At 42.7% G+C, this 69,978-nt stretch overlaps 2 protein-coding genes across 2 annotated transcripts; one reads left to right on the top strand and one right to left on the bottom strand.

Moving 5' to 3' along the window:
* Window positions 1-9,378: 9,378 nt before the first annotated feature.
* Window positions 9,379-28,422, top strand: LOC121877975 (tetratricopeptide repeat protein 28-like). The gene is made up of 3 exons (XM_042383935.1): window positions 9,379-9,496; window positions 17,163-17,731; window positions 28,141-28,422. Exons 2-3 carry the CDS (start codon window positions 17,636-17,638, stop codon window positions 28,420-28,422), a joined length of 378 nt encoding a protein of 125 aa, XP_042239869.1. The 5' UTR covers window positions 9,379-9,496; window positions 17,163-17,635.
* Window positions 28,423-45,700: 17,278 nt separating this feature from the next.
* On the bottom strand, window positions 45,701-46,129 carry LOC121877972 (36.4 kDa proline-rich protein-like). The gene has a single exon (XM_042383934.1). The coding sequence runs from the start codon at window positions 46,127-46,129 to the stop codon at window positions 45,701-45,703; it is 429 nt and encodes a 142-aa protein (XP_042239868.1).
* Between the last annotated feature and the right edge of the window lie 23,849 nt (window positions 46,130-69,978).

Raw genomic sequence — 69,978 nt, 5'->3', positions numbered from 1 at the left:
TATGAGCAAGATTCTTGCCGGAGTCTCTGCCAGCATCTGTAATTCCGCTCTGATACGTGCCGGAATTTTGTCAGCCTTGTTCCGTGTGGTCAAACCTTGTTCCGTGTGGTCAAGCCTTGTTCCGTGTGGTCAAGTCTTGTTCCGTGTAGCCAATCCTTGTTTCGTGTGGCCAAGGTTTGTTCCGTGTGGCCAAACCTTGTTCCGTTTGGCCAAAGCTAGTTCCGAGTGGCCAAGCGTTGTTTCCTGTGGCCAAGGTTTGTTCTGTGTGGCCAAACCTTGTTCCGTTTGGCCAAAGCTTGTTCCGAGTGGCCAAGCCTTGTTTCGTGTGGCCAAGCCTTGTTTCGTGTGGCCAAACCTTGCTTTGTGTGACCAAACCTTTTTTTTTCACTGTAGCTAAGCATTGTTCAGTGGCTAAGATTACAACACTTGACCAGTAATACTGTGCTTGGCCAAGGCTTCACAAATCAAGACTGAATATTTGAAAGCGATAGCTTCAAGACTTTAGTAGTTTTAATGGGAAAAGAAAGTCAGATATAAGTATTGTGAATTTGGTGAATTTTCTTGAACAAACAAGTTGGGGGTGTTAGTGGTACAAGTGGTAACGCGCGTATCTCTCCTGGAATGTCAAGGGTTTGAATCCTGCTTGGCCCGGACACACGTGAGAAGGGAGTGATCTAGTGTGGCCCTAGTTCCTACCAATCACCACAGTTCCCGGGCCCCGATTTCCTCCTGTACTAACACTGGATAGACCAATTGGCCGAACGGCTAGTAAGCTGATAAGTGATGAAAAAATTAATAATACTTATTCTAATACATATAAAAAATAATGAGAAGTAGAAGGTTTCCTAAACCTTTGTTGACATTCATTAAGCTCTATTAGTTTATATTTAATTATACAAGAGCTGATGATAATAAAACTCCTTCTGGCTCAGTTGTTACTTGAAGACTATTGTTTGTATACCTGTACTGTCTATAACCATTGTTTATATTCCTACACTGTGTATGTACCGGGACATTGTTTATATTCCTACACTGTGTATGTACCGGGACATTGTTTATATTCCTACACTGTGTATGTACCGGGACATTGTTTATATTCCTACACTGTGTATGTACCGGGACATTGTTTATATTCCTACACTGTGTATGTACCGGGACATTGTTTATATTCCTGCATTGCCTATGTACATTGTTTACATACCTGCATTGTCTATGTACATTCTATGTCTGCACTGTTTATATACATGCTGAATCAATGTAAACTCGTTTAACGACTTTACTGAATATATGTACAGTAGTGTACAGTATATCTACCACATCACATGACCTGCTGCTGTACTGTACAAGCCTCCTAACCTTCCCTAGTCTGAGAGATGACCTGTAACCCTCATGACCTTGACATCTGACCGGTTTAAGTCATAAGATAACCCAGAGCGCATTCTAAAAGTTAGTCGGTTTTAGTTCAGAGCGGCGGTGAGGCTGTATTGTACTGTTACCGCAGCTGGTGATACCTTCGTCATTGAGCGTCAGGATTTTGGCTTGGATCAATCATGTGGATTATAAATGCAAAATGTGTATAATTTTTATGGTAAGGGATGGCGTGAGGAACGTTTTGGCATGATCTTCAGTTCCCCTTAACGTTCAGTCGTCGACAGAAGGATGAACAATATATACGAGTATATTGTATCTCAGGTTCTGTGGGATTCTGACCTTTCATGTGTAATCAATCGGGACCAAAATATAAGGTCGCTCCGGTATAATTTACATAATATATTACTTGAGGTTTAAAGGTGATTGCTGGAAGCATTCGTCACATAAGCTTACGGATGGACAAATAAATTCTTTGTCAGTAACAACAAGATTAACAACAATTATGTCAACAACATGTATTGGTCTTTAGCCCGGAGAGTTCCTCAGTCATATAGACGGATGAACATATATAATCAACGACTCATATATTTAGCAATTTATCGGCATTCAGACAGACAGACAGACAGACAGAAGACAGACAGGCAGAAGACGGACAGAGACAATAGGATCCATATCCTTGATGAATTATCTGTATGTAATAACATAATCAACACCATTAGCTCGATATAATTAGTAACTCTTCACTACGTAACATAAAATATATAACAGTATAGCGAACCTGGTATACTGTAGCTTAAGCAGAGATAAACTTAACAGACAGAACAACGGTTATAGTAACAAGAGATAATTCTGTTAACCTGAGGTGCTACACGATTTACCAGACACGCGTGGTGGCATCTCTTACTAAGTCATTACCTCAGTGGGACACCGGACACCTGTGTTTACCATGCGGGCCGCGTAGGGACCCTTTTCCCAGTGGTCGACTTGGGTTTAGTATCACACGTGCCTCCACGCGCCATAACTGTAAACAAATCGTAGCGGCCTTGTCGATTTTTGGCGGGAAAATTTAAGCCGAGAAAGTTTTGGCGGAAAATTTAACGGGGGAACTAATAATGGGAAAATTCTCGTGGGAACTAATAGCTGGGAATTTAATGTTTAGAATAAAACTTGTAATAGTACCTATTTCTCTCTCACGAATTTTTTTCACTCTTAAATTCGTTTTTTTTTAACAAACCATGTACTGTAGAATTTACATCACTGGTTCTCTCTCTTTTTTTTTTAATTATGTCTCCCCCGCACTCTCTGTTGCCCTCCCCCCCCCCAGGGTGGTAAGGGTGATTCACCTGAGCGGTGTTCTATGACCGCCGCTGTTTACTATGCATGATGTCGGTCGGCCTTCCAACTGCAGGCACAGCAGACATCCCCCACCATGACGGCTAGTGTTATGTGGGTAATGATATATCTGCATATCTACCCCTCCAGCTATCTATCTACATATCTACCCACTTGTCTATCCATTCATTTATCTATCTATCTATCTATCTATCTATCTATCTATCTATCTATCTATCTATCTCTTTCATCATTAACAGTAGTAATCGACGGCGCCATTGCCTGATGTTACACGAAGAAAGATGAAATTTTCTCGTTACGTCAACACAGATGGACCTGCAAGAAAGACCTTTCTCTAACTTTCTTTTTCGTTCCTTTCACCTGTCACTCCCTCTTACTGTGTGGGCAAATTGTATCCCTCTCGCTTACCTTTCACTAAATACCCAGACACAAAGCTAAGGTTCGGGGGGAGTAGGGAGGTGGGAGGGGATGGGGAGGGGTTGGGAGCAAGGAGGCGTGTATATAAAGAGGGGGAGGGGGCGGGAAGCAGGGAGGGTTGTATCTAAGGGTGGGGGGATTGGTGAGGACAGGGAGGGGTGAATCTAAAGGTGGGGGGTTGGGGGAAAGCAGGGCGGGGTGAATCTGAAGGTGGGGAGAAGGAAAGGGGCCGGGGGGAGGGGCTGGGAGGGGATTATGGATATATCTACTGCAGACTATCTTACCCTGCTTGTGGTGGATAATGAAACTGGTTCACAAATATCCACACAAAAAAGTTTGGAGATATACTAATTCTGTTTTAACTTGTCTGAGGTACGTGATATCAAGACTCAGGACCACAAGGCTAACGCCGAAGGTTGATTACCTCGACCAGTTTGTGTGTGTGTGATACGTGACGTCAGGCCCTTGTGGAACTGCCGCCGAGGGTTATCTATTTTTCAGGCTCGAGTATTTAAGTGGACAAGATCTCCTCTCTTACATCTGTTCTTTTTCCTTAAGATAAATAGATTAACACAATAAATAAATAAATTCGGTTGAGGTTTGCATCTGAAGCAGCGAGTCACTGACGGTGTCTCACAAACCGTCCTACCACACCCAAGACGGTCAACTCTTATGGCGATTGACATCCTGCGGTGAACATGTCTGCTGTCACACATCTGAGGCTAGCTGCTGGGGTCATCGCCGTCTGCTCTATCTGTGATGAGATTGCATTAAAGTTTCTTTATTTTGTATAAATATAATAGACAATATCTATCGATGGACAGATGGACTGACATACAGATAGATTGTGAGTCTGTGTGTACGAGTGTGTGTTGATGGACTTTTATAAACTTAAGAGTTAACGAGGTTTGTTATGTGAGGAAGAAGTGTACTATTGTGGGTTTACATAGCCAGTGTGTGTGTGTGGGGGGCCGCCATGGTCTACCACTATAAGGAGCTGTTTACTTGGAGGCTGGGTGTTATTCCTCCCGAACACTGGTACGTTGGATAATCAGTTCTCCCTATCTTAGGCCGTGTAACAACACCGCTAATACCAGCGATCAACAGTGCCTGGCGTTCCTTATTACGCCAGAGAGCCAGACGAACGTTCGCCCGCTGTCTGTCTGATTGGATGCTCTTTTCATGGTACAAGCAGTAAGGTTCACACATCATCGTCCCCACAGACTTAGGCTATAGTGTTGAGTGGTTGTCTATAGTGTTGAGTGGTTGTCTATAGTGTTGAGTGGTTGTCTATAGTGTTGAGTGGTTGTCTATAGTGTTGAGTGGTTGTCTATAGTGTTGAGTGGTTGTCTATAGTGTTGAGTGGTTGTCTATAGTGTTGAGTGGTTGTCTAGAGTGTTGAGTGGTTGTCTATAGTGTTGAGTGGTTGTCTATAGTGTTGAGTGGTTGTCTATAGTGTTGAGTGGTTGTCTATAGTGTTGAGTGGTTGTCTAGTGTTAGTGTTGAGTGGTTGTCTATAGTGTTGAGTGGTTGTCTATGAGTGGTTGTCTATAGTGTTGAGTGGTTGTCTATAGTGTTGAGTGGTTGTCTATAGTGTTGAGTGGTTGTCTATAGTGTTGAGTGGTTGTCTATAGTGTTGAGTGGTTGTCTATAGTGTTGAGTGGTTGTCTATAGTGTTGAGTGGTTGTCTAGAGTGTTGGTGGTTGTCTATAGTGTTGAGTGGTTGTCTATAGTGTTGTCTATAGTGTTGGTGGTTGTCTATAGTGTTGAGTGGTTGTCTATAGTGTTGAGTGGTTGTCTATAGTGTTGAGTGGTTGTCTATAGTGTTGGTGGTTGTCTATAGTGTTGAGTGGTTGTCTATAGTGTTGAGTGGTTGTCTATAGTGTTGAGTGGTTGTCTATAGTGTTGAGTGGTTGTCTATATAGTGTTGAGTGGTTGTCTATAGTGTTGAGTGGTTGTCTATAGTGTTGAGTGGTTGTCTATAGTGTTGAGTGGTTGTCTATAGTGTTGAGTGGTTGTCTATAGTGTTGAGTGGTTGTCTATAGTGTTGAGTGGTTGTCTACTACACTGGTGCAGTGATCTCTCTTTCTCTCTTATCCTCTCATTGTTTCTCCTCATCTGCGTCTCTGCTTTCTTCTCTTACTGTCCTTCATATCTTTCTCTCAGCACCTTTCTCTTACACTCCCTCCGTCCCCTCTCTCTCTCTCTCTCTCTCTATTTTAATCGTTCGATAGTGAACTGATGATAAAGATATCTAAGGGTGATGTTATGTAATGTTCTGCCCACAAACTGTTACTTTCTTATACAGTGTCATGGTGTAGACTGTAGACCGTAGACTGTACCACACACTCACTCATGATTCTGTGCACATTAATTCTTACCACTATGTGAGAATACAACAGCGGATTTAGTTACGGTAGAGTCTCAGAGTAATACCACCATCGTCTTGACCACCTTGTAGTTTACCCCGAGTCAGTTAAGTCCAGTACATTTTCATTATCTCGATTGGGGAGAGAGAGGAAGCTTTATCATGGGACGGAGAAAGCTTTACCGTATAAGGGAGAAAGCTTTACCGTAGGAGGGAGAAAACTTTACCATATAAGGGAGGAAGCTTTACCGTATAAGGGAGAAAGCTTTACCGTAAGAGGGAGAAAACTTTACCATATAAGGGAGAAAGCTTTACCGTAGGAGGGAGAAAACTTTACCATATAAGGGAGAAAGCTTTACCGTAGGAGGGAAAAAGCTTTATCTTATAAGGGAGAAAGCTTTACCGCAGGAGGGAGGAAACTTTATCGTATAAGGGAGAAAGCTTTACCGCATAAGGGATAAAGTTTTACCGCATAAGGCGAAAATCTTTACCGTAGGAGGGAAGAAAGTTTACCGTATAAAAGAGAAAGCCTTACCGTAGGAGGGAGAAAGCCTTACCGTAGGAGGGAGGAAGTTTTATCACATGAACCTTTGAGAATCTACCTTGGAATATCTTAGCTTGTATATGAGACTGTTAGATGCGTTTTCATATTTCCAGCTAAAATACTCACTTTAATTGACGCATTCCTGTGACACCAATCTTTGTGTTTTGGCTTAATTAAGGAAGTGAATTGGATATGTTCTCACGTTTCCAATTAAATGGAATATTAACTCTACGAGACTCTGATAATCTGGGTTTTAATGGTTTTGTGGTGTTTTAATGGCCTCACGTTTTCTATCTGTCGGTCATAAGAAACCGACAGACACCAACGAATAATGCGAGACACAGTGATAGTAGATGATCAGTGAAAAATAGCAGTTAGAAGATAGACAATGAATAGCAAGGTTAGGAAGACGTAGAAGAAGGAAATGAAGCAACAAAGTTTGAAAGACTAAGTAAACGTTAATAAATGAAAAACAAAATAACAAAAGAAATGGATCACCTGAAGAATCGTCACCCCATAGTGTCCACCTGAAGAATCGCCACTCCACCCACAACCAATATAAGCTGAAAGGTTAGGTTAGGTTAGGTCAGGTTAGGTTAGGTCAAACAAGCATAATGTGAGATCATCACATAAGAACATAAGGATGGAGGAAACTGCAGCGGGCCTATTGGCCTATACTGGGCAGTCCCATTTACACCCAACCCCTATCGCTCATATTTCCCATCCAACCTATGCTTGAAGCTAACTAGCGTATTCGAGTTAATGATGATATTTGGTAACTTGTTCCACTCGTCCACTACTCTATTTCCAAACCAATGTTTACCTATTTCGTGCCTAAATCTAAATTTGTCTAATTTAAAACCATTGTTACGAGTTCGCTCCTGGTTGGATAGTTTGAGTACCTTTGTAATATCCCCTTTGTTTAGCCCTGTTTTCCTTTTATACACCTCTATCATATCGCCTCTGCCTTCACACCTGACCTTACTTCACCTGAAGATTAACCATAAGAACATAAGAAAATAAGGAGTCTGCAATAGGCCGGTTGGCCTGTGCATGGCAGCTCCTGTCGAGAGTTACTACCACTCTCTATCATCCATGAATCTATCTAGCCTCCTTTTGAAACTTTCCAGAGTTCCCGCACTTACTACAAAGTTGCTAAGCTTGTTCCACTCGTCCACCACCCTATTTTGAACCAGTTTCTTCCTATCTCCCTCCTAAACCTAAACTTATCCAACTTGAATCCGTTGCTCCGAGTCCTATCCTGCTCGGATATTATAAGAACTTTATCTATATCCCCTTTATTGATTCCTTTCACCTACTTAAATACTTCAATCATATCTCCCCGCACTCTTCGTCTTTCTAGGGAATGCAAGTTAAGTTTCTTTAGCCTATCCTGATATGGAAGGTTTCTAAGTCCCGGAATCATTTTTGTCATTCTTCGCTGCACCGACTCTAGTGAATTTATATCCATTCTATAATAGGGGCACCAGAACTGAATCGCATAATCGAGGTGTGGCCTGACTAGCGCAAGATATAGTTGCAATAAGACCTCTGCACTCTTGTTACTTACACTTCTAGATATAAAACCCAATACTCTGTTTGCCTTATTTCGAACATTAACGCACTGTTTTCTAGGCCGTAAGTCCGGGCTTACAAGTACCCCTAGGTCTCTTTCACAAGTCGACTTTTCTAGGTTGATGTTGTTAAGGCTGTATACATTATAAGTATTTGTTCTTCCAATATTAATTACGCTGCACTTGCTGGTGTTGAATTTCATTTGCCATTTTTCAGCCACCCCTGCAGTTTATTTAGATCCTCCTGTAATGCATTTGCATCCTGCCCTGAATTAATTTGTCGCCCTATTTTGGTGTCATCCGCAAACTTGCTTATGTCACTGCTGATCCCAGTATCTAGATCGTTTATGTAGATTATGAACAAGAGTGGGCCTAGTACTGACCCCTGGGGAACCCCACTGGTTACACGGCCCCACTCAGATTTAACACCATCTACGCTGACCTCTGCGTTCTATCGGTGAGCCATGATTTTATCCAATTTAAAACTTTCCCCTCGATACCATGAGCCTTAATTTTTCTCAGAAGCCTCTGATGCGGTACTGATCCCACCTGAAGAATCGACACCCTATCAAATTCTAGGGTGACGATTCTTCAGGTGATTAAAAAAATGAAAGAACTAAGGCAAAAGAGAAGGGAATCCTAATAAAATTTGAAAGAAATGAGTAAAAGAGAAGAAAATTAAAATAAGTTTTAAACTAAATTATAGAAGTGACGAAACGAATAATAATTGACCTAAAATAAGAAGAATTAACAACAAAAGAATTCAAAAGACTCGATATAAGAAAAAACCCACGCCGATTTAATAGAGTTAGTAAAAAGACAAGTTTAGGAAAATCAATAAAAGAAGAAAAAATAGGGAACACGAGGGCTTGGGAGAACAAATAGTAATAAGTAAAGAAGAGAAATGGCAAATACGTGATGGGGACGGAGGCAAGGCAACACACACACACACACACACACACACACACACACACACACCAAAAAATTAGCGGTCATGTTGCGAGGAATTAATAAAAAATTTACCAAGATTAAAGATTAAGAAAAAACATACAATACTGGTATAAGAAAGAGAGAAAGATGGACATAAGGAGAAAAGGAGGAAGATGATTATTATGACGAAAAACTAAGACGGTGAGAATAAATAAGGTGAGACAGAAGAGAGTGCAGGGGAATTATTTAGTAGTCGTTTTAATAGTATGAGGAGGACGGGAGACAAAACTGGTTAACATGTAACGAGGGATAAATGATAAAGGATCAACTTGATGTAATAAGGACGCTAAAGAAGAGAAGGGAACAAGGGGCATGATAAGTCATTAATAATAAAAATAATAAACCCTGAAAAGAACGAAAGAGACAGAAAAAAAAGAACGGGGACAGGAGACAAAGAGGACAAAAATAAATTAGAGGACAGGTGACAAGGTGAGTGAGGAGGGAGGGAGGGTGAACGTTGGTCACGAGGGCGGGGGACCGGCCACCCTCCCTCAAGGCTTCGTTCCTTACATTGCCTGTAGACGTGACGACTCAAGAGACCAATAAATCTGTTGATCTATTCCAGGGTGCCACACGCAGCTAACGACGAAAACGACGCCGAAATTGCATTAGGATTCTTTTATGACCCGATACGTTCACTAATTCGTAGTTAAAGGGTAAAAAAAATGTACGAAACTTTTGAAAATCTGGACCCAGGCAGGCTGGCAGGTAGGTTGGTTCGAGTCGTTCGACACAGGTGAGCCAGTGGCGCCCGGGCGGTCGGAGGGGAAGGATGTGCGCGCGGTCCGCTCGCCCCTGACCACGCCTGCTTTACTTGTGTTGCTTATAACTATACAGGGATACGTATATACATGCGAGTGAGAAATTACTCAGTGAAGGGTGAGATACATGAGCTGTGTGAAGTCATACTCGATGCAGTAGGAGAGTGACCACGTTGTGATCGTTGAATGGAGGTGGTGTGTGTCTCGAGCATCACACTGGAAAAGAAAAGACTGCTTCATCGCCTCTGTATTGTGAAAATATCAATAACATGTTTATTTGACTGGCGGTACTGTGAGTGTGACGTAGAACTGTCACCAGGGTGCGATTGAAGTTGACTCCAGCTTGAGGTCGCAATACGTCCAGTAACACCTGTTGATCTCTGTGGGTAGAGCTTCAGGTGTTAGCGTGTACCTGAAATAACACCTGTCAGCTGTAAGACAACTGTAGGTTATTAGAGACAGAAACCCTGACATCAAAAGTGAAAAAAAAATAGTAGGAAAGCGTGTAGGGTGCAGCTGACCCATCATCCATGTCGTTTTCTGACAAATATAAACACTGCCTACTGAAGCCCGTGTTTCTCAGAACAACTTCAAAATGATATTCGAATGTAAAGTAATTTCGTAATGCAGCCGTCATGCCACAAACGGTAGTTATTTGTACCAAAATAATCCCCTCTCTATGTCGGTGTAGGTGGTAGAGCCGTCAGGGACTGTCACTGGAGACAGTCGATCACTATCAATCTAGATCAGTCACGTACACTCACCGCGCCTCACCAACTCTGGCAATTGACACAATATCTTTAAAACATTACTTTTGGTGACTTTCCGTACGTCATCAATATTCCCATCGTAAAATGTCCTCAATCGTTAATTTAGTACCGAGATCACGTCATTTTATGAACTTAAGCACAAGAGCACACATGCAGTTATGATCTAGATACTAGTGTGGTTATAGGTACAGTACATTTATTGTTACAAAAGCAGTTGCTGGCTCAGAAACAGTGCAGACACTACTGCAGGAAACGAAACAAGTACTGCACTGTTATAGATACAGCTACTGATACAAATACTGTACCTTCTCTCAGGCCCACTCCGTCTTTCCTTGCTCGATCATATTCTCGCCTCACTTTCATCGCTTCCTTAAATTCGGATGTGTATAGAGGTTCCCAGTGAGCGAGCAGCCAAACAATAAATACCCATAACATCACGATGTCAGTGTAACCTCCAATCTATCTCTTAACTTCACTTAATTAAGAAATTTGGAAATCTAGTTCAGATGTCGAAGATTCTTCTGAACCACTACAACTATACTTATATGTGTGTGGAACTAGAGTTTACCCGAGTATGAGTGGTACTCCATATTGGGGGGACCTGTAGGAGTGTCACTCATTCCAGGGAGAGGAGCTCTAGCTCCACATACCTACTTGACAGAGCTTGGCTCACACTGTCTTTGCTACACTGTATAGTGTTAGTTTCCCATTTCTGTTCGTTTGATATTTCTATGGTTTCTTCTCCCAATTGTCAGTTGTCTCTGTCCCCCTCCTGCTGTGTACGACAAGCCACGCGGTGCTGGACAAGCCACTGTGTCACGCAGTTGAGTGTGGGTGTTGGCAGTTTGAGGATGGGTCTTTATGAAGCTGTTTATTATCGTTTACTGCTTAAGTTTCGAACAGTTTTATCTAATCAAGCTCTTCCAGTCAACTAGATAATCTGTTCCTTGTCCTATAAAACATACCCTGACTGACTATTCCACTCTTTTTAGTTTCCCTAAAAGATCTGTCCGTGACTGGAGCTTCGTTAATATATAGAACAGTATCCGCAAACAAATAGAGACGTATAGTTCCAGATAAAGGTACATAAATATCAGTATAACAGTAAATAAACTCGGAACAACGTATTTTATCGTGTCACATTATCTTGTGCAACTATAAGTTAAAGGTAATATAAACAGTACGTGCTTCTCTCGCATCAACAGTAGTTAAAAAGATTGTTAGTTTCTTGCCGTGATACACCGCTACTAATGTACTGAGACTCGCTGGTGCTACTATACTGTAACCTTGTTGACCGGCCCTCCATGGTAGCCGAGAATATATATCTGTATTTTGGTATTTTTTAATTCTCTTATTTACTCGAGTGGAATCACAAATAGCGTTAGAGTGGTTATTCTTTAGGTGAAATAGGATGGGGTGGAGATTCTTCAGGTGATCCGGACTTAGAGTTATTGTACTTCATGGATTGGTACTATTTTTGTCCAGTGAATTACTTTGAGGGTAAGATTTTGGTCCACTCACCGGTGAAGTAAATAAATAGTTCCTTCGTGATGAATCGCAGTTGTTTGTGTATCCATCCGAGTAGCCAAGAGAGACTTAAAGACAGGCCTAAGTGAGTTTATTTTGTCTATAGAATATTCTATTGTCTAGAACTAATCCGGGCAAGAGATAGTTTCTCGTTTTAAGGAAGCTTCTTTTATGTTAGAGCTCAACCAACACTTTTCTAGATGCGAACGCGAATTTGGGTGGAATTCCAATTGTGGTTAATTTATGTGGTGGTGAGGTTATAGAGGGAGAGGCTGTGATTGGTGGGCTGGAGGCTCTGAATAACACAGGCATCCTGCCTGTCTGGAGGCCCGCGTGACACAGCCCGCCTCCGATACCGCAGCGCCAACCCGACCTCTGCTTAACGCCGACATCGGTTTTATTCTCGTACTCTTGATCTAAAATTAATGCATTCAGGTGTTATCCTGTTTCTTTAATAACGCCTGTTGCAGACCATAATCTAGGAGCTTTAAAAAACATTCTTAAATATTAACAATAAGTTAAGTATATAATAATGATACTCGTTGGTTAGATTATCAAATTACAATGTATGACAAGCGTTCTTATGATAAGAATAGTACTAATGTTCAAGTCTAGACAATAAATATATGAGAATGAAGGTGAAAATTGTTGAAGACTTAAGTTATAGACTGGAGTGTACAAAGAATAAAGCTTATCTATAACTTAAAGTCTTCAACAATTTTCAGCTTCACTCATAATTTATTATTTGGAATTTTTTTCTCTCTTGGCAGAAAGCTTTATACGTTGTAGCTTAATGATATAATTCACCAACGACTTTTATTCTCCCAAAGTGAACTTACGCGTTCTATCTGAATTTGAGTACTTGTTTATTTTGTGAGAAGACATTACGTTAATTGTGGTTTTAGGAGTTTCAAGATAATATCCAATTGGAATGTACAGTAGGAAGAAATAATACGGATTTTAAACTTTCAACTACTTTAATGTTTTAACACCTTGATATATTTCTTAATTTGCAATTCGTATAATTAGTTTATTTATATACTATTTTTCCAAGAACTTCTGTCATAGATCATTAGACAAGGATTACGTCTTCGCAGTTTTGATTTTGATTTATACATCGATTAGTAAAAGCTTTAGAAGAATGCCTGACGCAAATCACAGATATGTATACGTGTTTGAAGCTAGAACCAGGAAAGGGAATCCATGGCTTAATTCAACAGGCTACATCCTCGTACCAGTAATTTAGTATGTAAATGTGCATACTACGCTATTTAAAAGAATGCTCGTCACAGATCATATTTTCGGACTTGTTTTTGTGAGGTTGAAGTGAACAAAAAGGAACAAGACGAGCCACGGATTAACTCTTCGTCAAAGTTTAGTCCCGTCCCCATAATTCATAAATTGTACTTTAGCAGGAGTATATACAACTGCTACAACACTTGGTAAATATAAAGCTATAGTGTGTGAAATATTAAGATGTTTGTAAGGGTGGAATGTGAAAAGATTTAAGCCAGGTTTTTATTCGCTTGCCTTGAATTATAAGACATCAGTAGGCCACGATACTTATAGGTACACTTGTCACAAATCAAAGTCTGAGAGATACTTAAGGAGATGTGTCAAGACTGGAACGTGGAAGAACAAATCCGCGTTTCTGACACCCCCCCCCCCCCAAAAAAAAAAGAACAAAATTAATTCCTTTAGGCTTATTATATGATTAATAATTGACCATTACAGTATGCCTTCATTTTTGGGATGAAGACTTGTCACAAATCATAGTTTTAGATACATGCTGTATATTCTTGTTAAGGTTGGAATGCGGGGGGAGGGGGGGGGGGGCTAGCCTAGTCATGTCTTTATTAGGTCATCGGGGTTGGGCGGCTTGTGGAATTTGTAGTCCCCTTATTTTTTTCTCGTTTATTTCTTCCATTGTTCATTGTATGTGTATAAGTGTTGTTGGTGTGTAGGGTATAATTGGTCTAACACACTATCCAGGTACTCAAGCCTTACAATGTGGCGTGTTGTGGAGTTATCACTGGTTAAAGAAACATTAATATGATTCACCTCATTAATTCACTTTTTGATCGTTATCTTAACTGGCATGAAGACTTAAGTGATAAGAGAAGGTCAAAGTAATTCATGAAAGCGTCTCTATTTTTATGTTTATTGGACCCACTTAACCATTTTAAATATATCCTGAAAAAGGGGTAAATGTCATACTATATTATCAAAGGAAATATAGATCTTATTTCATCTCGATCTCTTGTAGTTAATCATAGACTATAACTTTTACCTTATTTACTTAACTTGAAAATGTGGTTCTGGTGATTATGTAACTTGTGTTGTCTCTTGAATAAAAATCACCTTTCAATGTATGAACCATGGCTTTTGACCTTGAATGACCATATGCATTATTTTTAACTATGCTTTTGAAGTCAATACCTAAAAATAGTCTTAATTCGACGGATTTTAAGTCAAATTCTCCTCTAGGAATACAAGTGGGTATTTTAAGAGCCTGATAATAGTACCAGTGGTAAAACTAGTAGCTGAGATAGAAGTGTATGATATATTTACTCTTGTTGAGATACTGACCGTACAGTTACTAGTAGTTCAGATATTACTAATGGTGTAGCAATTGAGATAAACCTACAGTACTAATTTAACGTTAAAGCCAGAACTAGTGGTGTAATGACTGCAGTGAGAGAGAGAAGCAATTATCTTTGCGATTCTCATAAAATGTTCTTATGTACAAAGATATCTGTACTTCCGTTGATATACTGTACTGTATTTCTGTCATTTTATTGTCAGCCAGAAATAAATAGAAACATAGATGAAGAAATATTGATGTACATAGAAAGGAAGAAATTAAAAGTCAAGAGAATTACATCAATCGTAATAAAACATCTTCCTGTATATTTGTGTCACTTGGTGTTATTAATGTTTTTGTTAAATATTGACGTCGTGGTCTTACTTAAACTAGCGGACACTGCGTTAACGACTCAGCAGTTCACTAATGACCGGGAAATATGCTAATCACCCGACACTATGTTAACAGCCAGTCAGTATGCTAATGACTCCAGCAGAATGCTAACGACCCTGGAGTATGCTGACCAAGTATGCTAACCACCCATGAGCATAGACAGATTGATAGAATGCTTCAAGTAATGGGGAACACTATGATCGCAGCCTAGTGAGGTATGCTGGCAGCTCACGGTATTATGCTCTGACAAATTGTTTAGATGTTTAACATCTTGTAAAAATATTAATCACTGATGGACAGTGTGATAGGAGTCTAAGTGTGTATTGTGATAGATGGGGAGCATGTTTAATAGTTAATGGGGGAGCAGCATAACATTATACGCTGAGACGTCGATAGAATGCTCAAGTATCAACAGCAATAATATGATCATTAATTAATATACTCGATTAACGGACCAACAGTATACGGTACTGTGTGTGCTGGATAGGCAAGTAAACAGTGTGCTAATTTAAGATCACTAATGATTTACTTGATATCGTATATACTAACTGAGCAGCAACTGCATACTAACCAACTATACCGAATCCTCAGCAGGTAACTGTTGGTAGTCCAATCAACAGGTGGACAGTGCGCTGAGTGGCCTAGATGTTAGAACACTGGGCGATATTAGTACAATTAGTATGCTAACTACCTAGTTATATGCTAACGACCAATCAACGGTATACTGGCAAATTAACTCCTGGTGCAATTTTAGCTACAAGAATATTTAATTAACTGTACTGGTGCGTGATATATCAAAGAGTATCGGTAGTTACTCACAGTGCAATTATTGTTAAATATTCGACTTCTTAACTACTGCGTTAATTTATGGAGTTTTTCATAAATTGTTTGGCTAAAAAAGTATTGTATAGTACAGCTCAAGTTACAACCAACATTTTTTTTACTTAAGAGAAAGACAGACACTGACTGATAAACAGACAGGTAGACAGATTGACAGGTAAAGGAAACAGAAGCAAGATGTGATCAGTTTCAAGGTCTAGACCCGATTCTCACGACGAATTTCTCTTCCGCAGCTCTGCGTATGACGTCGCCTCTAGTTACGAAAACCTCTTCGAAATTTTGGCTGCTTTATTTTGTCTTAGCTAAAGTGAACAAGCTAGATGTGTCCTGATATCAACAGTTAAGGGAAAACTTACTTAATGTGCGTCTTGCTGATAATTCATCCTTGTACCACGATTTTATCTCGTTAAATCAGTAGTAGTATACTGTATCTAACCAGCAGAAAAATATAGGTTGCACAAACATTTATAAATCCATTTTTGTACCGACCTGTGCTGAAGTGAGCCAGTTTGATGCGTATTCACATATTCAGTTACAAAGGAAAACTCAACGTAAGAATCTTTGATAATCTTAGCAGGACAAAGACAGGAAGTCGTCGTAGCCTAGGACGGTAGTGTCGCTCGCTGGGAATGTCGAGGAAGGATGGTTTCTGGGCCCATTAGTGTCAATGGTATGACGAAGACAGTAATGGAGAGGTTACCTGACTCTCTACTAATGGGGTAGAGGGAGGGTCTGGAGGGGCTTCACCTGGTAGATAAGCCCGAGGGTTATAGGACAAATCCCACCCAAGCCTAAGCTAGTCTGACTTCTTACCTACCATAGCCTAGTCTCATTAACCATGTTCTATGAAAACGACGACACTAACTGGTGGAATTTTGTGTCGAGAAAACTTTTACGCTGGGGTTTTGTACACAATTCGAAATTTTTTATCCACCGAGAAATATACAGGTGGGGTTTGGTCCATTTGTGTTACTTAAGTAGTAAGATTTTGTCAAGTAGAGGTCCTTACCAGCACCCGAGGGGGAGACGCGAAGGTTGCCTCATGACAGGTCGGGTGAGAGGAAGTTAAGTCCCTCGATGGTCGGTTTAGTTTCCTCTATTAATTGAGTTACTTGGGGGTGTCATACTAGATTAAACGATACGGTTGTCGCCTTCATATTTACTCTTCACTGTTGTCATAGTTTGTTGTTAATATCTGTGGTAGGTTTACTTTTTTTTCCTAGTCTTGGCTAATAAGAGACAATTGTTATTTTTTTTTTTTAGGTAATGTTAGATTTGATATTATCCTTCATTCGAGGCTTAATTTGATGATAGGTAAGACCTGTTGTTAAGTGTACTACATTCTGTTGTAAAGTCGGTACGTATTTTGGTTCATGTACGAGGTTGTCCACGAACTGTTTATGTAGTTTTCGCGACTTTTCGTTTGTCGAGCATTTGGCTGAACTGTGGCGACATTAATACTGAAAAATAATTAATTCATAAGTGATGACTGATGTTGAACTTATTCATACCAGAATTATCAAAATTTTAAGAATAAAATAAACTTCAAGTTATTATCATATTGGACCATAAGATTATCATACGTTATTATTCACTTTTATTTTTGATACGATAAAAGTGAATTGGGAAAACTCGATGGAAATATTGACTAGCTTATTATTTTTCAGCAGGTAAGGCAAGGAAAGTGATGATAAGAAAGGACCAATACCACACTGTACTGTACATAAAGTACCCATTACTAACTGTATATACTAGCATAATAAGTGAAGACTAGTGCCCCCGTGATAGCTATAGGCTGAAAATAACACTCCTAACTACCTCAGTTATACAAGTTCCTGGAGTAAACCATAAGTAAACAAGTAATATTAGAGCTACGCATCTGGCATTAGTTGTTACTGTTATTGTTTGTGACATGAACACGATGCATAGTCTTGTATGAAGTGCGTCTAATGCTTGTACCATAAAAGAGCGCCATTGAAGAAAGAAAACTAGGCGAGTGTTTTACTTGGCGCTGCTTCCATAAACCTGAAATCATTTCGGGCTGGAAGAGGTAAACGCCAGGCACTATTAATATTGCCCGTGCAGGCGCTGCTGCTTTTTACGGTACGGACCGAAGTCCCTTGGTGTTTCCCCTTGAGTTCTGATGAACGCCAGGACTCAGCCAGGCCTTGGCACCATGGAGCTCTTGGATCTAAGGAAGAAGAAGATCAGTGCGACGACCAAGAGTCACGGCGCCAAGGTAAGACCAACATGTCCCTCCAGCAGCCTGTTGTCCCGGCGGGTTACTGCACGGAGGAGTCTTGTTAGTATGACTGATCCTTGTGGGAAGGTCGCTGGGAGTGGCAGAGGGGATATATATATATATATATATATATATATATATATATATATATATATATATATATATATATATATATATATATATATATATATATATATATATATATATATATATATATATATATATATTGACAGAAAATCATGTTTCTCTGTTATGAAGGATTTGTAGCTCATTAAATAGCAGACTAGCTTTCACAAATTAGATGCGCGTACCTGTACACCATATTGATAACTCACTTCATTATCTATGAACGATTGTCTAATTTTATCATACCCTAATAAGTAATGTGGGGGATGTAGCAACTTCAATCCCCGGACAACCTAGCCTTGTGTGTTGCTGCCTGGACGTGTCTTGAGCTATACTTAAAGCCAAATCGTTCGGGGCTGGAAAGTTGATCCACTTAGCAACATCCCACACAGGGTAAAATAGTTTATCCTCTATATTTTCGAGCGGTGGGCGTTCTCATTATGATGCATCGTGGTCATACATCCGTCTTGTGAACTGCGAGCTTAAGAAACTCGTTTTGAAAACCAGGTATCGCTATATTTCATCATCATAAGTAGGGCTTGTTATGACATGCCGTGATTTCCAGCTCTGCGAACTTGTTCCGCTGGAAAACTGTGGCTGTTTAGTGCTGTGTACCTTTGTTGCGTATATACTGTATTTATGTCTTATCAGTGTGCATTATTTATGTCTTTTATAAGAATGCGTCACAGTTATTAATAGTTAATCCGTAACAGAGGTGATATTGTTTTTATGAGAAGGTATTGAATAAATGAGTTTCTTGTTGGTACAGTTTATTAGAACGGGTCTCAAGTACTACAAATGAAAGTCATGAAATTTTTGTTTCCCTGTGGTTTTTAGAAGCAGAGCCGCGGGTAAAAACCCACCATGTACAACCTGTGCTCCTTTGATAGGCTAGAGCGCGACATTAGTCTAGCCAAACTTCTTTTAAAAACGAAGTTGCTTTAGGATCAGCTCTATTGTTGCCTGCACTCTGGCATAATGTCAAAGAACCATTAAATTACATCGTTTAGAGAGCCAGCTGACGCCGGGACCTCTTAAGGCATTACACTTATTAAGATGCAGCGGGGCAGAGTCAATCCCACTTTTTGTCCCTCTGCCCGAGCGGGGAGTCACCCGACCGTCATCGTAGTGCTAGGCTGCTGCCCCTCGCAACACTCGGGGCCCTGAGTTCGATTACCAGCATACCCACATACCCACACGGTATTGCAATTGAGGTGCATTTTTCAGGCCCGAACTGATCTAGCCTAGAATAGGCTAGGCTGTAATAGGTCAAATTTGGATCAGGACAAATTTGGTGGAGCAGAAGTTAGTTTAGCATATCGATTGCATATAAAGTTAAGCTAAGCTGTGATGGATCAGGTAAGTTCAAGCTAGATTGCTGATTTAAGATATTAAAAGTTTGGTCTGCTGAAGCTATAGCAGATCACCTTTCAGTAAAACAAAGATAGGCTACGTTCGGAAAATTTCTGCAGGAATATCAGGAGCCGAAATACCCAGCAGTTGTATTAAGCTAACACACACACACACACACTCTTATTCGCAACCATTGAATAACTACAACATTTAAATAATGGTAGAGCGCTCACTGCGTTGACAGAGTGCTGTTTTTGTCCACTGGCCAAAGATGAGTTTTGTGGGGTTGAACGACGCTCGTCATTCACACTGCACTGGGAAACCCGAACTATCGGAACATTCAACCTGTGGTCATATCCCCTTAGCCAAACCTTTGTTATGATTATTTTTATACATGGAAATTGATCTACGTGTTGTTTACAGAGACACAAGTGTAACGAAATGATTCAGATCTTTTCCGTGATTAGTTTTCTTCTGTGATTGAGGTGCCGTTTATTTTTATATAAATTAATAAATGAATATATTGTTCAGGAATACAAGGGAGGCAGCAAGTAGGTTTAAACATGTAAAAATATTATTTATTACTCTGTGTCTGCCATTGTCCCCTTCTCTTTTTCACACGGACAAAATCACTACCAACACATGTCATTGAACCCCTAAAAGCACATTACTAGTTGTACTTGAGTGGCCTGAAAAGATGTCATATAAATATATCGCATGATCAAATAAGGGCTGCGCCTCAGAGAGCACCAGACCAGCGGCCACTTGTCTTGACGCCGCTCACCACCTGAGAGAAATCACATATTATTTTTGTCTTTTTGATTGATGGGAAGTGCTTGCTCCCTTTCTCTTGTGTGTGTGTGTGTGTGTTTGCTTCTCTCTGTTTTAACATCCATCTGTCAGTGTGTTTTTCTCGATCTTGTTAACTCTCTCTCTCTTGACATTGTGAGAGGCGAACCAGTTATCTTAAAGAGTCCTTGAATTTAATCTAATATTTGTACAAAAAATATTTCCTCAATCTCAGATTTACGGTGTCCAGGTGTGTGTGTTTTTTGTCTGTCCAGGTGCATCCGTGTTTGTTTTGTGTGCGTCCGAGTTTGTTTTGTGTGTATCTGTGCTTGTTTTGTTTGTGTGCGTGTTTGTGTTCAGGTGCATCCAATGTGTATTGTATGTGTGTGTTTGGTTTATTTAGTTTACCAAGCGGTTGTCATATCAGGGCTGGTGTGTGTGTGTGTGTGTGTGTGTGTGTGTGTGTAGAATTCATTGTTCTTGATAGTCTTGTCCAGGTCTGTTTTCAAGTCCCAGTACTGTTCTTGCTTCTACGGCTTCAGCTGGTGGGTACAGTAGCTACTTCACCAATCTTCTTATGTGACGGAGTACTTTCTGAAATTCTTTCCGTATGACGACTTAACCAGCTTCAAACAGTGACATCTTGAAGGAGCAATTCCGTGTTAAAGATTTCCATCCTGTTTAAGGCCTGGAATGTTTTTATGAGGTCCGCCCTGTCGTGTCTTGTTGGAAGAGATGTCAATCCCAAGGCCACCGGCGTATACTAGGAGAATCGTGATGTCTTGTTTCAAGACTAAAACTACTAGCCCTTCGTAGTTCAGATGAGCGGGTTACGAGTGCTTTATAGGACTGATTATTAAAAGTTTTCTTCTCTTTTATTGATTGGTTTGTCTCTATCGCTACGTTATGGTCCATTTTCCTCATCTACAGGTACCAGGAGAGTGTTGTTGTTGTGTCCTGTTTGGAGAGTCTTACACTTTGTTGAATTAAAAAGGAATATTCAGTTCTGACATCATTTGATCAGTTTTGTGGGAGTATTTTTATGCGTATGTGTGGGTGTCCAGGTGTGAGTGTGTGTAGTTTTTGTGTGACCAGGTGTTTCATGTGTATATTTGTGTGTGTGTGTGTGTATACGTGCATGCTTGTGAGTTTATACGTTCAGAATTAGGTGTGTACTGTGCAGTATTTGTATACATGCGTGTTTTCCTGTGTAGCCTGTGTTAATGTGTGTTCATGCATAGGTGTATCTGTATCCATCTATTATTGTATGTATTAGAATACGCGTATATATGTTCATGAATATTTGTATATTAACTCGCAATTTTATTTCGTATGCATATGTGTGTGTGTCCTTTCAAATGCGTATGTCTGTATATATGTAACTGCATAAGTTTGTGTGCGTATGTATGCGTGCGTATATGTATGTGTGTGTGTGTACATACGCGTATGTATGAGTGCGTGCATGTGTGCATATGTGCATGAGGGTAGGGCTAGGTGGAGGCAGCTGGGGCCAGACTGGGTGTGTCCGTCGCTGAGGCAAATGTCAAACATAATCACACCTTCTGGGAGGCCATGTGTCATAATTTATCACCTCACCTGTACCTGCGAGATGAATTATGCTCTCTCTCTCTCTCTCTCTCTGTCTCTCTCTTTCTCTCTCTCTCTCTCTGAATCTTTAACTTAAAATGTAATTATAACGAAATAATCTTTTTTAACCATATTTTAACTATCGATCTTTCATGTATCTTATGATGATTAAAATGTAATTCATATTATGTCATCAGCTGTGAGGGAGGACGTACCACCTACCTGGGTGATGTTCGTAGGTGTAGAATAAACAAATAAATGAATGAATGATTAGGTAAATGAATAAATAAGATAATCACTAACATAAACATTATTACTAGAGGTTAAACCGACGATCCAGAACAAATAAAAGAAAACAATATACAAATACCTGAGCTGAATGTTGCATCAAACGCATTTCGAAATTTGTAAAAAAAAATATCAATGTATATGCAAATTGAATAATAAATTCGTCCACAAGATAAGTATAATTCTTGACTTACGACGTAGTTCAACCGATAGTTCATGATGCTGATTGTATTTAATTCGAAGGTCATATATTTTTTTTTCATTGTGTGTTGAAAGACTTATGTTCACAGGTGTTGAAGATGGTCTTAGGTGGTGGAGGGAGGGGCCGAGGCGGGGGACCTAATTAGACTATTTTCACTTGATTCTAAATGTTGAATTATAATAAAAATAAATATATAAATAAATATATATATATATATATATATATATATATATATATATATATATATAACACATATATATATATATATATATATATATATATATATATATATATATATATATATATATATATATATATATATATATATATAAATATATTATATATATATATATATATATATATATATATATATATATATATATATATATATATACAGGTATATATATACTGTATATATATATATATATATATATATATATATATATATATATATATATATATAAAATGATAATAATAAAGGTAAAAATAATAATAATAATAACAACAACAATACCCTGGTAATAACAACAACAACATTATCCTGGTAATAGCAACAACAATACCCTGGTAATAACAACAACAACAATATCCTGGTAATAGCAACAACAACAATACCCTGGTAATAACAACAACAACAATATCATGGTAATAACAACAACAACATTATCCTGGTAATAACAACAACAACATTATCCTGATAATAGCAATAACAATACCCTGGTAATAACAACAACATTATCCTGGTAATAACAACAACAACAACAATACCCTGGTAATAACAACAACAATACCCTGGTAATAACAACAACAATACCCTGGTAATAACAACAACAACATTATCCTGGTAATAACAACAACAATACCCTGGTAATAACAACAACAACACTATCCTGGTAATAACAACAACAATACCCTGGTAATAACAACAACAATACCCTGGTAATAACAACAACAATACCCTGGTAATAACAACAATAATACCCTGGTAATAACAACAACAACAACAATATCCTGGTAATAACAACAACAACAATGACAATACCCTGGTAACAACAACACCCTGGTAATAACAACAACAACACCCTGGTAATAACAACAACAACACTATCCTGGTAATAACAACAACAACATCATCCTGGTAATAACAACAACAACAATAATAATATTCCCTGGTGATAACAAATAACAACACTATCCTGGTAATATCAACAATAACAATATTCTTGGTAATAACAACAGCAACACCCTGGTAATAACAACAGCAACACCCTGGTAATAACAACAACATTGTCCTGCAATAAATAATAATTCTTCTGGTAATAACAACAACAATACCCTGGTAATAACAACAACATTATCCTGGTAATAGCAACAACAATAACAATACCCTGGTAATAACAACAACAATACCCTGGTAATAACAACAACATTATCCTGGTAATAGCAACAACAATAACAATACCCTGGTAATAACAACAACAATACCCTGGTAATAACAACAACAATACCCTGGTAATAACAACAACAATACCCCTGGTAATAACAACAACAATACCCCTGGTAATAACAAACAACATTGTCCCAGTAATAACAACAACAACAAACATCCTGCAATAATAACAACAGCAACACCCTGGTAATAACAACAGCAACACCCTGGTAATAACAACAACATTGTCCTGGTAATAACAACAACAATACCCTGGTAATAACAACAACAATACCCTGGTAATAACAACAGCAACACCCTGGTAATAACAACAACATTGTCCTGGTAATAACAACAACAATACCCTGGTAATAACAACAACAATACCCTGGTAATAACAACAACAACATCCTGCTAATAACAACAACAACATCCTGGTAACAACAACAACAGTAAGAGTCACCATATGTTGGGTATATACAGTCTCACTAATCAACCGCAATATTAACTTCTCTATATTTCGGTGCTGTCATCTTCCTTCAATTTTCAAGTCAATTTCACCAACAATCCGTAACTTCATTTATCTTTCTCTACCTGATCTTTATCCTATCTTCTTCTTCTCTGTGGTCGTGTGTGTGTTAGGGTATTTTTTTGACTGATAATTGTGTCTGATGTGTGTGTGAGTCAGTTTGTGTGTCTGTGTGAGTCAGTTTGTGTGTCTGTGTGAGTCAGTTTGTGTGTGTGTGAGTCAGTTTGTGTGTCTATGTGAGTCAGTTTGTGTGTCTGTGTGAGTCAGTTTGTGTGTCTGTGAGAGTCAGTTTGTGTGTCTATGTGAGTCAGTTTGTGTGTCTGTGTGAGTCAGTTTGTGTGTGTGTGAGTCAGTTTGTGTGTCTATGTGAGTCAGTTTGTGTGTCTGTGTGAGTCAGTTTGTGTGTCTGTGTGAGTCAGTTTGTGTGTCTATGTGTCAGTTTGTGTGTCTATGTAGTTTGTGTGTCTGTGTGGAGTCAGTTTGTGTGTCTGTGTGAGTCAGTTTGTGTGTCTGTGTGGAGTCAGTTTGTGTGTCTATGTGAGTCAGTTTGTGTGTCTGTGTAGCTGTTTTGTGTCTGTGATCCAGTTTGTGTGTCTGTGTGGAGTCTGTTGTGTGTCTGTGTGGAGTCAGTTTGTGTGTGTGTGAGTCAGTTTGTGTGTCTGTGTGAGTCAGTTTGTGTGTCTGTGTGAGCCAGTTTGTGTGTCTGTGTGAGTCAGTTTGTGTGTCTGTGTGAGTCAGTTTGTGTGTCTGTGTGAGTCAGTTTGTGTGTCTATGTGAGTCAGTTTGTGTGTCTGTGTGAGTCAGTTTGTGTGTCTATGTGAGTCAGTTTGTGTGTCTGTGTGAGTCAGTTTGTGTGTCTGTGTGGAATGTGCGGTAATACAATGGCCTCCAGTGTGGAATGTGTGGTGATACAGTGACCTCTAGTGTGGAATGTGAGGTAATACAGTGGCCTCTAGTGTGGAATGTGTGTTGGAATGTGAATGACCTCAAGTTTGGAATGTGTGTTGGAATGTGAGGTAATACAGTGACCTCTAGTTTGGAATGTGAGGTAATACAGTGGCCTCTAGTGTGGCCTCTTGACCCAGGGAGTTGGAGGGTGGGTGGAAAAGAGTGAAAGAGGGGAATAAGAGTGTGAAGGAATTTAATGAAGGAGAGAGAGAGAGAGAGAGAGAGAGAGAGAGAGAGAGAGAGAGAGAGAGAGAGAGTCTATATCACTCTTGCGACACACACACACACACACACACCATCAGTAGGGAGTGTAGCCTAACTTGGGTGTCGTAAGAAGCATTTCCTTCTCTGTGTTGTGGTTAAGGGAGTGAGGGACAGATGAGGACTTGCGAGGTGTCCTGCCCGGGGCGTAGACCGTGGAACGTGTGACAGGTGGGATACTTCCAGGCTGAGCGCACCTGTCTTATTTACTTAATATTCTCTTTCTCTCTCTGTTTGCGTCTCTCTCTCTCTCTCTCTCTCTCTCTCTCTCTCTCTCTCTCTCTCTCTCAAGTATGTAGTTTCTTAGACGTTCGTGTTAAACAAGAATTTAACAACATCTGGAATAAGAATTTGTACAGTACTTAAGAACACGACTCGCCTTCTGATAATATTTTCAACTGTCACATATTCCTTCTAGGGGACTAATTTCACAAGGGTTTTATTTTACCTTAGTGACCTGGCAGTGATGGGGAGGGGAGGGTAGGTGTGGTCTCGGGTCAAGCAAAGTGATGCGAGTATCTGTGGTGGATATGCGCCTTGGGGAACCTCATCTTCACTCTTAATGAAGAATACCGAGGCTAGACGTCATTTGTTTTACTTGCAGACGTTTCAGAGACGTAAACTTTATCATCAGTGTTGTCAGGTACAAAAACAATTATTATCTTCTTAAGAAGCAAAATATTTGAAATAGAAATAAGCTCAATTGAATGTCTCATTAAAAATATTAAATACAGTTTTAGTAGAAATTGGAAAAATGTACCGAAATTAAGCTTAAGAAAAAAAGGCTTGAAGGCATAGTAAGTTAACGTAAATACCATCGAAAATTAATATTATCGGATCATATAAAATAATAGAGTAAAATATAAGATAAGACAACTAATTAACTTGAGTTCAATTTATAAGAAGTAAGTGAAGGCTTCATCCATCAGTGGGCGAGTGGTGTTCATGACTCGCTCTGACAAGTTTTCTTTTAATTAAGAAAATTGAGAAAACTAGGATAATATTTATGTACAAAAGTTTCTTAAATCATGGACGTGAGAACCGCTAACTTGAGCATTATTAATAAAATCTTAAGTTCGATCACTGTAATTTAATATTTAGGAAAAAACGTATCTGAAACCCAAGGTAAGGAAGGTTCCAGTTGCAGCTAAAGGTTTGAGTATTTTTTGTATAACTTCTTCACCTTGTCGTGTCCGTGCGACATTATTCTAAATCTGAATATTTTAAAACAAAGAGTTAATAGCTTAGAGACGCTCTCAAGGTATATACTGTACTGCCTAATACACAGGGCAATGTACTGGTAGACGTAGAGTAAGACTTAAGGTGAAACATATTAACATTGGTAATGCATGTTATTGATAACTCCCCCCCCCCCCACAAGTAATAATACACGCCTTTGTTTACACAGACATTATTTTATCTGAATCTGTCAACATGTGATCAGCAGGATGGTCATCTGTTTGTGTCTTAGAGCGTATATATGACTGTCCACCCAGCAGTAATTGGGGACCTGGATGTTAATCGATTTGCGGATCGTATTCCGGGGTAATGGTTAGCCAGTGCAGTTGACGAGTTGTCCGGTCTTTTCGGACTATTCCTTGACACTGGGTCATGCAACTCGTTAACTTGGGGTGTGGTTGTTGTGTTGGCGACAGCTTCTACACCTTAAACAAATTCACGCCTAGGTGGCCCTTGGGACGGCCATCCTCGTTACACGAGGGGCAACCATTATTATATATATGACCGTGTACAGTATATTGTCACTGAGGACGTGTATAGAGGCCACAGCTGTAAAGAACACGGCACTATGTTATTCTTCGCACACACAAGGATGTTATTATTGTAAACGGTAGAAAAAACGTTTTAAATAAATGTTTATTTAGCCAGTACTGGACTGTACATTGTGTAGCCAACGTAACACTTCCCCCTGCCAAAGGTTCATAAAAAGAACACCAAGATTATATAAACAGTTTCTCTCATGTATTAGAATGTAAATATGATACAACGTAACACGATATAATTATACACCAGATCAGGGCTGATGTATTATTATTAAAATGGTCGGCAGCTCCTACGGTCAGTGTGTGTGACCTTGTCCGCCGCAGGGAGCTACTTGTCACATTATTGATTTTATCTTTTATTCTAAGGTTAGAATATTTTCTTGTGTTTTGTTATACCAATATATGCAGACTGTAATATGGTAATTAGAGAAAATTTGTTTAAATATATATTTTTTGTACTGTGTACTCTTCTCTCTTCCTCGTAGTATCTTCCTCACAGTGTCTCCTTTATAACGTCTTCCTCACAGTGTCTCCTTTATAACGTCTTCCTCACAGTGTCTCCTTTATAACGTCTTCCTCATAGTGTCTCCTTTATAACGTCTTCCTCACAGTGTCTCCTTTATAACGTCTTCCTCACAGTGTCTCCTTTATAACGTCTTCCTCACAGTGTCTCCTTTATAACGTCTTCCTCACAGTGTCTCCTTTATAACGTCTTCCTCAGTGTCTCCTTTATAACGTCTTCCTCACAGTGTCTCCTTTATAACGTCTTCCTCACAGTGTCTCCTTTATAACGTCTTCCTCACAGTGTCTCCTTTATAACGTCTTCCTCATAGTGTCTCCTTTATAACGTCTTCCTCACAGTGTCTCCTTTATAACGTCTTCCTCACAGTGTCTCCTTTATAACGTCTTCCTCACAGTGTCTCCTTTATAACGTCTTCCTCACAGTGTCTCCTTTATAACGTCTTCCTCATAGTGTCTCCTTTATAACGTCTTCCTCACACGGTAGAAGTTGACAGTTTCATACAAGTGACTTAGCCATTCCTCTACCTGGTACAGTAAGGGGTTGGCCGCCGTTTACACTGCCTAACTCCCTTATTTCTCTCCCTGATACAGTTGGAGGTTGATGGCGAGGGTGAGGGCGGCGGGTCGAAGGCGCTGTTCTTGGAGAAGGTCCGCCAGAGCAACGCGGCATGTCAGTCTGGGGACTTCGAGACCGCGGTGGCTCTCTACACTGAGGCCATCGCTCTCGACCCTCACAATCACATCCTCTACTCCAACCGCTCCGCCGCCCACATCAAACTCGCCAAGTTCGCCCACGCCCTCCAGGATGCCACCAAAGCAAGAGAACTCAACCCAAAATGGCACAAGGTAGGTAACAGTCACGCCTCAGGTTGAGTTTTTGAATTCCCTGTCATACTTTTGAAAGGAATTACATTGTGTGGATTAACTGGGAGAATAAAGTGAGGCTTTAGGTCTTGCATGTTAAGCAAAGATACACCTCAAGTTCGTACGTCTTCAGGTTAATTAACACAATTCGGTCACAATAGGGTAAAGGTAGGTGAGAGAGGCTCTAAGTTGGATGTAAGTTCTGGGTTAAAGGGCAGCGAGAGATCTGACGAATTTGTTATTCACGATCCAGATTGTAATGTTATCATCGATGTCCCTGAAGGAAACGAGATGTATGGCCGACTTGGGAAGGTTGTGTACATCTTAAGTGAAGCTAAGATTCCTCTGGATTCATAAAGGATAAAAGAATAAATGTTCATTTTAGTACGCAAAGGTGAGCGTGACTTGACGATCTGGGAGCTGGTGTCATGATGGGAATATTATAGGTTAAATAATGGTCGACTCTTCGCTCAAATCATTACTGGTTGAAGACTGATAATAGCTGCTGGTGCCAAAGTTCTCACAAGATAAATGACAAGCAAATTCAAGATTATGTCACTGTTGGGTTAAGAATATTATTGTCATGACGAGTGCCAAGGTTTAGAAGGTTTAGTGAGGTGGTGGGGGATATTAACAAGTGATATATATATATATATATATATATATATATATATATATATATATATATATATATATATATATATATATATATATATATATATATATATATATATATATATATATAATTTAAAATCTGGGCATTCCTTTTCGATGACTTTGTATAGTTTCCATCATACACTTATTTGATGCTGGTAAAAAGAGGAAGGAGCTGGAGACGTTCGCGAGCCTTGAACTGCCATGAACGTGACAACTTAAATATGGTCGAGGACTCCGTTGGTCGACGTTGAGTTCTTATTGTTCTCCGCTGCGACGCCTGAGGGAGACCTGTGTGTGTGTTTACCCGACTACATATGCGAGTACTAGTGTGCGCTTGTGACTGTGTGTGTCTGTGTCTGTATATGCATCTTTGTTGGCTCAGTAAACCAACAGTTACATAGATATATCACAACCCTCGCTACTGTTCACTTACTGTACGATCACTGAAATTAATCTTTCTTGGAACCTGCTGCTGCGCTGTCGTTTTTTGTCGACAAGGAACTCCAGATTTTTTGAGATTTGTGGCGAGTGGTGTCAGCGAGGCACGGGACTGACGGAAGGGAAGTCTTGCTGTGGTAGTGAGGGAGTGTAGTGTGTAGAGGCAGTTTCTTGAGACTGAGGTGAGAATCGCCGTCACCTCCTCCAAGATGTATTCTTACCTGTTTTTCTATGCTTACGTGCAGTAGGTAAACACACGTGTATGTGCGTGTGGACACGTACCGGGAAGGCAAAACGCAGGCACGCACATGGAAGCACACTTATATGCACGCATGCACGCATACATGCAAGCACGTTTCGCGTACACGCACACATACATACATACTAATAGTTCGAGGATGTTTGGCTTAAATTTCGTCTACTCTGGGATTATTTTTAATGTGTAGAAGTTGCCGCCAACATCGCAGCCACACCCGGGTTGTTTAAGCGTATGACCCGGTGTCAAGGAGTAGCCCAGGAAAACCGGACAACTAGTCAACCGCACTTGGCTGACTGTTACCCTTATGAATCAACATCTAAGTCCCCAGTTAACGCGGGATAGACGGAGGCGAACGAAGTCAAGAGATTTGCCCACAATTTAATTATGCCTGGGAAATCGAACCCGTGGCTGCTTGATTGTAAGACGAGTATGCCAACCATTAGACCTCGGGTTGCTGTACATACATACATACATACATACAGTACATACACGAAAAAACACCATGAAGGTAAACGAAGATTAAATATGGTGAAAATGAATGACAATGGTGAACATGGCGTTGGGAGGAAGGTGAATGATGGTGAAAAATGTTGTGGTGAAGATGACAGTGACCCGGACCGCCGTGATACAGTTATGTGTAATGAAACTAAGATGAAAGGAAATGTTCTCTTGGTGGTGATTATGATGACGATGATGAGGCATAAATGTACGAGGAGGAGGAGAGGAAGAAGACAATGAAGCTGGAGGAGGAGGAGAAGGAGAAGATATTGAAAGAGGAAGAGGAGGAAGAATAGTAATAGGTGGAGAAGGAGGAGGAAAGACGTAGAAAAGGAGGAGGAGGAGGAGTAAAAGCAGAAGAGGAAAAATGGAAGGAAAGACATGAAGGAGAGAGGAAGAAGAGGAGGAGAAGAAGAAGAAATAATTGGAGGAGTTAAAGGGCAAGGAAGATGAGCAGGAAGACATGAAAAAGGAGGTAATATGAGGGGAAGAAACAACAAGGACCGTGAGGAAGCTGTGCAGGAGGAGAGGAATGTGTCCGGCAGGGCAGGGAGAGGAGGGAGAGCAGCGGGGAGGAGGAGAGAGAAAGAGAGAGAGAGAGAGAGAGGGGCTTGATTGACAGCTTCGTCACATGGCAGGCTGAAAATATTTGACGCCGTGCTCACACCTGCTACAGCAGACCACTCCACTTTTCTGACGACCCCCCAACCTCCAGACTACGTAGGTGGGGCTCCTGCAGAGGCTGTATGGGCGGAGAGTGTGTAGGGAGTGTTTCCAGGTGTCAGATGTGATAGCTAGGGTGTAGGGGAAGGTGGGGCAAGAGGGGTTATGGGCCCCTGACTACTGACGTCGATGAAGAGGAGAGGTCGAGTCCGCCGCTTGCGTGCTACACTCTTCTCTATTTATTAATTTTTCACCTCTTCGATGCCTGCTTGTGACCCGTGAGCACCGTCAGTCAGGCGACACTCACCTAGAGCCTATGGCGTGTCACCTAGCACCTTAGGGGACAGCGAAGGTGAAGAACAAAGGAAAAATGAATTTCGACCAAGACTTCTGGGAACCTTCCATGTTGAGACGCGCTGATTGAGGTTCTGGCCAATAGAGCATTGCGTTAGCCCCAGCCTGCCCGGGGCCAAGGTCGCACCCGCCCTCCCCCAGCACCGACAAACTCTACCCTTAAGATCTCAATATTTAAGGGCTGATTCTGGGTGGCAGCGTCGTGTTGGTTAGATCTTGATGGCTGGGGTTGAAGAACGTATTGAGTCCTGAGCACAGTGTGTATACAAAAACACATGAAAATGGCCTACCATACAATCCGTGGTTGCTTTGGTTGGCTCCTGGTGAGGGTTATAGTGGGGTGTGGTGGTTTTTAGTGGCGCTGCAGGTGTGTGCCACCTGTCCTCTGCCATCCTGCCATCACTTGCCGCCGCCTCCGTGTGTCGCCACCACTAGCGTAATATCAACAAGAATGTTAAATGGTGGGTAGCTCGCGCTGGCCGGCCAGGTTCCGTCCCCTGCACTCTCCCTCTGTCACTCACATTCTCTTACTCCTCCCCTCTCACTCACTCTTTCACTCAATCTCCCTTAATCACTAGTACACGCTTCCACTCACTCGACCCCTTCACCGTCGTGCTTTCACTCACCATTATTAAAATTCATCCATTCTCACCCACCTCCTCCTCACCCTCTCTCACCCTCATCCTCTCAGTCATTGATTTATATTCCAGTTGCTTATCCACATCATCCAAGTGCCTTCACTCACCAGACATTACTTACTCATTACCTTCACCTATTGGCAGCAAGAAAAGAGGAGCATTGGTTAGGAAAGGAAGGGAAAGGGGAGGGAGAGAAGGTGATGCAAGAAAGGAGGTAGGAGAGGCAGAAGCAGGAGGAGGGATTGAGGAAGACTGACAGGACCACAGTGCATTATTACCATCCTGACCTCTCCTAACCTTACTTACTTTACCCTAGACTAGTTCACCCCAATTAAAATCTAAGCTTGAGTCAGAGTAATCATACCTGCTATGACCTAGCCTAGCGAGCCTAATCAGAACTATTTTCTGCTAAATTTGGGTTCAAATCAAGCATAACCTAATATGACCTAATTCATCTTAAAATAATCTATTCTAGGCTAGACTCAACCAAACCAGATTAACCTAATCTAGCCTATTTGAATTTTACTTAAATCAATTTATTAAATTGCCTAATGTGACTCTAATTTTACCTCATCTATTCTTACCTATAATCTAACCTAACCTAACCCTAATTTATCCTAAGCCAATACACAATATTATCTAATCTAACCTTACCTAACCCAAGCTGACTAAACACAACCCAACTTAAAAAAACTATCCCGACCTAACCCAACCAGTTTTAGTACAACCCAACTTAAAACAATCTAATCCGACCTAACCTAACCTAAGCTACTAGTACAAGCAAGCACCAATGGTAGACACAAGAGCCAAGTGTTATCCGTATCAAGAGGGCGAGGAATGTATAAGATGGAGGAGTGGCCATTATGTGGGATGATCTCACCTTCGGCGATCACAACAAAGCAACTTTCGCGTCATCGGGAAGATCTGGAGTTCATCCCGAGCAACCTCAAAACAAAGACTAGCTAAGACGGCGATGATGCTGTGTAGAAAAAGAAAACCTCTCGGGGTCTTTCCTTTCGCTGAAGACCCTCCTGGACCCTTGGGAGTTGTCTTAGGGTGATCTAATTTTCTCTTTGCTGGAAACACGGGCGACAAAGGTACCTCATCATGGCTTTGTATTAGTCAGGAATGCTAGAGGTGAACCATTGTATGTGTGTCACGGACGGTCAGACTCTGTTTATTTGTACGTAGTTGAGGAAGGTACGTTGTTGTAGCTTGATTCTAATGACCTTTTTTGAGATGAAACATTTTGAATATAGTAAGAGACGATTAGGTTCTTTCTCATTTGAAACGGTGATGAGAAGTTACTTTATATTACATTCTTTTATGCCAACCAACGCAAATATGTTCAGATGGTCGATTTTTTTTTACAAGTGGAAGCAAGGAAAAAGCTACATAAGCTTATCATACGGTCATACCGAGGAATAATATTGACTGAATCACTGCAGACACTTCAAGATGGCCAGGTTATTCTCAGTGGAACAACACAAGTGAGAAAGATACACAACAATAAACTCATTTGGAATATTGGATGTGAACCAATGTGAGTTTATCAAGATGGTGAGTGAGGACGGTATGAAGATGGTGGGTCAAACAGTGTATGTGAGCCACTGTGATAGTCTCGCCAGGATCAGATGCTTTCCTCGGTGGAGACGTTGATGGCAATGGTACTTAAATTATTACAGTCATGAGAGAGATTGAATGCGAACCATTGTGAATGCTTCGAGTCGTTCAGATTCTGCTCACTGGAACGTGAATGAGATCGGCATAAAATTTTATACTTATGAGAGATATTGGTTGTATAGCTGTCAGTCAGTACAAAGAGATAATCCCGTAGTGGAATGCGAGACTTGGTGGGGAGATTCTGCACACTCATCCCAGTGAAAAGTAGAGGTGCCATAAGTACAGTGAGAGAAGTGTTCCATCCTCCGCGCCGCCACACTCACACTGCACCCTATTACCTGTTAATCTTTATGAGGCATCATCTTTAACAATGCTCTCATGCAAATATTCCCTTTTTTTATTTGATTTGGGGGCAAGTTTCAAGCGTCGGTGACTATAAAACAAAGATGAATTCACAAGAAATGAACTTTTTTACATACTGTATAAAGGGTCGTAAACCGCTGCGAGAGGAAGTTTTTTTTTATGTCGATGATGTAGAAATTTGTTGGGTGAGTGAGGTAGGCTGCGGCGGACCAGCTGGAGAACACCACAGTTACATGAAATAGCCGAGTTACAGAAACCAAGTTGCTCACTCAAACACTCCTCGCCTCAGTGAAAGGACTGAGTTTAATATATTGGAAAATGACAGAAAACAGATACAAATAATTATTGAATAATTTGAAAGATTTGTTAGACGTATTGATTTCTGAGCTGCTGAGATCATAGCTGTGAAGAAGGAGGGAATTAGAGAGGGAATTCCACTTAAGAGCTGATGATTGGAAGGAGACAATGTGCCTTTATGGACATTGTGGTTTATCAGCGAAACCTCACACTGGTGGACATGAAGCACAGAGACTTTCAACAAGCAAGCATCAGTATATTGATCGACTCACTGGTATATCTGAATCAAGGTCCCTGGAGCCGAGGTGTTAGGGGGAGGGGAGGTGAGGTAGGAGTAAACGGTACCCCGACACCCATCTAGGTAAAGGCCATTAGAGGGACGTGCGTCTCATTGTCGACCTTACTCGAGGTCCTCCTCGAAATGTGGGCCACAGCTTTGATTCCCCCCCGACCCTGCGGCAGTGATTGAGGAAATTAACTCCCTCATACATTCCCTTTTTCGAAAAAGGAATAACATTCTATTTCCTACATTCTCCTTTAAGTAGAAAGTAAACTAATCTTTACGGTTCTTGTCCCAGGTAGTGAGATGAAGTATCTCAGTCTCTTTCTCTGTTTCCTTAATCCCTCATTTTAAAGTAATAAGAACCTTTTTTATGTCTCTCTTTCTTGCGTGAAAAGGATGTAGAGACTCTCCCTTAATGACGGCCTTTGTCTCAGGCAGTGAGGAAACTCACTCTTCCTCTGTCTCTCAGGCAGAAGGAAGACCCATCGCTCTTTCTTTCTCTCACTCGTAACCGGTTATAGGTAATGAAGAGTCTGTGTCTGTATTTCTCACGTAATTAAAAAGAATGTGTCTCACGGCTCCTCCCTCAGGTAATGACGAGTTTCTCACTGTGTGTGTACCGTCAAATGCTACCTTTGTGTGAACCTGATTCGTCACTTTCTGCCCATGTGCGTGTGTGTGTGTGCATATTTGTTTGTATATCTCTTCACTCCGCCCGTGTGCGTGTGTGTATGTATATTTGTGTGTTTATCTAGTCGCTTTCTGCCCATGTTTGATGTATGCAAGTGTGGCGACCTGTGGTATAATTGTCAGCATGCTCGCCTCGCAAGCGAGCGGACCCGGGTTCGATCCCCGGGCAGGGTGAAACTATGGGCAAGTTTCTTTCCGCCATTTGCCCCTATCTACCCAGCAGTAATTGGTAACCTGGATGTTAATCGATTTGCGGATCGTACTATTCCTTGACAACTCGTTAACTCAGGGTGTGGTTGTTGTATTGGCTTAAACAAATTCACGTCTAGCTGACCCTTGGGCCTGCCATCCTCGTTAGACGAGGGGTAACCATTAATATGTACTGTATGTTAGGCTAGGTTTAGGTGGTCAGGTTAGGCTGGATAATCTTCAGATGAAATAAGCTAGGGCTGGAGGCTATTCAGGTGAACAAATAATGCCTCTTTTGGCGTTCAACGATACGTTACCAAAAATAGCATCATTCATTTAGTGTTCAACGATACATAACCAAAAATAGCTTCATTCATTTAGTGTTCAAAGATACATTAGCTAAAAGAAAAGAAGACGCCTCGTTTAGCATTGTCCTCTGAGTGGTGGCGGCGACGCTCTTTTGTTTATATAAGGAAGAAGGACAACAATGACGGAGAGGTTCGGCACTTAAGAGAAGGAGGATCCGAGTGTTTGTTTGTCCGTGTAACAGCTGACCGGATGTGCTGTGGCGAGGTGCTAAGTGCTGTGGCGAGGTGCTAAGTGCTGTGGCGAGGTGCTAAGTGCTGTGGTGGGAGTGTTTATAGTGCTGTGGTGAGTGGTGGTGATGGTTATAGTGTTGTGGTGATGTTTATAGTGTTGTGGTGAGTGGTGGTGATGGTTATAGTGTTGTGGTGAGTGGTGATGATGCTTATAGTGTTGTGGTGAATGGTAATGATGTTTATAGTGTTGTCTAGAGGATTGTGGTGATTTTTTGGTGATGTTTATAGTGTTGTGTGGGGGATTGTGGTGAGTGGTGATGTTTATAGTGTTATGTGGGGGATTGTGGTGAGTGGTGATGTTTATAGTGTTGTGTGGGGAATTGTGGTGAGTGGTGGTGATGTTTATAGTGGATTTGAGAGCAGTGTAGTGACGGGGTTGCCTTATGTCTTGTGGCCTTCTCTGGTATAGTGAGGTGATAGTTACAGTGCAGGGTCGAGAGATATGTGTAGTGTGAGATGGTGTATAGCGAATGTCTGAGTTTGAGTGTAAGTGTTAGGGCAGATATTTCAAGTGTTAAGTACTGTATACATGTTGGGACTTTTTACCATTAATAACGTCATGACTTTTCACCTTCATTATACATACAAGGTGTTTTGGGACCCGTTTAAGATTCACTCCTCTCCCCCTCAGCATCTTACACCCTTTGGCGCCTCTTTACACCTTTTGGGGTTAAGTTAGGATAGGTTTAGTTAGCGTTAGGTTGGGTTTGGTTAACGTTAGGTTAAGTTAGGTTGGGTTAGGTTAGGTTAGGTTAATGTTAAGATGATTAATCTTCAGGTGTAAAAAGCTGGGGGAGCGAATCTTCATTAGATCCTATTTTGTTTTTGTTTTCAAAGAACGGAAAGTTAGAGCATTTACTTAAGACTAACATGAACTATGTTCCCGATTTTAACCCAGAGGCCAAATCCTGTTCATAATAAGATGTTCAGACCTGTCTTTGTATATGTAAAGGAATCAGATCCTATATCTGAGTGTTGATAGCTCAGATGTTACCTCAGTGTCTCATAAGGGATACTGTGCCATTTATTTAGAGCAGAGTAGATCTTTTTGATGGACACAGTAAGGGGTTCAGATCATACTCCTTTGTACTGTAAGATCAGATCCTGCTTAAGGGTATTCCAAGGGTATCAGAACATATCCAGTCTTGTACTAAAGGGATCAACACTATCCTCACTTGCCTGACAAGGGTGTTGGATCCTCCTGACCTTCCTGATGTCGTGAGCTGAACGTAAGAAGCCTTCCAATATTACCTTGAACTTCGTCGTAAGGAGGAGGAGGAGGGGTGAGGGGGAGGAGTGGCAGGGACGGGTTGTAGGGCCTGAGGGGGAGGAGGGGGAGGGGAGTTTGAAGGAGAGATAAAGAGGGAGGATGTGGGAGGGGCAGGAGAGATGGAGAGGAAGAATTTATGCGAGAGGTGACGAGAAGACAGAGGTGGAGGAGGAGGAGGAGGAAGAAGAGGAAGAAGTGGAGAAGACAAGTATGCTGAATAAAGTAAAAGGATTTGATGAGAAATGATGAGGATGAGTAGTGTGGTGAGGTGGTGAGTGGTGTGGTGAGATGGTGAGTGATGTGATTGAATGTGTGGCGAGGGTGGTGGTGATGTGAGGTGGGGGTGGGGGGCAGGGAGGGTGTAGATAGAGGGGGGGGAAGGGAATGCTGGTTAGAAGGAGAGACGTAGGAAAATAGGAGGACATTAAGTAAGAAATATGGGGGGTGTGGGACTGAAGGGTAAGGAGGAGGAAGGAGGTAAGGATGGGAAGAGGAAGGGAGGGGGGAGATGAAGGGAGGGGGGATGAAGGGAGGGAGGGAGGAGGAGGAGGTGGATGGAACGTAAGAAGAGATGGAAGGAAAGAATGTAGAGAAGGAGGGAGGTAGAGATGAAGGTATGGAGGGAGTATAAGAAGATAGATGGAAGGAAGGAATGTAGAGCAAGAGGGATGGAGGGAAAGGTGAAGGATGGGAAGAATGAAGGAGTAGGGGAAGGAGAGATGGATGGAGGGAGGGAGGGAGAGGTGAAGGATAGGAAGAATGAACGAGAATGAGAGGCGGAGGGAGGGAAAGGGTAGAGGTCCAGAAAACAAAGACAAAACACCAGAACAAAATTGATTTAGTAGGAAACATTAATATTTTTTCTTGTTTCTTTGTTCTATATTTTATTATTTTTTTGGTAATTTCTTGGTTCATTTCTTTTTTTCTTAATTGTCTTGTTTTTTTTGTTTTTGTTTTGCTTCTATCTCTTCTATTTTTGTGTTTTTATAGATCTTTGTTTTTCTTGTGTGTTTGTCTGATTTTTTTGTCTAATTACAGTGTTTTATTTAGTTTCGGTTATGTTTTTCTAATGTTTTTCCTTTTTCTTTCGTTTTTCTTGTTTTTTTCGTTTTCCCTAGTCCTCTTTTCACAGTGCTTATTATTTCACACACACACACACACACACACACACGCACACACACACACACACACACTGTAGGTAGTCATTTATAAGGTGATGATAAGCGATACTTCCGGTAGTTATGTTACCTGGCGAAGGCGAGGAGGAGGTGACCCCACTGCCACCACCTCGACCTCATACAAGTCTCTCCTGGTGCTGCTGCCCTGGGAGTCCTCTCTCTCTCTCTCTCTCACACACTGGCTCACATTCTCAATCTCTATGGTTAACTCTCTCTCTCTCTCTCTCTCTCTCTTTTTCTTATCCTATTCTCCTTCCCATTGTCTCTTTCTTTCTTTCCATTTTCTCTTATTTTCTAAAATTTTATTGACTTTTTTTATTTATTTTTTATTTAATTTTATCTCTCACTCTTTTCTCGATTTTTACTCTTGTTTCATTTTATTTTATTAACCTTTCTTTTATTTCTCTTTCTCCGTTTCCTATTATTTATTTCTCTTAACTCTCATTTTCGATTTCCGTCTCTTCTCTTTATTTTATCTCTGTCTCTGTCTCTCTGTTTTGACTTTTCTCTTTTAAAATTTCATTCTATTTTTATTATTTCTCTCTCTCTCTCTCTCTCTCTCTCAATACATTTCTCATTTGTCTCTACACGCTCCACGGGTCACGCTGGATGATAGAAATCTTCTCGTATGATTCTTTAACATTCCGTCACATCATACATCTGGTGGCGTCTCTGTCATCATCCTACAAGACAGTTCTGTAGTGTTTTATTGGCGTCTCTGTCATCATCCTACAAGACAGTTCTGTAGTGTTTTATTGGCGTCTCTGTCATCATCCTACAAGACAGTTCTGAAGTGTTTTATTGGCGTCTCTGTCATCATCCTCCAAGACAGTTCTGTAGTGTTTTATTGGCGTCTCTGTCATCATCCTACAAGACAGTTCTGAAGTGTTTTATTGGCGTCTCTGTCATCATCCTACAAGACAGTTCTGTAGTGTTTTATTGGCGTCTTTATCATCATCCTACAAGACAGTTCTGTAGTGTTTTATTGGCGTCTCTGTCATCATCCTACAAGACAGTTCTGTAGTGTTTTATTGGCGTCTTTATCATCATCCTACAAGACAGTTCTGTAGTGTTTTATTGGCGTCTCTGTCATCATCCTACAAGACAGTTCTGTAGTGTTTTATTGGCGTCTTTATCATCATCCTACAAGACAGTTCTGTAGTGTTTTATTGGTCGTCTCTGTCATCATCCTACAAGACAGTTCTGTAGTGTTTTATTGGCGTCTTTATCATCATCCTACAAGACAGTTCTGTAGTGTTTTATTGTCGTCTCTGTCATCATCCTAGAACAGTTCTGTAGTGTTTTATTGGCGTCTTTATCATCGCCTACACAAGGCAGTTCTGTGATGTTTTATTGGCGTCTCTGTCGTAAACCTACAAGACAGTTCTTGTGTTTTATTGGCGTCTTTATCATCATCCTAGAACAGTTCTGTAGTGTTTTATTGGCATTTCTGTCATCATCCTACAAGACAGTTCTGTAGTGTTTTATTGGCGTCTGTCATCATCCTACAAGACAGTTCTGTTGTGTTTTATTGGCGTCTTTATCATCATCCCTACAAGACAGTTCTGTGATGTTTTGTGGCGTCTCATCATCATCCTACAAGACAGTTCTGTAGTGTTTATTGTGCGTCTTTATCTGTCATCCTACAAGGCTAGTTCTGTAGTGTTTATTGGCGTATCTGTCATCATCCACAAGACAGTTCTGTTGTGTTTTATTGGCGTCTTTATCATCATCCTACAAGACAGTTCTGCAGTGTTTTATTGGCGTCTGTATCATCATCCTACAAGACAGTTCTGTTGTGTTTTATTGGCGTCTGTATCATCATCCTACAAGACAGTTCTGTAGTGTTTTATTGGCGTCTGTATCATCATCCTACAAGACAGTTCTGTAGTGTTTTATTGGCGTCTGTATCATCATCCTACAAGACAGTTCTGTAGTGTTTTATTGGTGTCTTTATCATTATCCTACAAGACAGTTCTGTAGTGTTTTATTGGCGTCTGTATCATCATCCTACAAGACAGTTCTGTAGTGTTTTATTGGCGTCTCTGTCATCATCCTACAAGACAGTTCTGTAGGGTTTTATTGGCGTCTGTATCATCATCCTACAAGACAGTTCTGTAGTGTTTTATTGGCGTCTCTGTCATCATCCTACAAGACAGTTCTGTAGGGTTTTATTGGCGTCTCTGTCATCATCCTACAAGACAGTTCTGTAGTGCTTTATTGGCGTCTTTATCATCATCCTACAAGACAGTTCTGTAGTGTTTTATTGAAAAGTCTCTGTGTCATCATCTACCTAGAACAGTTCTGTAGTGTTTTATTGGCGTCTTTATCATCATCCTACAAGACAGTTCTGTAGTGTTTTATGTCGTCTGTCATCATCCTAGAACAGTTCTTTATCTATTATCATCATCCTACAAGACAGTTCTGTAGTGTTTTATTGGCGTCTGTATCATCATCCCTACAAGACAGTTCTGTAGTGTTTTATTGGCGTCTTTATCATCATCCTACAAGACAGTTCTGTAGTGTTTTATTGGCGTCTTTATCATCATCCTACAAGACAGTTCTGTAGTGTTTTATTGGCGTCTCTATCATCATCCTACAAGACAGTTCTGTAGTGTTTTATTGGCGTCTCTGTCATCATCCTACAAGACAGTTCTGTAGTGTTTTATTGGCGTCTTTATCATCATCCTACAAGACAGTTCTGTAGTGTTTTATTGGCGTCTCTGTCATCATCCTACAAGACAGTTCTGTAGTGTTTTATTGGCGTCTTTATCATCATCCTACAAGACAGTTCTGTAGTGTTTTATTGGCGTCTCTGTCATCATCCTACAAGACAGTTCTGTAGTGTTTTATTGGCGTCTTTATCATCATCCTACAAGACAGTTCTGTAGTGTTTTATTGGCGTCTCTGTCATCATCCTACAAGACAGTTCTGTAGTGTTTTATTGGCGTCTTTATCATCATCCTACAAGACAGTTCTGTAGTGTTTTATTGGCGTCTCTGTCATCATCCTACAAGACAGTTCTGTAGTGTTTTATTGGCGTCTCTGTCATCATCCTACAAGACAGTTCTGTAGTGTTTCACTGATGGTTCTATCATCATCCTACAAGAGAGTCCTTCAGTGCTTTACCACATCCTTCTAAAGCTCCGCTGGACATCCCCAGTAAGGACTCTCCGACTCGCTGCTAACCACGCCCTGTACGTCCTCACATAACGTCCTCTAAAATATCCTTCACGACGGACCCATCAACTGTCGCATCCTTCACTCTCGACACCTGGAGGACCCTGAGCCCGGGCCTGGTAGACACCCACACAGGACGGAGGTGTGTGGGCGAGATTGATCCCAACGTCCTCATCGAATATTCATGTATTGTAGTGAGGATTCGAACCCAGTGGCCTGGTGGTGCATGCGACGTGTATATGTGTGCGTCTGCCGCTCCCCCACCACCCTGCTTGTAAGAGATCGTTGGTGGTGGTTGTGGTGATGGTTGGTGTTGGTGCTCCCTCCTCCTACATCGTGGTGGCCAGCTTGTCTTGCCTCCCAGTACTGGTTAGTCCAGCCTCTATAACCTGTCCTCTCGGTGATGTATTCAGTACTGGGCTAAATGTGATAATTGAATTAATGATCTGACGACCAACTTAAACTATGTATGCAACTGTACAGAGATAAGACGTCGTGTCATAATGTTTACAATAATTAGTTGTGTTTTATGTTAGTTTAGGTGGATTTACTTAGTATAGATCAAGTCGAGCCAAATTTAGTTAATGCTGAGCTGTACTTAGAGTTTTCTGTTGTCAATAACTATATATGATACACGTTGATTATATATTAAATACGATGCCTAAACTCTCAGCAGCCAGTTTTTGGTAATCCTGCTCTATTAACAGTGAGGTTCTGTTTTAATTGTTCATTGATTCATGGACGGTCTTGGTTGACGACAGAATATACTGTAGGTGAGGCATCAGGGTCTCAGGTACAGTACATGGTTCTTAATTTGACTCTTTCGTCTAGTGTTAATATCTCAGCCTAGTTTACTGTTTTGTTACAAATTCTATAGTGAACTATGTATGAGAAACCTAAGTAAAATATGATAATGTTCCCGTATATCGATTCGGCTTCTGTTTATGATTGTGTTTGTAGTAAATAACGTGTGTTAATATTTACATTTCTGTCCTCAAGAAGTGAGAATAAGTTTTGCTTTGTTATCAAGGATCTGTTTATGTTTATTTTTGTATACCTAAACAGACAGTACGATGATAATATTATACTTGGTTGGCCAACAGCTAAGACGGGCTCACTAAACTTCTGCTTATGAGTGGTCTGGTGTCAGTAGCAAACGTCACCTGAAGAATGTCCACCCCAGCTTATATCACCTAATGATTAACCACCCTGAACCCAACCTAACCTAACCTAACCACCCTGAACCTAACCTAACCTAACCACCCTGAACCTAACCTAACCACCCTGAACCTAACCTAACCTAACCTAACTTCATCCCCCAAATAGTGTTGAGGTGATTAATCTTTAGGTAAAATACACTAGGGTGGAAATTCCTTAGGTCAAGGATGAGGAGAACTATACGTATACCATCTATCACTTCTACACTAGTCTAGGTTGATAGATAGTTACCCCGGTGTGTGGGTCGAGGACGGTTAGAGGGTCAAGGTCAGGGTGTGCAAGGTCACTCACTCACCCGACTTGAAGCTTCGTCATAAAACTTTGAGGACTAACCCCCGCCACCACCACAACACACACGTCAGCTGCTACCTCTTGTGTATTTATATATTTATGTATCTATTTATTTATTTTTACTTGGCAAAAACTATAATTTCGTCAAGTCTTTCGGTGGGGAAGTTTTATGAGTCTCTTTGTTCGTCTGTCTGTCTGTCTGTCTGTTGTTGAGCCGTCTAGCATCTCTTTATGAAAATTATACCACAACTTATTGGGTTTCTTGACAATTGGGTATTTTGTTCATAATGAAGTTATTTACGTATCAATTATGTCTATGGTGTATTTTTTTGTTACTTTTAGGTATATCTATTTTTATATATTGTTACTTAAATTTTGTTACGTTTATAAATCTTTATTTTCTTTAATTTGAATTACAGCACACACACACACACACACACACACACACACACACACACACACACCTCTAACTGGATCAACACTATTAAAAAAAGCTGCATTTTTTTTACGGAGGTTAGCCCACCCAGGCACAGGTCACTGACCCACATCGGGGCCTGGGGGGCGAAAATGTAATAATAGTAATAATAATGATAATAATAATAATAATAATAATAATAATAATAATAATAATAATAATAATAGTAATAATAAATAACCATAAATAAACGCAAAAATGAAAAAAAAATATCATGCGAGAAACAATATATATATGTTGTGTTGTCAATAGTAAAAGAAACAATTGAGACTCTGCAGGTGTGTGTAAATGAGGCAGGAAGTCAGATCAGCAACCTGGGACTTGGTCACAATTTTCGTGATGCCATATGGCAGCAGGGTCTACCATTAGACAACACATTATGCTTCCAATATCTTCCCAGGCGGTAGTACCTCCCTGTTTGATAGCTGCCTACTACCCTTAAAACTGGCTCCTGATTTTAAAATATTCTTACGATTATTTTTATTCCAATCTGGGCTAAGAGAATACACTTAGATGTGGTCGAGTCTTTGCAGTTTCATACCCATTTTGTTCACGTTGTTTATTATGTAGCTTAAATAAGTCGTTTAGAGAATTTCTCATATTAGTTACAAGGATATAAGCGTACGAACGTTGAAGAATCTAATGAGTCAGTTACCTGTGTTTCTACGTCTGCAGGTCCGGTAATTAACATATGGTTGCCCCAGAATACAGGCCCCGTGATGCTGCTTCTTAGATATTACGTCACTGTTAATATGTGTTACTGTCATTACCGCCATTTACCTTATTTTCAGTGGTTCTCACCCACCCTAACTTTCATCACAGGTAAAAAAAAAATGGTAACATTCGTGGTAACAATCTGATATGTTCTAACACCATGTTACGTGTACAATTCCAGATGATACTATGTAACATAATACTTCCTTGAGATAAATGTACAGTATACATCATGCGCCTACAAGAGAGCTCAGTCTCTCAAATGGCTCAGCCATGTTAATATTGTTGTTATTAGCGACTCTGTATCTGTATTTTTCTGGCTAAATAAACTGTTTCAATATCAACAATATGGCGGGGTGTTAGTAGTGTATAAAAAGGGGTCCCACACCTTTACTGCGTACGGGGATCGAACTCCCCTTCCCCTCCTCTTCCTCCCTTACCCTTTCCTCCCCTACCCTTTCCTCCCCTACCTCTTATCCTCCTCCCCTCCCTCCCCCATGTTTCAGGGAGGGAGAGGCAGCAGCAGTAAAATGCCACACTGGGAAATGCCAAATGATTTATGGGTCTCACCACGTCGTCTGTGGCCGCCACGATGATGGCATCTGGTGAGGAGTCCCTGCTGTGGCGACGAGGGAGGGAGGGAGGTAGAGTGATACAGTAAGTAGAGAGATAGTTAGTGAGGGAGGGAGATAATTAGGGAAGGAGGAAGGGAAAAAGGGAAGTAAAGAGATAGGAAGGGAGGTAGGTGAGTGGATGAGGGGAGGAGATAAATGAGTAAGGGAAGGAAGTGCTAACTTAACGATGGAATGAGGAGAATAAATGAGGGAAGACGGTGTGATGGGGAGGGGAGGGGACAGTCGGGGGAAGTGTTGAAGTTGGTTAGGGGAGGAACTAGAGAATGTCGAGGTGTGAGAGGGAGGGGGTGTTGATGGGGGAGGGGTTGACCAGACCTGGAGGTGTCACGAAGGCGCACCCCACGATATCACCAGCGAAGTAAGTGGGGAGATGTGTTGGGGAAAGGAGAGGAAAGGGAGATATTGGTGGTAGACAGGTGACAGGGGTATTGGAGGGAGGGAGGACGTGAGCAGTGGGAGGAGGTTAGGGGTGGTGGGAAGGCGTCACAAAACACTTAATGAGACTATCAATGCGACCACCTTACCGGCCATTTTTACTCGCTACCGGTATTTATGCCTCCCTGCTCATCCTTCAGGACTCCCATGGCAGCATTCTACCAGTCCTCGGGTCCTTGCATAACCTGGGAACAAATCCTTATAGTCCTGGGCCCTGCCAGAGGAGCAGGACGCGTGCAAATAGTGAATAATCTGAAGGCGCTGGGTCACGGCGCCTCCAGACGGCAACAGCCAGAAACAAACATCACCTCGACCTCTGGAGACAGTTCAAATCTGCCATTTACACCTCACAGGCTGTAAGGCTGTGGAGGTCAGCTGGTGCCCCCGCTGTGTTGGGGATGACTGGTGTGGGCTGTGTTGGGAGGATGACCAGGTGTGGGCTGTGTTGGAGGATGGCCTGGGTGCCCCGCTGTGTTGGAGGATGACTGGTGTGGGCTTTATTGGAGGATGACTGGTGTGGGCTGTGTTGGAGGATGACTGGTGTGGGCTGTGTTGGAGGATGACTGGTGCCCCGCTGTGTTGGAGGATGACTGGTGTGGGCTGTGTTGGAGGATGACTGGTGCCCCGCTGTGTTGGGGGATGACTGGTGTGGGCTGTGTTGGAGGATGACTGGTGTGGGCTGTGTTGGAGGATGACTGGTGCCCCGCTGTGTTGGAGGATGACTGGTGTAGGCTGTGTTGGAGGATGACTGGTGTGGGCCGCCGTACATAAGAGTGACCCTGGTATCTTACTTCAGCAGCAACAGACCCACACACTATGGACGTGACCGTGTGTGGGCCAAGACCGACTGCCTCACTGCACTCAAGCTGGAGTTCCATCTCAGGGCTTCTTGATATCGAGGCCAAGGCGTCTTCATACTCTCCGAGGCTTTATGAGGTGAATGGCCATAGTTGATTGGTTGGTGGTGATTAGTCAAGAAGGATGAGTTGGCTGTGACGTCATGATCAATCCTTCCGCATCGTAGTAGTCATGTTCTAATGTCTCTCTCACAGACTCCATCACCAACATCTCCCTCACACCTTCCATCACTCTCACCATCATCTCCCTCACACCTTCCATCACACTCACCATCATCTCCCTCACACCTTTCATCACTATCACCATCATCTCCCTCACACCGTCCATCTCTCACCATCATCTCCCTCACACCTTCCATCACTATCACCATCATCTCCCTCACCATCGCTTCTCGTTTCTGTCAATACTCTACACACACACACAAGTCAAGTGCCCATAAAGTGAAGATTTTCAACACATTCCCTACCTTAGGCCTTTTACATCAGATACTATGAAAGTAAAATATTTGATAATTTTTTTTTTAGTTTCTGTGTTGTTGTTCATTGTGGTTATATAGTATCGGCCTCAAGGTTTGTCTGTCTTTCTGTCTGTCTGTCTGTCTGTCTGTCTGTCTGTCTGTATCAGTTCTATCTGTATGTCTCTCAGGAAAAAAGAGGACCAGCAGAGAACATTAATTAATTTCTCGCTTTCTCTTTTCTGTCCCCGTTTCTCAATTTCTCTCTCAGTATACCTGTGTGTGTGTCTCTCTCTCAGTATACCTGTGTGTGTGTGTGTGTCTCTCTCTCAGTATACATGTGTGTGTGTGTCTCTCTCAGTATACATGTGTGTGTCTCTCTCTCAGCATACCTGTGTGTGTGTGTGTGTGTGTGTCTGTCTCTCAGCATACCTGTGAGCAGTGTCTATCCTTAGCATACCTGTATGTGTTCCAGTATACCTTGCGTGTGTTTGTGTCTCCCCAGCATACCTGTGTGTGTATCTCAGCATACCTCTGTGTGTGTTCCTCTTAGTATACTGTGTGTGTCACTCAGTATACCTCTGTGTGTCTCTCAGTATACCTGGTGTGTGTGTCTCTCAGTATACCTGTGTGTGTCTCTCTTAGTATTCCTGTGTGTCTCTCAGTGTAACTTGTGTGTGTCTCTCTCTTAGTATACTGTGTGTGTGTGTGTGTCTCTCAGTATACCTGTGTGTGTCTCTAAAGGTCTGTGTATCTCTCTCTCCGTATACCTGTGTGTCTCTCTCTCTCAGTATACCTGTGTGTGTGTGTGTGTGTGTGTCTCAGCATAGTTCTGTGTGTCTCCCCAGCATTCCCCAGTCTCCCCAGTGTACCTGTGTGGCCCCCAGGGCATACCCCAGGTGTCCCCTCTCCCCAGCATACACCTGTGTGTGTCTCCTCCCCAGCATACCTGTGCATCCCCCCAGTGCACCTGTGTGTGTCTCCAGCATACCCTCTGTGTGTGTCTCTCAGCATCCCCTGTGTGTCCCCCAGTGTACCCAAGGTGTGTGTCTCCAGTACACCTCTGTGTGTGTCTCTCAGCATACCCTGTGTGTGTCTCTCTCTCTCAGCATACACCCTGTGCATCTCCCCAGCATACCTGTGTGTCTCCCCAGTACCTGTGTGTGTCTCTCCCCAGCAGGACACCTGTGTGTGCCCCCAGTATACCTCTGTGTGTGTCTCCTCCTAGCATACCCCTGTGTGTGTCTCTCTCAGTATACCTGTGTGTCTCTCTCAGTATACCTGTGTGTCTCTCTCAGTATACCTGTGTGTGTCTCTCTCAGTATACCTGTGTGTCTCTCTCAGTATACCTGTGTGTGTCTCTCTCAGTATACCTGTGTGTCTCTCTCAGTATACCTGTGTGTCTCTCTCAGTATACCTGTGTGTCTTTCAGAGGAACAATCAGCCAATGAATACAGACGCGGCAATAAGTGGCGGCTCTTTTAAATCTTTTTCTAATGTTCAGTTTCAGGCTCAATGACTTATTGCGTCCCTGAGTGTCCACTACTACCACTCCTACCACTACTACCACCACTACCACACCATCACCACTATCTATTATCTAAGAATCAATATTTTTTGTAATACCTTCTTTATATACCTGCTTTTATTGTACCATCAAAACCGTTTTATCAAAAATTATCATATCGATAGCTAGAAATAAATATATTTGCCAACTAGACATAATTCTGACAGCTCTGTCGTCATGTTCCACCTTAATACAACCCATGTTGTACTGCTTCCCTCCCTTATCATATTTATGTTTATCAACTCCACTGAAAATTATGTATATACTTATAATATAAATGTAAAAAATGTAATTAAATTAATAAATATCGAAGTGATAACCGTGGTTACATTCTGAGATGTTCTTATTACCACCATGCTATGTGTACTATTCCAGGTGATACTAAATGTTACATAATACTTCCTTGAGATAAATGTATAGTATATATCAGGTGCCTACAGGAGAACTCAGGCTCTCAACTGGCTCAGCCAAGTTAATATTATGATTTTTAATCGACTCTGTATGTGTGTTCTTCTGGCTAAATAAACTGTTTCAATATCAATATAACTACCGCCACATCATCACCATCACCACCATCATCACCAACACCACCATCACCAACACCACCATCACCAACATCATCATCACCACCACCATCATCACCAGCACCACCATCATCATCACCACCATCACCACCATCATCATCACCACCATCATCACCACCACCATCATCACCAACACCACCACAGCAGGTCCTCCCACGGTACAGCCATGTCCTCAGGGCACAACAGTATAAGGCCCGAGGCACCCCGAGTCGACCTCATTGATGCCGTTACCCCTCATATATTTCCTCAAAGCACAACACCATTTCTTATCAGGTGTGAGTGACGTAAGTGTGTCCTTCATGGTAAAGACGTCGGTAATGTCTGCTCTGAGATGCTAATGAAAGTTTGTCCTCACCGTGTCTCTCGTTTTATTGTATTGCTCATAATTATTGGTTGCTCCACACCCCACAGTATCGTCCCGCCGCCGAATTGAGGTGAAATCTAATTAGCATTTTTACACCCGGGAGGAGACGGTACACATGCGATCACCCTCCTCCTGTCCTCTTGTCCTTCTGTCCTCCTGTCCTGTCCTCCTTCCTCCTCTCCTCCTGTCCTTCTGTTCTCCTGTCCTTCTGTCCTCCCTCCTGTCCTCCTGTCCTCCTGTCCTGTCCTCCTTCCTCCTGTCCTCCTGTCCTGTCCTCCTTCCTCCTGTCCTCCTTCCTCCTGTCCTGTCCTGTCCTCCTTCCTCCTGTCCTCCTTCCTACTGTCCTCCTGTCTCATCTGTTTCTCTTCTTCTTCCTTATGTTTTGTTTTTATCATATATGCATTTCTTCCTCCTTTTTTTAATTATACTGTACATCTATTTTTTCTATTTTTATTAATGTCGGTGTTGACCTCTTCCTCCTCCACCTCTTCCTTCTTCTCCTCTTCCACCACCTCTTCTTCCTCCTACTCCTTCTTCCTCCTACTCCTTCTTCACCTGCTCCCCCTCCACCATGTTTTTCTTCTCCTCCTCCTCCTCCTCCTCCACTACCACCACCACCTCCATTTCCTTCATCTCCTCCTCCACCACCGCCACCACCACCTCTTCCTCCTCCTCCACCACCACCTCTACCTCCTCCTTCTCCTCCCCCTTCTCCTTTATTTATCAATTATTCGCCTTCCTCACTCATTACCGGGTGGAAGAAGTTAATGAAACTGGCTGCTGGTTGGATGGTGTTTACAGATAATGAGTGATTAATTCTCTCGCCGCCATGTTTGGTAGACAACTAAAAAAACAACAACACTTTTCTGGATATATGGCTGGTTAGGTTGCGTTTGGTTAGGTGAGGTTAGGTTAGGTTTGGTTGGGTTTGGTTTGGTTTGGTTAGGTTAGGTTAGGTTGGGTTGGGTTAGGTTAGGTTGGGTTATCGCTGGAAGGAACTTGTTGGTGATTGTGTAGAACAGTGAAGGTGTCGACCACACTCACACCTCATCCATCTTCACTGATTAGCCGCGAGCTGGTGGTGGGGGGACACACACACACACACACACACACACACACACACACACACACACACACATTTTTTAGGGACTGCATAGAATTTTTTAGAGAGAGAAATGAAGGTTGTTTGGAGTGAATGTAGCGGGACTTTCAAAAGCTGTGGTGAAAGCATATTGGCTGTGAGGGGTGTGGTTGACTTTCTGCTGGACGAGAACGATGCGGTACTCGTGGGCGGAATGACAGGGTGTGGGGAGGTGTTTGTAGCTGTGGGATGGGTGACAGGGTGTGGGGGGTGTTTGTAGCTGTGGGATGGGTGACAGGGTGTGGGGGAGGTGTTTGTAGCTGTGGGATGGGTGACAGGGGTGTGGGGGTGTTTGTAGCTGTGGGATGGACAGTTGGTGACTGATTAACCGGGTGGTGTTGTGTCCTCCCTGCCACCCTCCAGCTCTTCCCTGCCCTCCCATTCCATTCTCTCAGGCCCCTCCCGGCCGGCCTCCTCCCCCTGGCCCTCCAGCCAGCCAAGAAGGCTGTGTGAGCGGTCACAGTCTTCACCTCGCATGATTCCACATGCAAATGAACTATTGCCGGCTATGAGACACCCGGCCGGCCCACCAAGTATCACTCAGCTGGTCAGTCATCACCCAGCTGGTCAGTCATCACCCAGCTGGTCAGTCATCATGGTCAGTCATCACCCAGCCGGTCAGTCATCGCAGCGGTCAGTCATCACCCAGCCGGTCAGTCATCACCCAGCTGGTCAGTCATCATCCATCATCCAGCCGGTCAGTCATCACCCAGCCGGTCAGTCATCACCCAGCTGGTCAGTCATCATCCAGCCGGTCAGTCATCACCCAGCTGGTCAGTCATCACCCAGCCGGTCAGTCATCACCCAGCTGGTCAGTCATCATCCAGCCGGTCAGTCATCACCCAGCTGGTCAGTCATCATCCAGCCGGTTAGTCATCACCCTTCTCCCCTCACATGCCCCTCTCTCACCTCTCCCATCCCTCATCTGTCCCTACGGCACTTCTCCCTCCCCTCACCTCTCCTCACCTGCCCCTACCCTCACATGCCCCTCTCTCACCTCTCTGCCCCTACGGCACTTCTCCCTCCCCACCAACCCCACCTCATCTACCTCTCCTTCTCGCCTACCCCACCCCACCTCACCTTCCCCCCAACCTCAACTCTAACACCAAGACCTTGACTTGCACGTGTACGTCAGGTGGACACTAAAAACACGTCACCTCCTCCTAAACATCAAGACGGAACTGTTTTTTACGTTTTTATGACACATTAAAGAAAATAAATAAAAGAATACAAAAAATATAAAAGGAGGCGTTAAGTGACCAAGAACCAATCTTATCTTCACTGTTTCTTCTATTCATCTTTATTTCTCTCGTTGTCTTTCTTCATATTTTCTTTTGTTTATCATTGAGGAAGATTCTTGTCTTAGAATTATATTTTAGTTTTTTTAGTGTAATTGAGAATCTTTTTTTTTTGAGGGGGTATTTTGGCTTAATTCTTGTACCCTTTTTTTATAATAGAGGAAGATTACTCTATCATTTCTATTTTTTCTAAGATAAAATATATCTTATTTTCCCTTAATCGGGTTTGATTCCAATTTCTCACTAATATTTTTTCTTCCTATAACACTCCTAAGATCATTTTCTCACCTTTAACATTATATACATGTTTTCGAGATTAAATTCTTATTCTTCTCAATCCCATTTAATTTGATTTCTTCACCCTTTTTCTTTACACTATTCTTAAAATCATATTATTATCTTCATGTTTCTTATATATAGTTTATTATGCTGTAAAGTTTCTCTCCTTCTTCCTTTTATTTAGAGCCAGGCTTGATCCTCGTCTTAAGTCACCTGGGGAGATTATGTTTTAGTTCTGTTTACGTATGTGTGAGTGTGAGTGAGTGTGAGTGAGTGTGCGTGTGTGTGTGTGTGTGTGTGTGTGTGTGTGTGTGTGTATGTGTGTGTGTGTGTGTGTCCCCCAGGGTGAGAACTTCCCTCAAGTGGTGTGTTCTGTTGACCCCGGGGAGAACAGGGAGAGAGAGAGCCGTCCTCAGAAGGTCTTTTTCCTCTAGGAGTCCTTTTCAGGTAGTTCCCACGCCCGGTTCCTATTCATCTTATGTCTTTCTACCGGTTTTTCGTATGGTATTTGTCCCCTTTTCGCCTGTTATTTATGTCTATATCTTCCTGCCGTTTATTACGCTGCCTACAGTTGCGGGTTAAGGTATTGTTTCCGGTCCTATCTGCCTGTCTGTCTGTCTCCAAACTAACTCGAGAATGGGTTCGCGGATTTACACTATATTTGACAGGTTTAATAATAATGTGACAAGTTTCACATGATAAAGTCTTCATACAAATTGAGCCAAAAATTGACAAGTGTTGCCATGGTAAAGGCCCGCACAATAACAAGTAGGGTATTACGGGGGTTAACGTAAACAATAACATGGGGCAACTTCCAGAGGTGGTTCAGCATAACCAGTTGGGCGTTTACTCTTACATGATAACGGTTCGCGGGCAAGGTTTGTAATTGTTATGAATTTTTAATTTAAATTTATTTCTAGTTTGTATTTTATTTTTATTTACTTTTTTTATAAATGATATTTTGTTCCTTTGTTTTAAAATTGTTTGTGTTGATTTGTTGTTTCTTGTCATTGGTTAGTTTTATTTTACTTCGTTTTAATTTATTTTATTGTTATTTTATTTAATTATCTCGTTGTCTATTTCCATTAAGTTCGATTGTTGTTTATAAACCAGATTCTGGTGATTGTTGCATCTCCTAGACTAGCAGTGGTTCTCAAACCATGGGTGGCGACCCAAAGGTGGGTTGTGAACAGATTTTCAGTGGGTCGCGATGACCCAGCAAAGTTATGCTTTTTGCCTGCTATTTATTTAAAATCTCTAGGTCACTGGTACACAATGGGAGCCTTCAACCACTCTGTTTATTGCTAGTTGTATCTTGCTATTATATTCCTAGTTGATATGACAATAGATTTGATTTGACAGTGAAGTTTCCGAGATATTCAAAATTGGGTAGCATTCGAAAAAGTTTGAGTCGTAGAAACTTTTGAATTCACAAGATGGTTTCCTAGAGTCTCTTGAGATCTTAAGACGGCCTCCTGAGTCCTTTGAGGTCTTAAGCTGGCCTTCCACTCGATGATTCATTTCAGATGGCCCTCATAAGACTAGTGGGCCCCTTGAGGTACTCCTCCAGGGTCCATTATCCGTGTCCCTCTCCCGGTAGGCCGCGTCCTCACAATAGCCTAGTTGAAGCAGGTAGAGGAGGGAGGTTTTTAGGGGCCACTGATGTCGACTATCTCCTGGTGACCCTCTTGTGGATTATCTCGCCTCTCCCTCCCCCCCTCCCTCCCTCCTCCTTCTTCTTCTTCTTCTTGATTACCTCCCCTCTCCCTCCCTCCCTCCCTCCTTCCCCCCGTCGCTTGTTCCTTATTCTTCATTTTAATCTTTCCTTCCTTCTTCAAATCTTTTTTCTTGAATAGACCATTTTGTCTTGTTTTTCGTTGTTTTTGGTCTTGCTATTGAATACTTTATCTTTCTCTCCCAATTTTCCTCAACATTTTCATTGTTAATTATTCTAAAAATTATCTTATCTCTCTTAATATTTCTCTATTTAGCGTTTTCATTCTTTTGTTTTTGACACTATTACGGGTTATCGTTCCCTTTTCCTCTATCTGCTATACATTATTTCTTCCTTTCTATCATCCCGAATTTCTCCGAATCTCAATACAACTGAACCAAGAATAATCCGGTATTATGTGTTTGTTTACATCAAATTGTAGATAATCTGATTGAATTTTTCACACGGATCAGGATCTTGAGAAACCATGAGACATTCTAGAAGATGCTTAAGCCTTGTAAAAACTAATTAACACAAATAAGAGAAACTTTGTAGTATTCGTGTGTGTGTGTGTGTGTTAAGTTCTTTTCATGTTTTTAATATAGAAACCGCTATATAAAAAATTGCGAGGAAAAAAAGTTCATTTGGGGAGTTTCTTAAGGAATCTGATGAACTGAATACGCCTTTCACGATGGCACAGGTTTAACGTACAGGTGTAGTGAAGAATATATAGCAGATGTTTGACGTACAGGTGTATTGGTGTCCGGAAATGATCTGTCTCTCTCGTTATCACTAACTGCCTTGAGTGGTGGTGGTGGTGGTTGTGATGGTGGTGGTTGTGATGGTGGTGGTGGTGGTGGTTGTGATGGTGGTGGTGGTCATGATGGCGAAATTGTGAGGTACTGGTGGTTGTGGTGGTGGTAATAAGGACGGTGGCTCGAGGTATATACAGTGATAGTGGTGTTTGGTCGTGGTAATGTTATTTTTTTTTTGCAGCCAAGACTATGGGTAGTACTTTGATAGTAGTAGTTATGGTAGTGGTGGTAGTAGTAATGGTTGGTCTAGGGGTATGAGGTAGAATGAGGGAAGAAGAAGAGAATGAAGAGGAACAATGGGAAAGAACGTATGGGGTAAGGCAATGGGAAAGAACGTGTGGGGTAAGGGACAGGACAAAATAAGAACGGCCATCTGTTATTTAGGAGGGGTGATGATAGTAATGATCGCTGGCTGTACCTTTTTCACGACAGGTAGAGGGTCACCTTTCTTTACCTCTGTCACTGTTTATCTGCCTGTTTACCTGCTGTCTGTCTGTCTGTCTAGTGTATTGTATCTGTTTTTTTTTTCTGATTGCCTCTCTTCCTCCTGTCCATGTCTGCTGTCTCTGTCTTTTCTCTGCCTGCCTGCTTGCTGTCTGCGTGTCATTTCTTACTTTGTCTATTTACCTGCTTGACTTCCTTTCTGCTTGTATATCTACTATCTATCTGTCTACCTATTTGCTGTCTGTTTGTATGTCTGTGTGTCTACTTTATGCCCTTATGCCTAACTTTCTCCAATCAGTCAGTCATTCTACCTGTGTTTCTGACCATCTCTACCTGCCTGCTCCTGTCCCTCCGTCTGTCAACCCATCTCTTGGCTTGTTTACCTGTGTGTGACTCCATAGACAGGCGCTGACAGGCTGGTTAGCTGACAGATGACCAATGAACTTTTCGTGACAGAGACAAAACTTCGTCTTTCTTTCGTTAACTTGTGCCACTGTGTTAGTCTCTTAGAGTTCATTGAGGCACTTTATAAATTGATATTATTATTATTATTATCATTATTATTATTATTATTATTATTATTATTATTATTATTATTATTATTATCGTCTGTGAATTAATCAGTTAAGGAATGAGTGAGTTTGCGAGTTAAATGAGTACAACTATTATCTCTCTCTCTCTCTCTCTCTCTCTCTCTCTCTCTCTCTCTCTCTCTCTCTCTCTCTCTCTCTCACACACACTCACACACATACTACTACTACTTTGCTGTGGCACGTGTGGAGGGCTACATCTATTGTGGGAGGGGCGGCGGCAGCGTCATTCCGGCGTTGGCGCTTGTCTGCCTCGGTTTGCAGTCGGTCTAACTCGAAAGTATTGACACCTTCTCGTGTGGTGCTCCTCCAAGCGTTACGGTGTGGAGTAATCGTCTCCCAAGTGAGGGGGGTCGATTTGGCACTTTTTCAGGTTTGTTTTAAGACTATCCTTATACCTTTTCAGTTGACGCCAGCGTTACATTTGCTATTCTATGTGACTGTAAAGTAGCTCCTTTGGCACACACACACACACACACACACACGATATGATTACTGTGCGGAAATTACTGTACTTTGACTTACCTGTACCTGCCTGTTATGTTACTACTGAATATATTACTTGAACATCTGGACAAGATACCAGTGTACCTGTACTTGTATCAGTACCTGTACTTATACCTGTACCTCTGATTCTTCTTGTATCTCTGAATATAACTGTACCTGAACCAGTGCTCTAAAATGCATTTGTACTTCTGACTGTAGCTATACCTCAACCTGTATCTTCACCAGTACCAGTGATTGTACCTGTATTTGCATTTATGTATTTGTACCTGTACTTGTATTTGTACCTGTACTTGTATTTGTACCTGCCCTTGTATTTGTACCTGCCCTTGTATTTGTACAGTACCTCTACTTGTGTTTGCACCTGTAGTTGTACCTGCACCCATACCATTGCTTGTGAATAGATTATATGAAATTTTACGCCTTGGTGATCTGGGAATCAGTAATATGGGAGCAGAGGGAAGACTGTCGCTTACCGGAAACACGGCTAGACGCCATCATTATTGGAACCTGAAGGTGAGGGGCCTTATGGCGTGGTGAAGTGTGTAATGATGGTGATATTGATAATGGCGTTACAGTATTATAGTGGTAATTATACTTATATTTGTAATGGTAATAATTGCGATGATTGTAACCTAACCGTAGGTAATAATATTGGAAGTCTTATTGGTAATCCTAGTTATACTTATTATTATTATTATTATTATTATTATTATTATTATTATTATTATTATTATTATTATTATTTTAGGTGTTTATTAAGACCTAAGGTAAAGTGTGGGGAAGAATTAATGATAATGTAACTTAGTCTTGTCTCTCGATAAAACCTGATCATTTCTCTGTTGTTGTGTTTTAGTTGTTATTATCATCTTTATTGTTAATGCGCGGTGTTTATTTCTCCTCTTTTTAATTCTCCTTTTCCTTCTGTTTATCTTTTGTTTGTTTTACTTCTGCAGCCTCATGTTCTCCATTTTCCCTTCTTCCCCTTCTCCTCCTCCCCTTCTTCCTTTGTATCCCCTTTTACTTTCTATCCTCCTCCTCGACCTCCTCTTTTATTCTCTCTCCTCCCCCTCCTCTCCCTCTCCGTTTACTCTCTCTCTCTCCTTCTCCTCCTATTTTTAGTGGGTAATGTGTACTTTTTCTTCTTCTCACTCCATTCATCCTCCTCCTCCTCTTCCCACCCCATTCCATTCTCTTCTTCCCCCTCCTCCTCTTCCTCCCAATTTACTCTCTCCCTCTTCTTCCCACTCCACTCTCTTCATCCTTCTCCCCTATCACTTTCTTTCCTCCTCTTTCTCTTCTCATTCCACTCTCTTCCTCCTCCTCTTCTCACTTAACTCTTTTGCTCCTCCTCCTCTTCGTCCTCCTCCTTCTCCTACTCTTCCTACTCCACTTTCTTCCTCCTCCTCCTCCTGGTGGCCGGAACCCCTGGGTGTGTGGTTGAGGCGCCAGACATCCTTGATTATGGGTTCTGTTTCTGCTACCCCCTCACCTGCTCCCTCCCCTCCTCCCCCTCACCTTCCCCTCCACCCCCTCACCTGCCCCTTCACCCCCCTCACACCCCCTCCTTCACCCCTCACTTTCCACCTCCATCTGCCCCTCCCTCCCCATCACTTGCCCCCTCCTTCACCCCCTCACCTTCCCCCCTCCACCCACCCCACCTGCCCCCCTCCCCTCCCACCCCCCACCTGCCCCTCCCTCCACCCCACCTGCCCTCCTCTCCACCCCTCACCTACCCCTTCCACCCCTCAACTGCCCCTCCGCTCTACCCCCTCATCTACCTCCTCCCTTCACCCCGTCCTCACCTTCCCCCCTCACCTTCCCCCTTCTTTACCCCTCCCATCCACCTCATCACCCCTACCCCCTCTTCATCCCCTTCACCCCCTCACCCCCCCCACGCGTCTTAGAAAATTGTGTTGTGAAGAATCTTAAGACTTTGGTGGGTGTGAGGACCTGTCATGTCATTCTCCTCCTCCTTTACCTCCTTTGCCTCCTCCTAAACCGTCTTCTCCTCTTCTTCCCCCTCCTTCTTTCTCCATTCCCTCCTCTTCTTCCTCCTCCTCCTCTCTCCATTCCCTCCTGTTCCTCAGCCTTTTCCGCTCTTCTTGTTCTTCCTGCCCCTCTTGCTTTTCCTCCTCCTCTTGTACTTCCTCCGCCTCCTCCCACACAATGACTCACTTTAAGGAAGGTTATTTTTTAGACCTCCTTAGCCTTCTCCTCGTCTTCCTCCTTCTCTATTCCCTCCTCCTAAGCCTCCTCCTCCTCCTCCTTCTTCTTTTCCTCCTACACAATGACTCGTTTTAAGGAAGGAAAGCTTTTTTAACCTCCCCCCCCACAACATAGCTGGAGTGTAATATGCATGGCTGATCGTGTCATTATTTATTTCTTAGGTGAACTAATACAAAGACTTTTTCTCTCAGTGAATTTCCCGATTTTGTGGTCGACTAATTTTGGTTATGGTTTAGAGGATGGTGGTGGTTGTGGTAATGGTGATGATGGTGGTAGTAATGGTGGTGGTAGTGGTGCTAGTAATGGTGTTGGTGGTAGTAGTGGTGGTTGTGGTGGTGGTGGTGGTGGTGTAAGAGGTGGTGGTGTAGGAAGTGGTGGTGGTAGTCGTAGTAATGGTGGTAATTGGTGGTGGTGATGGTGGTGGTGGTGATGGTGGTAATGGTGGTGATGATGGTGAAGGTGATATTGATAGAGAGAGAACTGATGAGAAAGGAAGAGGAAGAGAATAAATGATAAATAACACAGAAAATGTGATTTGAGAAAGGAATGTTTAAAATACGAAAAGAGAAACAGAAGAGAAGGAGAGACAAGAGAAGAAGAATAAAATGATTGGAAACATAAACAACCGAACGAAAAGAGAAATAACAAAAAAATACAACAAAAACAACAGAGAAGTGAAACAAAGAAGAAAACAACACAAAGATAAAGCAGAAAACAACACAACTCATGGAAGAAAAGACAAAAAGAAGAGAAATTCGGGATAAATAGAGAGAAAAGAAAAGAAAGAAAGAACATAAATACTCTACAGATATTCGAGGGTACGAAAGGAAGAATTAAAAAAAATGTAGAGATGAGAGGGAGAGGTGAGAAGAAGTGATTAGAATTCTGCTGCAATCTGGCCCAGGTGAAGGTGGAGGGAGGGAGGGGAGGAAGATGTCATTCTGGGGCTATGGTATGGAAAGGAAATACTCGAGGAAATGAAGTAAGAACGTGAGGGTGCTGCTTAAGAATGTGGCGGTGTTACTTGAGAACATGTGTGTGTAATGCTGAACTGAGACAGTCTTCTGTAACATACACACACACACACACAGACAGAAACACACACACACACACACACACACACAAAAACACACACACGCACACACATTCAACAACGTTTCCAATACCACCTTATCGCCCCAGCAGTGCTACCAACGCAGAAATGGGACGTGAATGGTGAACTGGATATTGTCAACGCCGCCTCGTTGTGGTATTTACGGGGATGGGTGAAGGGAAGAGGGGGGAGGGATGAGGGGGAGAAGAGAGAGGGGTAGTGGGTAGAGTTCAGAGACACCTGAGGTGGATTAGGGGGTGTAGGGGACCTGGAGTGGGTTAGGGGTGTAGGGGACCTGGAGTGGGTTAGGGGTGTAGGAGGAGGTGGATTAGGGGGTGTAGGGGACCTGGAGTGGGTTAGGGGTGTAGGGGACCTGGAGTGGGTTAGGGGTGTAGGAGGACGTGGAATGGGTTAGGGGTGTAGGGGACCTGGGGTGGGTTAGGGGTGTAGGGCGACCGAGGGTGGGCAAGGGGTACTTAGGATAATTAACAGACGATCGACTTAGGGTGCCCAGCTCGACCCTTATCTTCCAAGGTCCTGTCAAACTTTCATCAGATATTAAAACTCTGGCATCCGGGAGTTCACACTCCACCCGTGACGTCACACAGTCCACTTGACAACTGTGACGTCAAGTAGTCTACTGTTTGCCGTGACGTCACATAGTCCACCTAACACCCATGACATCACACATTCACCTTACACCTGACATCACACACTCCACCTGACACTCGTGACGTCACAATCATCATGGTCGGGTAGAGTAGAGTAGAGAGGATGAGATAGGGTAGGGCAAAAAAATAGGCTAGGGTAGGATTAAGACAGGGCAAGGCAGGGTAGGGCAGGTTGTCGGGTAGGATAGATTAGGTTACCATTCAACTTTACAACCGGGATCGCCATTAAGTAGTTTATTCCACAGCCGTGATCGCCAGTTAATGATACTTGTATTTTATGGACTGTAGGCCATTGCCGAGGGCCGGCCATAAGAGAGGCACAAAAAACGTTAGGGGATAACGCTCGTTAGAACAGCCTGAAGGACCAGGTGAGGGGTAGGTCTCCTCTTTGACACATCCACTGGAGACAGGGGAGGGAGTAACGCTCGTTGGAACAGCCTCGGGAAATAATGGAGGGAGTAACGCTCGTTGGAACAGCCTCTGGAGATAGGGGAGTGAGTGACGCTCGTTGGAACAGCCTCGGGAAATAATGGAGGGAGTAACGTTCGTTGGAACACCCACTGGAGATAGGGGAGGGGTTAACTATTCGCATTGGAACAGTCACAATATATAGGGAAGTACAACAGAGGTAGGGGAAGGAGGGGTAACTAATTACGTAGTAATACCTGGAGGGAGAGGGGGTAGTGATAGTCATCAGAATAACCAACGGAGGGGAGGGTGAGAAGAGCCAGAGGGGTAATACTGCTAGTAGTAGAAGTTAGGGGGTAACAAATCATGTCAACATATAAGAGTAAGAGATGGTACTGGGGGTGGCAGGGGTTAGTAAACTAGTAAGAAAAGCCAGGGGATAATAGTAGGGTAGTAGTCCTGGTAGTAATTGTAGTAGGATAGTAACAAGGGATACATTTCTGAGAGCTGATTGATGGCAACAATTAGAAACCTTGGCCCATGAGACAAAATAATGCTTTACCCAATTGGAACGTACAGACAGTTAACCAATGAGAGAAGGCGAAGTTTTGACCAATGAAAACGATCAAAATATTAGCCAGTAGGGGCCATAGATCAGTTTGCTAATAAAACTGAACGTTTATTTAATAAGTGGGAATAATTGATAATATATTAAGTCAAATTATGTTAAAATAACAGCATATTTTACTGTCATCTGTAAAAATAACCCTTTTCAGTGAATTAATCACAACAAGTCTTGAAACTGACCAAAAGGAATTATTGTACCAGGCTCAGATTTTTTCACGGGACCAATAGCAGAGCATCTTGAAAGAGACCAATAGGAATTAGTGTAAACAAAGCCAGATGTTGTCATGGATCAATGGCAGCAAATCTTAAAAGCTATCATTAGGAATTAGTGTAAACAAAGCCAGATAGTGTTGTGGACCAATAGCAGCAGCTCATCTTAAAGTCGACCAATGGGAGTGAGTGACACCAAGGTCGGGATGGAGGCAACACCTAGCTGTGCTCTTTGTCATTAGATGATGGATGGCCCCACCAATTAGGAGTAAATCACCCATTTGGTATGATTTGTTCGCTATAATGAACGCCAGAGCGGCTCAGACCGGCCATTTTAGACCCGAGTCCTCAACTGATTCTGGTTACCACTGTGATAGATCCTTCGCTGCTCTTACTAAATCCTCTCTCACCGAATAAATTTGTCTCGTTAACTTTCCCCAAAAATGTTCAGAAATTTTTCCTGTTATGGACTTTAACTTTTACCTAAATAATAATAATAATAATTAATAATAATAATATTATTATTACTACTACTAGTAGTAGTAGTTGTAGTAGTAGTAGGGTGTACCTGTAGTATGATGGTGTTCTTGTGAATGATTTTGTTGTACATTAAACTGTAACCTTTATACATACCTGTGATGACTAATTACCACTTCTCCCTCTCCAGGTAAGTGCCGGTGACAGGTGTCTCGCTGGACCGCCCTGAGCCACACTCACGGTAAGACCTCCTCCTCCCGTAGGTGGTCAGGAAGTGTGTCTGCTGGGGAGCATAATACAGCCTGGGTGTATAGTGTTCATCTTGTGGTACCTTGACTCTTGTTTCATTAGGTGCTGAGAATATAGGAACGTGTGTATGTTTATATGTGTGTGGAGAAATGGATAATCACACCACACACATCACACACACACACACACACACATATATATACTCTCTCTCTCTCTCTCTCTCTCTCTCTCTCTCTCTCTCTCTCTCTCTCTCTCTCTCTCTCTCTTCCCAGGTATTAATTCTCCCCCCACACATCCTCTCCCCCCCACTTTTCCTTCCCCTCTCCCCGCCAATTTTGCCCTTCCTTTTACTCTCTCCCTCCGACCCTCCCATCCTCCTACCTGTACTTCCCTCCCTCCGCTACGCACTTCCCTTCTTCCTCTCTATTCCTCTTTATCTGTCTTTGTTTGTCATTCTTTTCTGTCTGTCTCTATCACGCACATGGGGAGTCATGCTCTTCTACACACATGTACACGCTGAAGTGCACATACACATATGACCATCAAACTTATCTTTACACACACACACACACACACGCACACACAGAGCTACCTGGCAGAGGACGCAGGTACACAAAGGACCAACTGGCAACTGGTGCTGGGCAGTGAGAGGGAGTGATGATAGGAGGTCAATAGTAATGGTGGTAGTGGTGGTAGGAGGTCAGTAGTAATGGTGGTAGTGGTGATAGGAGGTCAGTAGTAATGGTGGTAGGAGGTCAGTAGTAATGGTGGTAGTGGTGGTAGGAGGTCAATAGTAATGGTGGTAGTGGTGATAGGAGGTCAGTAGTAATGGTGGTAGGAGGTCAGTAGTAATGGTGGTAGTGGTGATAGGTCAGTAGTAATGGTGGTAGTGGTGATAGGAGGTCAGTAGTAATGGTGGTAGTGGTGATAGGAGGTCAGTAGTAATGGTGGTAGTGGTGATAGGAGGTCAGTAGTAATGGTGGTAGTGGTGGTAGGAGGTCAATAGTAATGGTGGTAGTGGTGGTAGGAGGTCAGTAGTAATGGTGGTAGGATTAGTTGTAGTGGTAGTGGTAGAATTGGGTGGTAGAATGGTGCGGTGATGGGAGTTGTAGATTGTTGTGGTGTGGTTAGAGATGATGGTAGTGGTGGATAGTTGTTGTAATATGGTCAGAGGATGGTAGTGGTGGTAGGAGGTCAGTAGTAATGGTGGTAGTGGTGGTAGGAGGTCAGTAGTAATGGTGGTAGGAGGGTAGTAGTAGTGGTAGTGGTAGGAGGGTGAGGGTGGTAAGAATGGTGCGGTGATGGGAGTGGTTGTAGATTGTTGTGGTGTGGTTAGAGATGATGGTAGTGGTGGATAGTTGTTGTAATATGGTCAGAGGATGGTAGTGGTGGTAGTAATATATACCAGGCAGGGAAGAGTTCAACTACTATTGTGTGGTCAAACGTGGTGGTGGTTGCCTCTTGTACTGGCTCAGGGGGGGATGGTTAGGGATGGTGGTGATGGGAGTGGTAGGTATGGTGGTGGTTGTTGATGATTGGATTGTTGTAGTTTGGTCATAGGTCATGGCGGCTGTATGGGTAGTAGTCGTGGTAGATTATGGGTGAGTGGTAGCTGTATCAACAGGACTTACACCAAAAGTAGTAGTAGGGCCAACAGAACGCCAGGGTGAAGGCTAGGGTGAAGGTTAGGGTGAAGGTTAGGGTGAATGCCAGGGTGACGGCTAGGGTGAAGGTTAGGGTGTGGGCTAGGGTGAAGTTTAAGACCAGTGTGAAAGTCAGGGTGAAGGTTAGGGTGAAGGTTAGGGTAAAGGTAGGGTGCGGGCTTGGGTGAAGTTTAAGACCAGTGTGAAAGTCAGGGTGAAGGTTAGGGTGATGGCTAGGGTGAGGGCTAGAGTGAAGGCTTGGGTCAGGGTGAGGCCCAGGGTGAGGACTAGGGTGAGGCAATAGGACCAGCAGAGGCAATATATTATCCTTGTGAGAGGAATCCAGCGCCACGCCCCCCAGCCCTCTCCTCATCCCCGGGCCACGGCCTCCACCACTCTGCCCTGCTGGTAGTGGCGGTGGTAGTTATAGTGGTGGTAGTGATAGTGGTAGTAGTGATGATGGTAGTGAAGACACATCCAGTAATGGTGGTAATCGTAGTAACAGTGATGGTAGCAGTGGTAGTGATGGTGGTGAAGACATGGGCAGTAACGGTAGTGGTGGTAATAAGAGTGATGGTAGTAGCAGTGATGGTAGCAGTGGTAGTGATAGTGGTGAAGACATGGGCAGTAACGGTAGTGGTGGTAATAAGAGTGATGGTAGTAGCAGTGATGGTAGTAGTAGTGATGGTAGTAGCAGTGATGGTAGCAGTGGTAGTGATAGTGGTGAAGGCATGGGCAGTAACGGTAGTGGTGGTAATAAGAGTGATGGTAGTAGCAGTGATGGTAGTAGTAGTGATGGTAGTAGCAGTGATGGTAGCAGTGGTAGTGATAGTGGTGAAGGCATGGGCAGTAACGGTAGTGGTGGTAATAAGAGTGATGGTAGTAGCAGTGATGGTAGTAGTAGTGATGGTAGTAGCAGTGATGGTAGTAGTAGTGATGGTAGTAGCAGTGATGGTAGTAGCAGTGATGGTAGTAGCAGTGATGGTAATGGTGGTAGTGATGGTAGTAAGTGTGGTGTTAAATACAGAGAGAAAGATCACCATCAGTGATGTCACGAGTAGCATTATTTATTACAATTTTCACTGAGGTGGCGGTGGTGACGGTGGTGGTGGCGGCGATGGCGGCGGTGGTGACGGTGGTGGTGGCGGCGATGGCGGCAGTGGTGGAGGCGGTGGTGGTGGTGGCGGCGGTGGTGACGGTGGCAAACGTGAGGGCCCAGGAGCAGTACAACGCCTGCCTGGGTTCCCAATTTTGAGAAATGTATCCGAAATAAACACATATGACCGATCAGTCCCCACCTGCACCAGCGACTACCCGAGGTGAATGACATCTTGATCCATCACCTTGTTGCTATTTGAAGTTGGCGAGATATTATAACTATTTCTCTCTCGTTAACCACCTGTGAACACCTTTCCAACTTATGATTTGTGAGTAACAAGACTAACACTGTAGGAGTCTCTACCTATTAAACACTATGTACTCTGAATGTACTCTTGGCATCAGTACTTCTCCCTAGCTGTAACTTGTGTATACTCTACTGCGTCTGTCGTTCCAGTTGATCAAACGTTCATCTTATTTTCCAAGTGTAGGTTATGGTTGACTCGTAGGTCTGGCTGTCACGTTCACCTCGAGGGAGTCAGGGAGGCCGAGTCTCATTGTCCTGTCTTAATCACCTTATGTCGTTGTCTGTCTGTTTGTCGGCGTGATTGTTTGTTTGTCTCTGTATGACTGCCCTGTTAATTGATTCACTCTATCGCCATCTATTCGTCTCTCGGTCTCTCCCTCAGATTTGGAATGTATTCTCTATCTCTTTATCTCTCTTTACATTATCTATTCTCTCTTCCCTAGATTCTCACCCCCCCCCCTCTCTCTCCTCGTTTACCATTGTATCTTTTAGTTCTCTAAATCACTCTGCCCCTTCTTGCAGGCCAGGACAGGCAGGACCCTCGCTGCCCCTGGCTGTGAGGTAGACCTGGTTCTTGGAAGTACCTAGTTGTTGACAGCTTCCTCCCCCTCCTCCTCCTTCCTGCAAATACCACCTCCATTCCTTCTCCCAAACGCTATCATACTTAATCAACTCGTGTGTGCGTGTGTGTATGAGAGAGAGAGAGAGAGAGAGAGAGAGAGAGAGAGAGAGAGAGAGAGAGAGATTAAATCATTTCATCACCATATAGGGAGTAAAAACCTTGATTTTGTTTTCTCTTATGGTGGTTCCGTTGCTGCCAGTTTCTACATGAGACGAGTTTTAGTAATTGATAATAATGATAGGAAGGGCTGCACCTCTCCAAGCTTTTTGACCGTTATGCAACACGACTCAGAAATTACGAGTATAAGAGAAAAATCTTTAGTCTTTGTAAAATGTTAATGTATAAAGTGGTACGTTTTACAAGCGCAAGAAGCTGTACCATTATAAGGAAGTTGGTTAAATCTTCAGATATCAAGACCAATTTATAATCGCGTGGAGGCTGATGGTACGTACTTTATAAGGAAAAAATTAGGTACAGGAGACTTTCATAATTTACAAGCTCGTGAAAGCTCACCGCTACAACTTTGTAAAGATCTTGAATTACATGACCTATTTACCAGGTCGTGAGGTGACCCAGTCATAAATTACAGGTAAGACAGCTGCTGTAGACACGAGAGAGAAACTTAAGAGTGTGAGAAAGTCTTGCCTGATCCTCCACTTCCTTCACCGAGCTTCTGCCTTATAATGCTGCCGCTATAAAACATCGCCACAAGATGGCTGAATGTTCGTCTGCCTTAACCTTCACGAGTGTGATATTTGCTTGTACCATACATAGAGCGCCACTGTAGGCAGAACATTCACGGGCGAAAGTACGTCTGGCGTAATTTCTGTGTCAATCGTTTATTCCATAAATAGAGCTTCACTGAAAGCAAAAGGTAGGCGAACGTTCGTCTGTCGTAAATTTCATAAACGTGTCATTGTGCAAGTTCGAGTATGGGAACGTCAGGCACTACTGACTGCTCAAGATGGCGGTGTTTTTATGTTTAGGGAGGGAAGGGTGAGGTCCGTGCGGGTCTCCAGGCGTAAGTATAGGGCGTAGTGATGCGTACAAGGGATTGGTGTGTGGGAGGAATTACGTACATGGTGTTTCGAGGAAGTTGTCATCTGTGAACCTGCATAGCTGTGTACACGAACTACAAACATGCGTACACGAAATTGGTTTGTGTGTGTGTGTGTGTGTGTGTGTGTGTGTGTGTGTGTGTGTGTGTGCGCGTGTGTGTGTAACAAGTAAAGCTAAAACAGAATTACTCCCTCACTCCTGACCCACTCCTTCTTTCCTTCTCCTTTCCCTCTTTCTCCTCCCCCCATTCATTCACCTCTCTCTTTTGTCCCTCATTCAGCCCTCTTGTTTCGCCCATCTTCCTTTCATCCTCCCACTCGTCCCTTTTACGTACTTCAACCTACCTCCCTTCTTCCCTCATCCTTACCCTACCCCTCCCAACCCCCATCGCTCCCTACCTCTCTTCCTAGGTCACTCTCTCCAACCTTTCCACCTTTGACCCCACTACTCCACCTGAGTATTTGACCTTGACAACACCCCCCCCCACCCTGGCATCGCTCGTGTGACCTGACTGGCCTACCTTGTCTTGAACAAAACTAAATCTGCCGTGTTATAAGACAACACGTGTGCGCGCACACACACACACACACACATATATACACAAGCAAGTATACATAAACATACACACGCACACACACACACACACACACACACACACACACACACACACACACACACACACACATATACTCACACAAAAAAACAGGCGCCAGGTACTTTTTTATTACTCCAGTATATCTACGTCCAACCAGCTGTGTGTGTGTGTGTGTGTGTGTGTGTGTGTGTGTGTGTGTGTTCGCTGGGAAGACAAGAGAACACATGCCAGTATTCTTGCTGACACCAACTGTAGGAGCATCGAGGCGACCATTATCCATGAACAACTAGGCTGGAGTGGCCATGTTACCCACATGGACGACAGTAGACTGCCAAAGCAGCTACTTTACAGTCACCTAACGAATAGTAAACGTAACGCTGGCGGGCAACTGAAAAGGTATAAGGTTAGTTCTTAAGACAAACCTGAAAAGGTGCTAAATCGACCCCCTCACCTGGAAGACGATCACTCCACACCGTAACGCTTGGAGGAGCACCACACGAGAAGGTGTCAATACTTTCGAGTTAGCCCGACTGCAAACCAAGGCAGACAAGCGCCAACGCCGGAAAGACGCTGCTACCGCCCCTCCCGCACTAGATGTAACCCTCCACATGTGCAACTCATGTGAACGACTCTGCCGGTCCCGTATCGGCCTCTTTAGTCACCTCATAACTTACCAACGAAGGTGACATCCTTAATAACTCATATCATTGTATCATAGCTGGATGATCGTCATACTGATTACGAGTGACAGCAAAGTAGTAGTAGTTGTAGTAATAGTAGTGGTGTGTGTATGTGTGTGTGTGTGTGGTTGTCATTGTGTAGGAAAGCAGACAGGATAAAGTACTTGAACCTTCAGATGGAAAATAACTGACGTACCAGGTAGCAGCCGAGGTCCTATGCCACAGTGTTGGCACTGGAGGCCATGTGGGGAGAGGGAGGAAAGAAGGAAAGAAGAAGGGGGGTAGACAGGAGGGAGGGAGAAGGGGTAGACAGGCTGGAAGGGGGATGGAAGGAAGGGTAGACAGGTGGGGGAGGAAGGAAGTGTAGACAGGAGGGAGGAAGGAAGTGTAGACAGGCTGGAAGGAGGAAGGAAGGAAGGGTAGACAGGTGGGGGAGGGAAGGAAGAGTGACAGGAGGGAGGAAGGAAGGGTAGATAGGAGGGAGAAAGGAGAAAGGAGGGGTAGACAGGATGGGAGGAAGGGAGACAGGAGGGAGGAAGTAAGGGTAGACAGGATGGAAGGAGGAAGGAAGGAAGGGTAAACAGGAGGGAGGGGAAGGAAGGAAGGGTAGACAGGAGGGAGGAAGGAGGAAGGCCAGACAGGGTGGGAGGAAGAAGGAAGGAGGGGTAGACAGGATGGAAAGAGGAAGGAAGGGTACACAGGTGGGGGGAGGAAGGAAGAGTGGGACAGGAGGGAGAAGAAGGAAGGAGGGGTAGACAGGATGGAAAGAGGAAGGAAGGGTACACAGGTGGGGGAGGAAGGAAGAGGACAGGAGGGAGGAAGGAAGGGTAGACAGGATGGAAGGAGGAAGGAAGGAGTAGACAGGATGGAAGGAGGAAGGAAGGGCAGACAGGATGGAAGGAGGAAGGAAGGGTAGATAGGAGGGAGGAAGGAGGGGTAGACAGGATGGAAGGAGGAAGGAAGGAAGGGTAAATAGGAGGAGGGGGGAAGGAAGGAAGGGTAGACAGGAGGGCGGAAGGAAGGAAAAAGTGTGAGAGGTAGGAGAGGCCAAACTTGAGATGGAGGGAGAGGAAGAGCCAGACATGAGGGATCGGAGGAAGGGTGGGAAGGAGGGCCAGATATGAGGGGGGGGGGTGGGAGAGAGTGAGGAAGGGAAGGAGGGAGAGAGGGAGGTAGGAAGGGATGGATAGAGGGAGGGGGGTAGGAAGGGAAGGAGGGAGGGAGAGAGGGAGGGCCAGACAAAAACAAGAATCAGCTGATGGAGGTTGGTGGCGACTCTCTCTCCAGGAATGTTTGGGTCGGTCCCCCTCCTGCTGCCCTGCCCCGTGCCTTGACCACCACCACCTGGCCTCGGGCTGCTCCACAGGGAAATGTCCCATCATTATGGCCTCTGAGTGTCCTATACTTATTGTGCCCACAAGAAGCACATCCCAGCACATCCTGGCGTCAGTATGAGGCTCCGACTATAAAACAGACAGCGGGCGTACGCTCGTCTGGCGTAGTTTTATGAATGTATTATTTCAGAGGTGGAAAGAAAAACCTGGCGTTGATGATTGTTCGTGCTGGCGTTGTTTTATGGTATGGACTTGGACTTCCAGAAATTCACTCTTCGTACCTTCTGTAAGAGTATCAATACAGGATAGAGGACGGGAACGCCAGGCGCTGTTGATCACCGGCGCTGGCGGTGTTAGCGTGGTGGGACAGCAGGGAGTCATGACCAGACACACACACATAATAACCTGGTTGACGTCACTGTCAAGGTCACGAGTCACGCCCCGAGTGTTGCTGTCCTCACCTGTCTCATGACGTCCTCCACTTGTGTCGTGGTACACTTATGGTACACTTGTGTTGTGGTACACTTGTGTTGTGGTACACTTGTGTTGTGGTACACTTGTGTTGTGGTACACTTGTGTTGTTGTACACTTGTGTTGTGGTACACTTGTGTTGTGGTTTACTTGTGTTGTGGTACACTTGTGTTGTGGTTTACTTGTGTTGTGGTACACGTGTGTTGTGGTACACTTGTGTTGTGGTACACGTG

This window comes from Homarus americanus, unplaced genomic scaffold (genome assembly GCF_018991925.1).
Source record: "Homarus americanus isolate GMGI-L3 unplaced genomic scaffold, GMGI_Hamer_2.0 scaffold13464, whole genome shotgun sequence".
In the NCBI taxonomy this organism is placed as follows: Eukaryota; Metazoa; Arthropoda; class Malacostraca; order Decapoda; family Nephropidae; genus Homarus; species Homarus americanus.
Note: the sequence above shows the minus strand (reverse complement) of the source record. Positions and strands in the feature narration are given on the sequence as shown.

Coding starts and splice junctions, on each gene's coding strand:
- LOC121877975 (XM_042383935.1), top strand. CDS start 17,636: ATGAACGCCAGGACTCAGCCAGGCCTTGGCACCATGGAGCTCTTGGAT. Junction 17,732..28,140: donor CCAAGAGTCACGGCGCCAAG/GTAAGACCAACA, acceptor TCCCTGATACAG/TTGGAGGTTGATGGCGAGGG.
- LOC121877972 (XM_042383934.1), bottom strand. CDS start 46,129: ATGTACGGCGGCCCACACCAGTCATCCTCCAACACAGCCTACACCAGT.